Source organism: Cygnus olor, chromosome 1 (genome assembly GCF_009769625.2).
Source record: "Cygnus olor isolate bCygOlo1 chromosome 1, bCygOlo1.pri.v2, whole genome shotgun sequence".
NCBI classification, from domain to species: Eukaryota; Metazoa; Chordata; class Aves; order Anseriformes; family Anatidae; genus Cygnus; species Cygnus olor.
This window is the reverse complement of record NC_049169.1, coordinates 19,676,564-19,748,652: the sequence shown is the minus strand read 5'-3', so window position 1 is coordinate 19,748,652 and position 72,089 is coordinate 19,676,564. Positions and strand designations below refer to the sequence as shown.

At 37.2% G+C, this 72,089-nt stretch overlaps 2 long non-coding RNA genes across 2 annotated transcripts; both read right to left on the bottom strand.

Moving 5' to 3' along the window:
* Positions 1 to 25,233: 25,233 nt before the first annotated feature.
* On the bottom strand, positions 25,234 to 30,034 carry LOC121064098. Its single transcript, XR_005816336.1, has 2 exons — positions 29,902 to 30,034; positions 25,234 to 25,305 (listed from the first exon to the last, which is right to left on the bottom strand). It is a non-coding gene; the product is annotated as an uncharacterized LOC121064098 (long non-coding RNA).
* A 32-nt stretch (positions 30,035 to 30,066) lies between these two features.
* On the bottom strand, positions 30,067 to 55,945 carry LOC121064097. Its single transcript, XR_005816335.1, has 3 exons — positions 55,913 to 55,945; positions 52,893 to 52,978; positions 30,067 to 30,256 (listed from the first exon to the last, which is right to left on the bottom strand). It is a non-coding gene; the product is annotated as an uncharacterized LOC121064097 (long non-coding RNA).
* Between the last annotated feature and the right edge of the window lie 16,144 nt (positions 55,946 to 72,089).

Here is a 72,089-nt window from a genome sequence, read left to right as displayed (position 1 = left end):
AGAGAAAACAAGGGCCACTTTCTTACCAAATATGTTTGCCTGAGGTAATACTTCAGAAAATACCATGACAGCAACAGTTTTATTCATAGAATCTTATGTAAATGGTAATTTACACAAAGTGAGGTATTCATGTATTAGGCATATCAAGTACATAATTGAATATTTATTTAAAACAGCCACTAATGACTGTTTTTATTTTTATTTTATTTTTCTTTATTTATTTTATTATTTTTTATTTGTTTGTACGGCTGGAAATCGTAGTGTTTGGGGAAATCTCGAGTGCTATATATGTGTATATATATATGTTTTGTGTGTTTGTGTGCATGTACAAATTATTATAAGACCTCACAATTGCACAATTGAGGCACTAACTGCAGCTTCACAATTCAAATAAATAACAGCTATTATTATGTCCTACCCCTTTTGGTGATGGCTATCAACTCTTTGGACAAATTGAATATGACCAAAGAGAGTTAAAAGACTGCAATATAATTAGATGAAATTTACATAAGAGCATCCCTCCTCTCACTTAAGCTGCACAAGAATTAAAGAATGAAGAGGCAACAAAAGCTCCAGGAATTTTCCTCAGAAGACTTGTAGATACTCGCTTTTTACAGACCTATGCATTTAAAATAAGATGAATGGATAAAATCCCCTGACTAATACAAGTCCACCCTGTCTGCTTGGGAGGGAAAAGCTCCCAAGAGGCTTGTCACATCTATTGTGCATTAAGTGAAATATTTCACGTCTTACTTCTGTGTAATCAAAATAGCTATTGCCTAAATGTAAACCTTGCTTCATTTATACTCTATCACTTTTATTCAAAGCAGTTCTTCTTTATCTTCACTCTATAACAGGAAATAATACAAGAAAATGTAATTTATTCAGGACTGTAACACCAAAGTTTTTAGATCAATAAATTTAGCTTTCATGACTCAATCTAAAAAGGATTTGCTATGTTGTATGCATGAAAAATGCCTTGTTTAATAATCATTCTGATATTATGTTGTTCTAAATGCAAAGCTTGATTTAACTGTGCTATTAAAATCTATTCCAAAGAATATCCCAGGGGTGTCTCTTGTCATTTTTACTGAAGCTTGTGCATAAATTTCCAACTATAGAGAAACATTCTAAATAGCTGTTGTCTTGAAGCAGCTGAATAGTCCTCGTGAGTCCTTCCAAGGTTTATAAAGACAGTTTCAGAAAGAACTTTTTTCTAGCAAGCTGTGTGTTATATGATTTCAAACACACAGTTCTACCTATAATTTAGTGAATCTGTACACAGAAGTCCCAAACCCTAGAGTATTTCAATGAAGACCCCACAGATTAGAATGGAATCCTGAGAGCAGTAGAAATAAATTCATTCTTTCTGAGTTTTTATTGTAATTCAAGTTGTATGCAACCTAATTAAATATCCCAAAGGAAACCCCTTTTTATGTACCTAGCTGGGCTTAATCCAGCAAGACACACATCCTTATGAAGTCAAGCAAGATCTCAGCTGACATAAATTTGGAATACAAGTTCTGTCCTAGTATATTTTTAAACAGTTAAAACTACCAAGAATTAACTGTTTATAATTACTCTTCTACATTTTGTGTATGGGATGACACAAATAAGAAACCTATGGTTGTGTTAGCAGTGCTTCATCATCAATGAAAAATGTAAAGCATTCATGCTTACATGCAAGTTACGTGCTTTTGACAACAGAGATCATGAAAACCATTGCTAATTTATTTCACCAAGTATCAAAATGCTACTCTGGACCAGTAGATTTTGGGTTTCCCTGGATAAGAGGAATTATCCTCTTTGGAATTCTTCAGAGAGTAGAAAAGAAACAGATGTGCAGCTTTTCCTACAGAATATTTAGGCCAAACCTACACAGTACACAGTCTTGTTAAAGATTGAATATATATCTGTTTCCTCAGATCCACAACTATTCTATGAATGCCTAGTTCAAGGAATAGGTGAACTGTTAAAGGTGACATTTTTTTTTCCTTAATTTATTTTTAATTATTATTATACCACTGTTATTTTGCCTTTCCATTATAACCTTTCATTCATTTCATTTCTCTTGCCTGTAATCCTCTTTCCTTTTACTTTAATCCTCACACACTGAGATGCACTGCTTAACACTCTATCAAGTCTGCATGGAAATATACTGGTTAGGTGATGTGGATCATGTGGCTGCCAGGCTGGTTTGACAGAAGTCATGCATGTTAAATTTGGTTCTATATACAGCTGCACACTATATATTGTGTTGCAGGGAAAAGCTGCTCAGTTCATATAGCCAAATTAAATGAAGTCAAAAGGCATTTAATTACTTAATAATGCGATTATGTCAGAATAAGTGAACTACACATTGAGAATCAACAATACAAAAGATAAATGTGATATTAGACACAAAATATTAATGAACACCTAAAAATTTCTGAACACTCTTTTAAAGCCAATGGACCGACATTACAACTCGCCTCAAGTCACACCCACGCTCCCCATCCCCTCCACGGGTGTGAGTGTGCCCCTTGCACCCCTCCTGCGGGCAGTGCTGGTGCTCCAGCTCCAGGGCTGCCCCTGCCATCCCCGCACCTGCTGCCCAGTGTTGGTGCCAGTGCACAGCCACTGCCAGCGCACAGGCCCTGGCTGTGTGACCCGCACTGCTGAAGTTTGCTTCCCGGGGTCTCTTCTCCCTGATAAATCCTCACATTTCTTTCAAGCCTCTTTTCAAGCTGACTCCATTGTTTTGCATTTCCTTGTTTTTTGTCTGTTTATTTATTTTTTCCCAAAAATCTCTTGGTAATCTCCCTGGTAACTGCTTGATCCACTTGATATTCATCTTCCTCTTCAACATGACCAGTTTTGTGCAGATCCCCTCCTATGCAGTTTAGTGGATTTGATTCACCCTTGTCTACATCTATATTCTTAACAAATACTATACAAACAGTGCTGTGAATGCACTCCCAATGGGATGTACAAACCATGTTTCGTACAAGGCTTGTCTTCAAGTATAACTTTTAAAACTTTGACCATAATCTCTAGTGATGGTTTTCTCAGAGCCTGCAGGCTTTGCTGAACTCTTGCATATAAGCCTGGCTTCTCACTGCTTACTCCCTAGCCTTCCCTCTCCAAGGGGGCTGGAGATTATGTGGAGCATATTCTTTAAGCAAAAGAAAATTGGTTAGCACAGATTTGTCTGTTGTTTTGAGTAATATCCCTTTGTGCCTCACTTTTTCTTTCTCCTGTCTATCAGCAGGAGGGAGAGACAGAGAAGTATTTTGTAGATTAATAGCTGGAAAGCTCTGCAAGGAAACTTGGGATGGAACTCACAGTCACACTCAAGAAATAAGATTCACAATATATGTCAATCTGATGTGGTCTACACAACCATGTGTAGATGTGGCTCATACTGGTTGACCACCTAACGGTTGAGCCTAAATATCATACATCCAAATACATGTAGTTGTAGAAAGATGGAGACACCACTGCTCAGATGAAAGTACTTAACAATGACCAAAATGCTTGAAACAGATTGTAAATCAAACAACAAGAAATTGTTAAAAACTTCTGTAAAATAAGAGTTAAAAAGAAACACTTCAGGAAAGGAAAAATAAAGTCCACTGAAATTCAGAGAAAATTTGCAATGTTCATTAAAAAGATCTTGAAGTCACAACTATCCATTATTTTAACCAAAGTCATGCTTAATTGTCATTAAAAATCGTAGAAACTAAATGATCTAATGGTGATAAAAGCAGCTGGTTGTAATTTATGAACCCCATTTCTTAAAATGTCTCACAGTATCTTACTGCTTAGCTAGTCTTTTGGTTAACAAGTTTTCCTGCATTCTCAGGAAACTCTGAATTGACCTGATCTCACAGGTCACTCTGAGTACAAAACAAACGAACAAAAACAAATGAACAAACAAAACAATGCAAAGTGAACAGTTCAAGGTCTCATTTGAAAATAATTATTTTAGACTTCAATCCTGCAAAGAGTTTGTCCATACTTAAACCTGTAAGATTTGAAAGACTCAGAGTTAGTCATCCCTTTTACTCCTTGACCACTAACTGTTCCTATTGTACTTGACCATTTTTAGTGGGAATTTTGTTGTTGCTAGTTTGTTTTTTAATAACATTTTTCTGGGTTGTTGTGACAGTACAGAGTGTTTGTTTGGCTTTTTTATCAGAATGTGCAGATGACAGAGCTAATTCCATTCTGAAACTTTAGTTTAGTTTGAGGAAAAACACCAGACTCTGAGCATTGACATGCTAAATGCTTGAGAAAGATTGGTCACACCTGAAATTTATAAATGCAAGTCATTGCATTCACATTTGGCATTGCCTATCTGTGATCTCCGGTGCTGTTGTGGAGAGGAGTGCAATTTATTTAACTTGTATAAACTTGCAGACCTGCAAGAATAGGACAAATAGCCATAAGATGTAAGGGTAACAAAATGTGTTTTATGCAAACCAATTTAGAATTTGTAAATCTAACTTTAGTTTCTGAAGATGTCAGCATTCTTTTGACAGCATTTCAAAGAGATTTGTGTCTTATCAGTTTGTTATGGTAACTTTTACAACTGAATATAACATTATTCTATCTTTGCCCATTTTACATGGACTGCTCTTTGCAGATACATGTAGTATTTTTCTGATACTTCAGTGATTTTTCAGTTCTTTCTGAATTACTTAAGACTTTTTTTTTTTTTCTTTTTAGAAAATATTAGAAAAATATCTACTGAATTTGTGTTTCGGATCTACCTTCTGTGCATTTAGGGACATAGATCACAGCTGTATTTAGAGCAAAGTACTATTTAGCTGAAATAATCTAAAAACTAACTGTGAAGCAACTGCAGGAGGAACTTTTTAAGATGAGAATAATATCCTGGAAGATGTATTGAATGAAGTCTGCAGTAAGATAACACTTGGGTAAGAAATGACATTGAAAAGCTTGTTAAGGCAAACCTATGTGTTAAAGCTTGGGTTGAAAAATCTGGAAAGCAAGAAGATTCAGACAAATGATATACTTTTGACTAGGCAAAAGATCAAGAGGCTGACCAGCCAGGACATGGATAGATGATGTTGTTGATCCTACAAAAGTAGGAAGAATTATTCCAGGTAAATCACACAGAATGGTTTGTCTTTCATAACTTAGCAACCCACAGCATGCAGCAGAAAACATAAAATACAGTACCAAGAGACTAACAGTGTCTCTTGTTTCTTTACATCAGAAATATTTCACTTTCATGGGACCATGCCAAACTGTGCATATAAGTTCTCTTTTTTTAAGCAGGAACACAAAAAATAATATTCTAACAAAAAAATTACCTGGGTAGAGCTGAAATGCCATGTTTTAATAAACAAGGTTTAAGCCTTCATCTTTTATTTTGCTTTTCTTTACATGTGAGTCTGTCTTTAAAAAATAGTTTATCATATAATGTATCATATAATGATTGGATTTCATCCAATCTTTTAAAATAATAATTGAACACAAAGATAATGAAGATTAAAAATTTATTCGTGTGTCTGTTGTACTTTAAAAATTCAAAAAAAAGGTGAATAAACCAGTTGTGTGTAGCACCAAAGGTCATATTCTCTGTGAACTGATTGCTGTCCACAGTCCACAAGGGTTTCTATGGCATGAAGAATAGTTCCTAGAGAAACTTATCATTTTAGTCCTAGCCTAACTCAGGAATCTCTGCACTGTACAACAATTTTTTTCAAAAGTCTCAGTGCCTGAGGATGATGTTGAGTCATCTTTCCTCAGAAAGAATATTCCTAAGAATATTCTTTGTCTTAGCTGTCCATTGTATTTAGTAGCCCAATTAGTAGTCCATGTATCAATATCTCAGTTAATATCGTGATCAATATCTCTCAGTTATGTAACTGAAAAGATATTTTCAACTGGTGGCTGAACATGAACAGCATATGAACAGACATCTGAAATCCCCAAACTCCAGTGATAAGTATTCTCCAACAGTTGCTGCAACAGAATGATCAGAGTGCAACAGAAAAGTGAATTCATTTGTTTGGTGTTCCAATCCAGAAAATAAGAAGTACATTCTTTATCTTCCATGCTAGGCACATGTAAACTCTGTTTACCTGTGAATAGTCTGGGAATGAATCTTCAGTAATAAGCGACAAGAATTTTTCAGTGAAAAATTTTCCATTTACCACCTTTTCCTTATTCAGTAGTCCACTGAATGCATGAATGTATGATTTAGAAAAGTCACACTGAGGCCTGAAACAGGGACTTGAGCTAAGTCTTGTGTGTTCCAGGAGACGGTTACAATCATCAGTGAAGACTGATGTCTGTAGTGTCTGCATCTAAGACACATTTTACTTTGTATTTTGTGTGATACCAGTCTATTTCTATTTTTAGAGTAGGGCAAAATATTTTTGGAAAACTCCCATTTCTTCCAGATATGAATTCCGAAGTATATGAGCAACAAAAGATAGCAAACCAGGTAATTAATCCCAGCCATCACCCTGACATTAATAAATTTCCAAGTGGAAGAAAGACTGCTACGAAGTTGTTGCTATGCAACCTCTTCCAAATGTGCATAAAGCTGATAGTGCTGCTGTTTGCTTATTTTTGGAGCCAGCTTTCTTCAAAGCAAAAAACAAAAAATGTAGGGCTGGAATGGGTAGGTCTAGTCCACTGCTACTGTTTGACGTTATATATATCAAGTTGACATTTGACGTTATGTAGGTGCACTTTGAAGCTGAGCTTGCTCCATGTTGAAATTATTTCTCTGGTCAGAAACTGGAGTCCCATTCCAAGTTGTGGCACTGACTTATATGACCTTTGAGTTCAAAGCCTAGTGATTTGAATTCATTTCACAGCAGTTACCCTTTCCCAAAGTGTATATGGGCAGACCCACTCAACTTCTCCAAGCAATTCATTCAAATGCCCTTTTATCATTGCAAGGAAACATTTTAGGTTTTGTTTCTTTACTTAAGGGACTCCTCTGTCTCAGCCTGCCTGGTCTAGTATAATAATACCCTTGAACTGTCTCTCACCCTCTTTCAGCCCCTCTCTCTCTCTCTCTTTTTTTTTTTTTTTTTTTCTCATTTCCACAGCACAGTTGTATTGCTTGTGAATTCCCACTACTTGACTTGGCTGAGATCTGTGGTATTTCAGACACTGCAGAGATGGGCACTCAGGAGCATTATACCAGAGTTAATGTCTCTTAGCTGTTGGGAAAATGCAAATATATATTATTTGTTGGAAATTGTATGCTAACCCAGGGTACACTAGGAGACTTCCATTATCTCACATATGGAGGTGTCATTTGGACTTGGGGCCAGCTCAGAGCCAGCACAGCTGTGAGCAGCCCCTTCCATATGGTGATGCTGGGGACAGGCTCCCAGAAACTGTGGGGCAGTCGTAGCCTTGGCTGACCCCCAACCTCAGGGACTTGCTTTCAGCTGAGGCCCTGCATGATCTAGAGATCATGCTGCCCTGCAGCCATGTGCTTGACCATGGACCCACCTGAGCCACAACCACCTGTGGGCTGACAACCAGGCTTGGCCTCAGCGTATCCCCAGAAAGATGTCTTGGCCTCAGCTTATCCCCAGGAAGATGTCCAATGCTCAGGGCTGGAGCAGGGGCTGCCTGCAACTTCCCTGCCAGGGTGGGATGGGTCCTGGCTGCAAAGCCCTGCCCTGCCACTCCCAGGCACTCCCTGCCTTCACAGCTCCCCTCTCCCTGGCGCGGTTCTTGCTGTGCTGTAACAAAAAGTAGGACCTCAGATCACAGGATCACAGAATGGCTGAGGTTGGCAGGGACCTCTGGAAGTCATATTGTCCAATTCCCCCTGCTAAAGCAGGGCCATGCACATCAAGTTGCCCAGGGCCACATCCTGTGGTGTTTTCTTTCCCTTCAGGGATGGAGATTACACAGCCTCTCTGAGCAGCCTGTTTGACTAAACTTACACTGTTTTTTTTTTTTTTTTTCTTCCCTAAATAAATAAATAATGGAATATACTGTATTTCACTTTGTGCTTATTGCTTCCTCCTAATCTCTCCTCAGATTTTCTTATCTTTCAGGCTTCCACTTGTTGCTGTGACGTTCGCTGCTTCATATGCCTGCCTGCTATACCTTGTGGTCTGGAGCCTTTTGCTTGCTTCACAGCAAATAATCTCCTTACACAAAAGGATCTTTATGACCCCGCTCTTAAAAGAACAATCCAAGAGCAACCAAAACAAGTATTTTGCCTTTCATGGGTCAATAACAACAAAATTTGCCCCTTTTTTTTTTAAAAAATGTTCTTGCGGGCAAGAAACACCCATCTTTAAAACACACCTGCTGGACCAGTTATTTCAGAAAATAAAAGGAGTAAACCAACCTTAAAAATGCTAACATGGACTGGGGTTTAATACAGGTGCTAAATTGCTGCAAAGCTACCAGGGTAATTCTGTGTACTTAGTGTACTTAAAAATGACTAAAATATCTAAAATCTATATCCTACAAAGTTTAAATGTTTCTTACTTTCAGATTTAAAGTCTTTAATTCCTTTTTAAAACCCTTAAGTCCTTCTATGTCTCTTCCCTTTCCCAAATATAATGCATAAAAAATAATTCTGTGATTATGCATACATATATACATGTGTATATAAGTGTCTGTCTGTCTGTTTGTCTGTCTATCTACCTACCTTTTTATTTCTAATTATACTGTAGACTTTTCAGGGTAAGCATTTTGTATGCCTGAGCCAGTAACATTACTTACTAAGCACAGAATTCTGGCAGAAATACTTCTTGTATCCTAAATAATAATAAAGAGTAATAAAGGTAGATGTGAAAGTCAAGTGGAAAGGATTGCCCTGGTTTATCTTGATGGTGTTCGTGAGTACCTTAAAACAGTAAATTAGCATTAAAAGCTGTGGTTATTGAAAGCAGGTTCCCGTCCAGATAAGAATATAACACTTTTCTTCCTTTTATTTTCAGAGTTTATAAATCTTAATTTCATATGAAACTATAGTCTTGCAATATAAAAGTTGAAATTAATAACTTCTAGAGAAAGGCTTCTATAGGTCCATCAGTGATAAAAGGAAAACTAGAGAAGTCGTGGGCCTTCTCCATAAGGAAATGGGAGACCTGGTTACCTGGGCTACAGGGGAGAAGGCTGAGGTACTCAATGAGTTTCTTGCCTCAGTCTTTATCAGCAAAAGCTCTAGCCACATAAACCAAGTCCTTTAAAAAGGGGAAAAAAGGAAGACCAGGGAACTACAGGACAGTCAGTCTCTCCTGGCAAGATAATGGAGCTGATCCTCCTGGAAACTGTGCTAACACACACGGAAAATAAGGAGGTGATTGGTGACAGCCAGTATGGCTTCACTAAAGGCAGGTTGTGCCTGACAACTCTGGTGGCCTTCAACGATGGGGTTAGAGCATTGGTGGATAGGGGAAAAGCAACTGACATCATCTACCTGGACTTGTGCAAAGTGTTTGACATTGTCCCACATGATATCCTTGTCTCTAAATTGGAGAGACATGGCTTTGGTGGATGGACCACTCAGTGGGTAAGGAATTAGCTAGATGGTCACAGTCAAAGAGTTGTGGTCAACAGCTCAATGTCCAGGTGGAGATCAGTGACAAGTGGTGTTCCTCAGGGGTCAGTATTGGGACTGGTGCTGTTTAACATCTTTATCGGTGACATGGACAATGGGATCGAGAGCACCCTCATCAAGTTTGCCAGTGACACCAAGTTGTGTGGTATGGTCGACATCCTGGAGGGAAGGGACGCCATCCAGAGGGACCTGGAGAGGCTTGAGAGGTGGGCCTGGGCGAACCTCATGAAGTGCAACAAGGACAAGTGCAAGGTCCTGCATCTGGGCCGGGGCAAACCCAAGCACAAATACAAGTTGAGAGGAGAATGGATTAAGAGCAGCCCTGATGAGAAAGATCTGGGGGTGTTGGCTGATGAGAAGCTCAACATGAGCCAGCAATGTGTGCTTGCAGTCCAGAAAGCCAGTTGTATCCTCAGCTGCATCAAAAGAGTCATGGCCAGCAGGTCAAGAGAGGTGAATGTCCCTGTCTACTCTACTCTGATGAGACTCCACCTGGAGAGAATGTTCAGTTCTGGGGCCCCCAACACAAGAAGGACATGGAAGTATTAGAATGACTCCAGAGGAGGGCCCCAAAGATGATCAAAGGGCTGAAGCACCTCTCCTATGAAGACAGGCAGAGGGAGTTGGGGTTGTTCAGCCTGGAGAAAGGAAGCTCTGGGGAGACCTGATAGCAGCCTTCCAGTACCTAAATGGGGCCTACAGGAAAGCTGGGGACTCTTCATTGGGGAGTGTAGTGATAGGACAAGGAGTAACAGTTTTGAACTAAAAGAGGGTAGATTTAGACTCGATATAAGGAGGAAGTTCTTTACTCATAGGGTGGCGAAGCACTGGAACATGTTGCCCAAAGAAGCTGTGGATGTCCCATCCCCTGAAATGTTCAAGTCCAGGTTGGATGAGGCTTTGAGCAACCTGATCTGGGAGGTGTCCCAGCCCATGGCAGGGGGTTTGGAATTAGATGATCTTTAAGGTTCCTTCCAATCCAAACCATTTTATGATACTAGTTATCTAAAAAAATAACTTTTAGCAAAGGGAAGAAGCTATGGTGCCTGAAGAAGTCCTATATAGCCTGAAGCACCAAATGTTGCTCTCTAATATTCATGACTCTGGGAAAAAGGAAACTATTCTTTCAGGTTACAGAGCAGCTGCTTCATGTCTCTTCCTCACCCAAAAACCTCAAACAGCCCAAAACATCGAGCTGAAGTTAGAGATTATTCTTATCATGTGTGCTGCAGCTATAGGAGAGGAACAGACTTTATCACTAAAAAGCTCCTGGAGATATCACTTATGTTTCTGACATAATTTCACTAAAGTCAATGAGAAAGTTTTCCTCTATCTATGGGAACAGTATTTCTTTGAATAATCTCATGAGAATTCAAGATGTGAACAGGTAGGGGAACAAGGTTTTTAACATGATTATCTTATGCACTCACTGTCTATTCCTCCGGAAGAAATAATTTGTACAAGAAAATAATATTTTCAAATATTACTAAACTTTTGACTGTTTGTTACCATCAGCATAAACTATAAAGAAAAATGCTTGTTTGTCATTTCTAGCAGTTCAAGAAACACCAAACAGATTTTTTCCTTCAAATTGCTGGATAATGGCTCAACCAAGATCTTATTTTTAGAGTTTTTTTTATTAATTCTTTAAAAGATGCCATCAAGACCTTAAATTTTCTTACCAATGTCAAGATATTAACAGTACACAGATTATAAGAACTTAATAAATTTTCAAATTATGCTCTTCAAGTCCCCATTCTTTCTTGCTGTGCAACTGCTTCTGGTTGTTATTTTTTCGTTTCTATTAAGGAATATATTTAGCAAAACAACTGTGTGATATGGTAGCAGGTATTCACTGAGTCAGACGGATTCTCCTTACAGTATATTTCTCTGGTTCAACAGGACATTCCTCTATCTGAGTAGAGGTTTGGTATCTGGTCTTAACCCAGGGTCTGTGAGAAGCTGTTTCTAAAACAAGTTTTCTGAGATATTGGTTAAGTCTATAAAAACTCACATAGTACTAAAGCTGTGAATGCACTAAAGCTGTGAATCTGCTCTTCTTTCTCTATGGATATTAGCATTTATAAGATACGGGTTGATATATAACACCTTTGGAGTGTCGCAGTATGCAGAGCATAATCGCATGTTTTTTCTGTGACTGAAACTGATGGTAGGACTAAGAGAAGAGAGAAATCTCTTCCTCCATCCTACATAAGCTCCTTCCTTTGACGTCTTCTCTGAACTTCTTACATTGACTTCAGTGACAAATCTAGCTTGTCATGTGCTTTGAGCTATCTGCTGCAACAGAGTCTTTTCATTGACCAGAATGACACTCACTCTGGTGTTCCCTAATTCATCGCAAACATTAAGAAAAACGTTACGTCTGCAAATGACAGTGAATCAGACAAACCTTTTATATACATCACTTATCTACTATTGCAGGCCTTGTTTGAAATGCCCAGTGCTTAACAAAATTCTACCATGCAGACCCGTGTGACATTGAAAAGAGTATCAGGATGACTGCACAGATGTTACTGCAAACCCTATACCTTTACCACAGAGGATGGATTTACCTCCTCAATTGATTCTGTGCATAGTAAATACAGTTTTGATGATGAATATCTCAAATAACTTAGGGTGATAAGGCTATTTTTCATTATCTTTGTGTTGTCAAAGGAGAAAACTGGGATACATATGGCTTTAAGCTACAGAAGGAAAACTTAAATTCCTATGTTAGTGAAATAGAATCATTGAATCATAGAATCATAGAATATCCCGAGTTGGAAGGGACCCATAAGGATCATCGAGTCCAACTCCTGGCACCACACAGGTCTACCCAAAAATTCAGACCATGTGACTAAGTGCACAGTCCAAACGCTTCTTAAACTCCAACAGGCTTGGTGCAGTGACTACTTCCCTGGGGAGCCTGTTCCAGTGTGCGACAACCCTCTCAGTGAAGAACCTCTTCCTGATGTCTAGCCTAAACCTCCCCTGCCTCAGCTTGACACCATTCCTGCGGGTCCTATCACTGGTGATTAAGGAGAAGAGATCAGCACCTGCCCCTCCACTCCCCCTCACGAGGAAGCTCTAGACTGCGATGAGGTCTCCCCTCAGCCTCCTCTTTTCCAGGCTGAACAGGCCAAGTGATCTCAGCCGCTCTTCATACGTCTTCCCGTCTAGGTTTTTCACCATCTTTGTAGCCCTCCTCTGGACACTCTCCAACAGTTTTACGTCCTTTTTGTACTGTGGTGTATGTATCTATGGTTTGGTTGTTTTTATAAATACTTTTTAGCACCTGAACATCTATAAAGGCTTGGCAGTCATTCTAAATAGCTAGACCTGTTTATGAAGCATGCAAGGAGACAGTGAACATCATTTGATTTTTCTATCCCATTGTGCTATTCCTACCATTAAAGTATCTGACCATCTAAGCATTAGAAAAATGATGTATGGGAAAAATTTGAAATTTGAAAATTCAGTTCTGGTGGAAATGCTGAAAATTTTATTCTGAGCTCAGGTAATAGATAAAATAGTTATGTTGGTAATTGGATTAGAAATTGAAGCATTTCTATTGTGACAGAACAATTAAAATATTACTTCAAATTTATTGTATTTTAGGAATGTGATGTCAATAACAGCATATGCCAAAACATGCCAAGGAATATTATGTTATGACATGAGGTGTCATATTCCATTTCATTATGTGACTTTGCCTTGACATAATGCAATAGTTGACATGGTTTAACCATTACATTACATCAAATTAACATAAAAGTTGACATGTTTTGACTTCATTGAACCCAAAATGTTTCATAAGGTCAAAATAAAGTATAGTTACACTAGCAGAACTGCTATTTCTGATACCTTTTAAAAAGTAATTAATATACTCTGGTAAAAGCCTTTCATGTCATGAAGTCATCATTTTCATTTTGTTGGAAGACAGCTTTTCCAGCAAAACATTCTCTAACAACTGTAATATGCATGTGTGAACCAATAAGTGAAGGATCATAATCTCCTTTGGTTTTATCCAAAATACACCTTTACAACAGCTGAGGATCTGTCCTAGTGTTCCTCTGCCTCCTCTTGTCAGTGGATGTCTTTCCTTTTATCATGATGTAGATAAAGCTAGGTCAAACATCTGAGCTTTACATTTTGTTTGTGGTCACTCTGATCTCCGTCACAGTGAATTTTTTAGTCACAAGCCAGCTGCTGAGAAAACTGTCTGCCATGCTCATGGGTCTTACTTTGATATTTGACATTTCCAGCTCCCCAGAGGAATGCAGTTGTCATGGGAGGTGGTGATCGGGGAGACTGAGGCCATCCTTTAGGTTGCCAAGGCCAGTCACATGCCGGCCTTTCAAGATCAGGACTTAAATGCTGAGCTTCAAATCACAGTCAGCTGGGAGTCAGCACTGAGAGCAAAGATGAGAGTGATGCACTTTTGATGGTCTGTGCTGCCAAGTGGTTATGGCTTGTTGCATTCTGGACAACATGCAGGTTTGGAAAGAAAAGGTGAAAAGAGGATAAAGAAGGACACTAAACATTTGATTTTTTTTTTTTCTTCTGTTAAGATAGTTGTACTGAGAGGGTACCCTGAGAGCTGAAAGCTCCCTAGGGCTGGGGACCTGGAACCATGTGGGATGTCCAGGCACTGGGCACCTCCCTGGGGATGGGGACCAGCCAAGGCCACGCTGGGACATGGGCCTGCGGGTGGGCCCAGCTTAGCAGGACTGTGGCTGGACAGGACAGTGGTATGAGGAGCTGGAGACTGGCATCCTATGGTGTAGTTGGGGCAGGGACCGATGGCCCTGAGGGAACTGAAACTAGGTCCTGGGCCTTGACAGGGTGAGGGGAAGGCCCCAAGGTGGTCTGGGCAGGGACAGTGGCCTATTAGTGGTCGTAGGGCCCTGAAACTACAGTTCAGTAATCTTGGGTTACTGCAGATACCCATCTTATTAATTATAAAGTTGGTATCCCATCTTCATCAACTGACTTTTGGAGGAGAAACCGAAGCTTTCAGTCAACTGAAACACTTTTACTCAAAAACTGACTTGTGTGGAATGACTTGGACAAATTTCAGGGACAACATAAAGAAGGCATTCATTAGTACCCTCTAGATATCCTCAACACTGATATCCAAATACTCTGAGAAAAATCCAAATTTAGTCAAAAACCTTCATGCACCAATACATACATTATCCTCACAATTTTAATTGGAACACAATTTAATACAACGCAGGAGACAGCTAGAGACCTCTTCATCTGACCCTGTGGCTCACCTGGGGTTCAAAGATCACACTCTGGATGTCACTGCTTCAAAAGAGAAGGTGGAAGTCTAAAGAAATAAGGGTTCCCAGGGTGTGTGACAGACATCAATAAAGATATTCAGTACTGCAGAAGTCGGGTTTTATTTGTTTATATTTCTAATGGAATATAAATATAATATTTAATATCTCAAAAAGCATTTCATACAATCTCTCTATTAATGTATTGCAAATGAAAGGCAGATTTCTGAGAAACTGGACTAAACTGGTTTCTGATTTTAATTGATGGTAACCATATACAAACTTGTGTCCCATGAAAGTGAATCTTTTTTTACTTATTTACAGCAAAGGTAATTGAGCTTCATGCAGAGAACTTGTGAGACTGGCAAGATCCTCTTTACAGTGGTACTACACAAGAGACATGTTTTAACATGTTGGATGCAGAATAGCTGTTACTTCTGTGGAAACAAATATGTACTGTTTTCCTGTACAAGTAGGAGCTCTGGAAACTCATTTAAAGTTGCTTTAAAAGTGTAATATTGATCTATTTTTAACTTTCAAAATTAAGTTGACTTTAATGGCAGTGATTTTAGTGCCACATGGAGAAAAAATGACTTTGAACAAGGCATGAATACCACTTTGTTGTCAATAATTCACAGTTTACAACTGAAATTTACTTCTATATCTAATACTCAGAATAAACATAGAATCTTTAGAAAAGAAAAAAGAACAAATTTGAGTAGTGAATACTGCACATTATTAATATGATACAAAGAAACTTAGACCTCTGGGAACTATTTTTCAACCCGAAAAATACCAAAAAGGTGGTATGATCTAAGAGTTGTAAAAGCAAAATAAATCTAAGAGCTTGGAGCTGACTTTCTAGTGTACAAGAATATAAATTGCTGCTGCTGCTTGAGTTGACATTTATTTACCATTTTGCAGCATGAGAAAGAGACTCAAGATTAGAACAGAGAAAATCAAATTATGTTCTGTTCCTTTGGCTACTGGGAGGACTGTGTTTTAGACATAGCTTTAAAGGTACATAACCACTGGTAAAGGCCAGTACCCCACCAAACGTAGTTTATTCTTATATGAACTGTTATAGAATCACTGAGACAGAACTAAAGAAATCAACCAATTTTATTTTCTACTAAATAACCAGTAAATAATAAATATAAACAATATGTAGATGATGATGTCACTTTTGGGGCTGATAAGAAGCTTCATATTAAAATCCAAAGTCCAGGTAAAGTTGTAGCTAAGAAATGAAGCAGTTCCATATTTGAAATAACACAGTTTTAAATTAGGTAAGATTTTCCACAAATAGCACTTTAACGAAGCAAGGATAATTAACGGTGTTTTGAGTAGACTGAATTTCCCGGCTGTAAAGATTCATTGCAACTATTCATAACGTTAATAACTTTAAATGTGTTTTATTAACAGTACTTTAGGTAGATTCTATGTAATATCAAAGTAAATATTCTGACCAAGTATCTTGGGTCTCTGTGAAAATCAGGGGGATGAGAGTGTAATATAAAATGAATAAGGTTATTAAAAGCAAGGCTGCTTCATAGCTTTGATTTCATACTAAGCAGTTAGGTATTAAAACATTTATACCCAGGTTTCTGTCAGACCCATGAGAAATAATAGTTTTCATAGGTGTTTAACTTACAGTCATTTACCCAAAATAGACTGTTTACTTTTATCCTGATGGAAAATATATTTTCCTCCTTACAAGCTTTGCTGAATTTATTAATAGTTTTTTTTTTTTTTTCTTTTCTTTTACTTTCTGTCAAGTCCCTATAATCTAAATTGCCCTGAGAGAAGACAGTGTGTGAGGGGAATATGTTAAATTTATCAAATAAAGCGTGGAGGTGGAAAATATTAATTAAGTATAAGAAAACCGACATGTCATAGAATTAGCATGAAAAATGAATAACATAAAAATGATGTGTAGTATGAAGTAACTAGTGTTTTGAGCAGGGATCAGTGCTAGATAATCCTATTTTCTGGTAATCGTATCAGGAAGATTTAGAAAAAAAGCATAACTGAAACTGGGAACTGCAGAAATATATTTCATCCTTTATGCTACTACATGTTGAAAATAAGATGAGTATTATCCAACTGTGGTAAACCTGAATTGGAAGACTGGTTTGTCCCTTAGAAATGTTGTGTCTTAATTTTTTAGCTTATTTTCCTTAGCAACTGCAACTCTTTCTTCTTACTTGCACAATAGGAAGTATCTTTCTGTGCCAGCATGCAGACAGACACTGCAGCTGAATCAGGATCCTCTGCTTGCATTCACAGAGACTCACTGACATCACAAGAGCTTTCTACAAGTCTGTATCTTTTTCTATTGGAAACAGTTTCCTGAACTATGTTTTATGTAAAGAGAACAACTTTACAGAGATACATTCTGTAGTGCATCTTAGAAGAGTAACTGTGAAGTCCTGAGAGAGAGCACAATCAATTTTATTGTCTGTATATCAGAAAATATCTTGGTTTTGTGTTTTACAACTCTGCCACATGCGATGCTTATTTAATAGTAGTTCATAAAACATGACAAAAGATAAGCATCCTGGACTGACTTTGCATTTTTTCAGTTGCTGAGGAGAGTTTCTGGGATGCAGTAGCTTCTTTAGTAGCTCTAGCAGAGCAATTACCTTTGAGCAGAAGTCATTCTGATATGGGGCCATATCACTAGATCACTAAACATAGGCAGTTAGTTTAGGCACAGCAATAAGAATTACTACGTCTGGATAAGACTAAATACCCCTTCAGTGCAGAACCATATCTTTAACAGTAGCCATCTCTAGGAGAAGGATATATATAGAATGATGCTTTCCTAGACATATGCCCTCAGTTTGGAAAAGCTGTAATGCAGATATTTCCTGAGGTGAAAGTTGCTGCATCTTCTGTATAACATCCCTCAGCACACTTTTCTTCCATGATTTTTATAGCTGTCTTTATAAGTATTTGTATTTTTGACATCCATGGCATCTCATCACAATGAGTTCCACGGGTACACTGTGTACAGTGTAGTGAAGTATGCTTTCTTTGTTCATTTTGAAGCTTCAGCTTACTTAACAGGAGGTTATGAAGCGCTACCACAGGTCAATATAGTAGAGAGATGGCTGAAAATACTGTCATGTAGCAAGGTTTTAGCAGAAGCTGACCTCCAGTGGGCTTTCCTGAGGACTGATAATATGTGCGAGAGTAGGAGGACTAATTCAACAGAATCTATGCTTGTATAAACCTTGCCCATTTATGGAAAAGAAATGAAGGTGAGATCAAAGAAGCTGAGAGAAGGTAGCAAGAAAGCACAAGACGTGAATTTGTATGAAGAGTTTGGCCTCCTTCCACTTCCCTGCTGCTACAATTAAAGCAGAGCACCTGTGTTATGAAGTTGAGTAGCTCTATGCTACTTAGTTAGGTCAGTATCTACTTCTGTAAGAGCCTTTCTGTGTTCAAAGAAATAGACTTTTCTGTGTTACTAGTAAATAACAACTTTATCAAAAGGATTGTCAAGGTTGCTATAGAAGCAACCAGAAGAGTTCAAATTTTCAAGTAATCTTTTGAGTCAAAAGAAGACGTATTTTAGAACACCTGGAGTTTCTTAGAGGCTGCTTTCCCCTTGTTTTTGAGATAATAATGTATTTATTTGTTTTAGAAAGTTGAAAAAAAACTTTAACAATACTGAAATTTGGACTTATGCTTTTAATAGCACCAATAGAATAGCGCTAGCTACTAGATCTAACTGTACCCCATAAGGAATTTAGAGACAGAATTGCATCCCATGAGTGTTTCACATATATAATGAATTGCAAAACTATTGTCCTGGGTTTCAAGGTGCATGAAGTGCTTTGTGATTATTTTGTATTCCTTCAGCTCCAGTATTTACAAATTCAGATCTCTCAAGCATTTGTGCCATCTTAAACTTGATAGTCTTCAATACTGTTAAGCACCCAGTACTCTAGGAAATTAGAAATGTAAGCAGCTAAAACGTGAAGTCTGAAAATCAGAAATATATGTACAAGCTTATTTACACCTGCTATTGGAATGAGGTGAAAGGGTAAATACCAGAAGTTGGTTCCAGGGTAAAAATAGTTCTGCCCTTTTTGTCTGACATCCAGTGACTGATGGACTTCTAACATTGGCCAGAGCTAACATAGGCTGGAGCTCTGGATAAAGTGAGGAGCAGTAAAGTCACATCTAGGATTCCACACCTTAGTGTTTTGTTTTTCTTACAGATTTCTTACACAGTAGTTGTTTACCTGAGCTGTGAGCCTGAATTACTAGTTTGTCTCTATTGATATTTTGAGCACCAGCTTTTCGAAAGCTATACAGTGAACTCCCTTAAACTCAAGAGGCTGTTCCTTCAGGAGACTGTCAATATTGCAATTCTTGCACTTTAGGCCTAGGTTTTTAAATTTAAATGTTTTAGCTTTCTAATGGTATCAGTGACAAAGCAAATCCTGCCACGGGAGTACTAATTTATCCATTCCTTGGTGTGTGCTCACCCAGGTTCCTCACGTACATCAGCTCACTGAGATTACTTGGGTTTGTATTTTCCAGGTGTGGGAGTAGTGTAAAGGAACATCTTATCTGATAGCATTAACTGTTTTTTATATTTTTATTACAATTTTGATGATTTTCAATGTGTAGAAATATTTATAATGCTCAACTATGTATATTTAAGTTACCAACTTCATTTCTTTTAGGACGTTTCATTAATTTCCATATGCACTTCAGGAAAAATCTGCCTGAGGAGTATAGAAGGGTTAGTTTATGAATTTTAGGGAGGTTCTTACATAGTTAAGTTCTGTCTAACTCTCTAAAAGGAGAGGGAAAAGTGGAAGAACAACTTAAAGGAAGTCTGCAAACAGAAATACTTCTGTTTTCTAAGTCTTTACCTTTCTCTACCATATTTAATCTTATTTTATTCCCTAAAAAACTAGCTTGATTCATCTTTACTTTTTTTTTTTTTTTTTTTTCTCCCAGATCATTTACAGTAATGTTACCATGGAATCAGATATTACTTTAAATGTAAATAACATTTATGAATTTAAAACCAATGGATTTTCACATTTATAGATTGAATTTTTGACACGTGCTATGCACATCTAACACGCTGTTTGCATCTGAATTATCTGCATATAGAGAGATTAGAAAAAAAGTTTCTGTACAGTTATGAAAAAAATCTGAGATTTTATTTGTCTTTTATATTTTTTTTCCAAATAAAATTATGTGGAAAAATAGTGTTGTTAACTAAAAAAAGACCAAAACAAACAAAATCAAACAAACAAAAAAAACCAAACCACACACAAAAAAAGGTATGGCTGCTGAAAAACTAATCCCCTTATTTGAACATGTTAATGAAATTGTCTATACTAATTATCCATTGCTAGTACTAATTAACAATCATAAAATACTTTTCATCTTCAAAGCATACTTTATTAAAAGTGTTTGGAAGTGTCTGGAAGCTTTTGCTATTCAAATATAGATTACTATTAAGACACCTTTTAATAATGGAGACAATTAGCTGGTGGTAGAAATTACTTTGTGGTACGATGTATTATCCATCACTTGAAATCTTTAAATCAACATGGGATGACATTTAAGGAGGTACATTATGTCTTACACCAAAACGATGAGCTTGATGCAGAAATTATCACATGATTTGCCTGCTGTAGAGAAGGTTAGAATATATTATAGTAATATTTCCTTCTGAGTTTAGATATGTAATTTAAAAATAATTAGTAATTGTTTATTTTTAATTTCTAATTAGGGTATTTGTAACAAAGTGTCTAGGATTTTGCTGTGTTGCTGAGAAGAAAGTTCAAGCCAGATTAGGAGTAAATAAAATTCAAGTTTGAGCACTGTTTTCAGAGTTTAAATTTCTACCATATCACTATTAAGGTCAGTGCTTGAAAAAAATTATTTATATTGATTTTTTTTGCTCATTATGACACTCTAATGCTTAATATGCTTCTATATTAATTTTGAGTTATTAGGTATATTTTAAAATAATTTTAAAAGTCTCTATCACCACAACATATATGTATAAAGCAAGTCATTGTTGGTTCTGATGAGTACGATAGCTTCATTTTTACGGGCTTGATCAAACTGATCCAACAAATGGCCCAAATCCATGGGGATTCCCAAAAATGGGAAACAATGACACAAGGCTCCTAAGACCATAACATGGGATTCCAAATACACACAGATGCCAATCAGCTTATTGAAATAAAATAAAATAAAATAATTCTGTTTTCAGAGAGAACACTCACTGTTGACACAATTCCCATGTGTATCATGATTTATGCTAAAAATGTCTTGTATTCTCATTTTTTCATTGAAGACTATAAAAACACAGCAACAGAGCACTAGCGATTATTCATTCCTGAGACCTAAAAAATATTATTTCTAGCCACATAGATTTCTTCTTAGCTATAAAAAGGAAAAAAAAATCTGTGTTTTACCTTGTCAGTGGTTTCCCACAAGAATTTACAGGTCAGGTCAGCTACCAGCTAAAACTAATTACACCTGACATTACTGGTATAGTATTCAAAGTTATATAAATTATATTTCTAAATGAAAGCCAATGAGTCCCACAGGTATGAAAACAAACATTTAAATGTTTACAGTGTCTATTGGAAAGAATGATAATAAGATAACATCCCTGCTCGTGATATTACAGTTATGTTTGCATAGTTTCCAATATAAGCCTCCTTTTAAAGGTTTATCTTCTGACTGTTAAATCCAAGACAAAAGAGGCAAAGAAAGGCTTCAAACAAACAAATATATATATATTACTTTAATCCTGTGTGGGAAGAAGAAGTAAAGAAGAAACAAAATTATATGGGACAAACGAGTTATAGAAAAAGCACTTTACTTATGAAGCTGCTTTGAGTTGTTATTTGCTCCCAAATGGCAAGTAGAACTTTCTAAAATGGCTTGAAAATTTATTTTTGCTCTAATATAATTTTAAGTGCCCTTACCCTCTTCTCCTTTATACAATTTTAAAAAGCTTTAATAAATGACTTAGAAATAAAAGATAACATGTTTTACTCCAAATATAGATATATTTTTAACAGTAGGTTATTTTATTCCAATTAAATTTTTCCATTTGAGTTCACTTATATACCACAAAAATGTCACTTGTATTCTCACTCCCATTTGCTAATGGACATTCAAACAGTAGTATATTGTGCTGACTTAGAGACTGTCATGACGATTTTAATTGAAGTTCCTGCATAGTACAGACTAGAGAATTTACTTATGTAAAGTTTCTTTGAATGGAAAATTCACCACAACACATTGGATTGTTACCCTGTTTAATTACACTCAGGCATAACAATCTACGTTTTATTACTACCCTGAAATTTGTTTGGCCTTTCAATCTTGTATTTTGTGAATTGTCAATATTAGATCTGGATCTGGGCTCTGTTTTTCAGACACCTCTAATTGGTATCTTTCTGTTTATTCATCAACATTTTTTTTCATTTTTTTCATTTTTTTTTCTTCATGCCATATTCTTTATTTCATCTGTTTAACTGAATTTTGAAGCAACTTAATCAGTGATTGGAAAGATAGCATATCCCATTCTGTAAGCAAGGCTTCCATTCTTCCTTTCTCAACTTTAATTTTATTCATACTGGAAAATGCATTGTTTGCAAATGACAAGTTTATCAAGTACTTCAAGCTTCTCTATCTTAATAAATGGTTCCCTTCACTAGTCTTTGCTTACTTTAAGCATTTTATTCACTTTCAAATAAATCTATAATTAACTTGCATTTTCTTCAGATCAGTGATAAGTACACAGACCACTGCGTGATTAGTACCATTTCATCACTGGTTATGCTACAGTACTCTTTACAGCCACCTTTTTTACACCTACAAGTAATTTTTTAACTCAGTTAAGTGCGCCAACTTTCTAAACAGCCTATCAAAAGGTTTCATATCTGTCATGTTGCATATGTTTAAATAATTTACATTAAAAAATAACTTACTTTGGATCCAAATTTTGTTAAAATATATTGCAGTTTCATTAAAAATGATGGTTATTTGTCAGAGTATTTTCTGTAAATGTTGATCACTTAATTTCCTATTAAATTACTAAGTAACTATTACTTTTTTTTTTTTTTGAATGTATCTCTGTCAAGTTGTTTGCAAATTCCTGTGCTACAAGACTTAGTGTTGTTAAATGTTAATGTAGAAGGGATTGTTCAGATTGGCTAAACATCAGCAGGTAGATGTTTAGCCATAACCAGCACACCTGGTTAGCTTTATTTACTTTTCCTGCATAAATGGTGTTAGGCAAGTGTGAAACAATTGTAGATCAAGATGGAGAGTGTTGACTTGATACAGTTTTGTCATCACCAATGAAACCAATGGACTGTATGAAAATCCAGTTCTATTCAAATAGCCATATTGGCTGTCAATCAACTCAGGGATATTTGGGGTACATATGGCAGAAACATTCTCCTTTTTGATCAACCCATGCAAAAAACAGATGTAGTTGAAAAGCTTGGACTCAGGATAACAAGGGAACTTCTAATCCCTTAAAGCAAACATACTTTGGTTGTGCCATTGTACTGGATCGGGCTGGGATGTTAACTTTCCCTGCAGCAGCCCATACAGTACTGTGCTCTGCACTTGTAGCTAAAACAGCAATGGTATCATACCAGTGTTGTGTCTGCTGCTGAGCAGTGCTGGCACAGCATCAGGACTCTCTCTAATCCCCCTAGGGGTGGGCAAAGATGTGAGAAAAGAAACATCACCAGGGCAGCTGACCTAAACCAACCAAAGGGATATTCCATACCATATGATGTCACACTCAGCAATAAAAGATGGAAAAGGGAGGAAGAGGGGAGGGGTGGGCTCTCGTTGTGAAAACGTCTGTCCTCCTCCTGAACACCAGCTATGTGCGTTGAGGCCCTGCTTCAAGGACGTGGTCAAGCATTGCTCATTTGTGGGAAGTAGAGAGTAATTTCTTTCCTCTGCACTTCCACATAGCCTTTACTTGGTCTGTTTAGTTTTCCCTTTCCCCCTCCCTTTTCCCCTTTCCTTTTTTTCCCCTTTAGTTAAATTGTTAATTGTTAAATTGTTTAGTTAAATTGTTTAATTAATAATAATCTTTCCTTAATAATTATTATTTTTTCCGTCCCTTTAATTAAATCATCCTTATCTCAACCCATGAGTTGTTCTTTCCTTTACTCCTTCCCCTCCTCATCTAAGGAGGGGGAGTGAGAGAGCGGTTGTGGTGTTCAGCTGCCTAGCATGGTAAAACCACCACAACCATACTTGATTTTGCCAATGCCAGGACCGTTATAAAGCCCAGTTGTTGTGGTTTAGCCCGGCTGGCAGTCAAACACCACACAGCCGTTCGCTCACCCTCCCCCCTCCCTCTCCGGGATGGGGGAGAGAAACACGAAAGTGAAGTCTGTGAGTTGAGATAAAGACAGTTTATTAAGACAGGGAAAAGAATAGCAACAATAATAATAATAATAATAGTATTAATAGTAATAATGTGTACGAAATAAGTGATGCACAATGCAATTGCTCACCACCCGTTGACCGATGCCCAGCCTATCCCCAAGCAGCCGGCCCCCCCCTCCACCCCGGCTAGCCACCCCTATATATTGTTCAGCATGACGTCAGATGGTATGGAATACCCCTTTGGCCAGTTTGGGTCAGCTGTCCTGGGTCTGTCCCCTCCCAGCTCCTGCTGCATCCCTAGCCTGCTCGCTAGCAGGACAGAGAGAGGCTGAAAAGTCCTTGGCTTGGTGTAAGCACTGCTCTACAACAATTAAAACATCAGCATGTTATCAGCGCTCTTCTCATTCTAATCCAAAACATAGCACCCTGCCAGCTACTAGGAGGAAAATTAACTCTGTCCTAACTGAAACCAGGACACCAGTGTAAATTTAAGACTTGACTGTGGACATCCACAATGTCTGTGTAACAGGCAGGACTGGCAACCTTTAAAAGGAAGTATTCCCAAACCATTGCATTTATCTGTGACTGATCATGTCATACAAAAGTAGATGGGATACATGGTAGGCTGCACTTGTTTACATTGAAGGCAATCTGTGTATGAAAGCTGATTAAAGCTGAGTGAGTCCTTGAGGTATCCATTCCTTGCTCCCCTTATAGATTTTCAGTTTGTCCTAGCTGTGGGTAGACTTGGAAAACCTGAGATTGACACTTCACTTTATGACAGAGTAGTAAGACAGTCAGTGTGTGCTAAAGGAATAGATGCAATAAAGACATGGCCACAGTCTGCTGGGAAGTGGGACCGTAGCACAGTAAAACAAAAAATATGAGCATTGAAAAGTGCCGTAGTGAATTAAACAAGTTCCATCAGTTTGAGTAATTCCTGAAACAAATCTTCTTTTCGGATTTCTCCAGAGGTAAAGGGGTTCTGTACACCATTTATATCGCCTTGCACTGAATTTGTGTAGTTTCATACTGTGGAGAAAGAACAGTTCATTTACTGAAAGTAACTTTAATTTTTGCTTGAAAAACGTCTGTGGATATGTCATATTTTTGTGCTCTAGCTTAATATTTGCACACACTTATTTAGCCCCTAGCAATGTGAATGTAATAAAATGAGATTTCAATTAATATTTTCATCAGTCATACTTGATCAGTTCCTGTTATTGGAATGGGAATCTGGATGGCTTAAATCATTTAATAATCTGATCAATGAGCTGAGGGAAAGATTCTAGATGTAAATAGCTTACAGATTTTCTTTGGCAATATGCTTATGAGTAAGGAAGTCCTTTAGCGCAAAGAAAGCAGGAGAGTTAGATACATTGCAAGCCAGACAAACCAAAATACCTTACCTATTTGTTCATTTGCAAATTAGTGCCTGCCTCTGATGCTGTACAAACACAAACACACAAATGCAGTTGTTTTGAAAAAGTGGGACAGAAATGCACTCCAGAGTGGGGTTTTGGTCAGGAGACTTTTGATCTTGAATATTCCTTAAGAGAGAAACCCACAAACTACCCTTCTTTTCCTGGAACTTTAAGTACAAAAAGGTAGCCTGTATAAAGCTTATAAAGCTTACTGTTTCAATTAAAGTTTTTTGAAGACACTACTTCCAAATAGAAGTATATCACTTTGGATGATTTTTTTTTTCCCCACAAGAGAAAAAAACAAAACAAAACAAAACAAACAAACAAACAAAAAAAAACAGGCCTTTTGCAGTTCTTACTGATTTTCCTTAGCCGGAAAAATGAAAATGCAATACAAATATTTATTATGTTTCAGGTAACAGACAATATGCAAGTAGTGTAGTTGAAAAGATATGACTCTCTGTCTCTGTTTTCTATTTTAGTAGTATAATGATTTTATGACCTTTAAAATCTTCTTATGCTTTTTATCAACTAAGAAATACCAAGATTTATACTTTGTAGCTGTGCTTCATGTGATGTTTTAAAAGATCAGAGAGAGAATTCAGTTTTTCCAATAATTGCTAATTACATTTTACTATAAAAGTATGAATCTAGTCTGTCATAAAGACCTTTAAATTTAAGGTTTCTGTCCTATGACAAGATTCATGTTGGCAAATCCATTTCTATTCCTCTTGATTCCATTTATAGCATCAATGTCCAAATTAAGAATCACCCAGTGACAGAGTGAGGTCATCACTAGACATGAATGCCTAGGTGAAGGCAGAGACATAAGATGAATTATGGGGTCCACTGAAACCAACAATAAAAATTCCAGTGCTGTATTTCACTTGGTATGATCATACCATTCTTTTCAAAATGAAATGAATGGCTTTTGCTATTTAATAAACATTTTCAATTAAAAATTACAAACTTCAGTTAAGAAAGGGGAGATTATATAATATTTACTGTTTTGTGCTGCAAAGTATATTAATAATTAAATGAATTCTTTCACTTTTCTAAGTATTTAAGAAAAAAGACCAGGATACAGTTTGTAGCAAATATTTAGTCTAAGTGTACATGAAAATTGCAGTTGAATTTTCCTTCCTTTTTCTAAGCATTTTGTGACTGTCTGTATTGCCAGTTAAATATGTAGTCCATACTAATAATAACACTGTGTCTACCAGTTAGTTAGTTAAAATTCTACTGCTACCGGACCTATCTCTAGGGAAGACACTTTATTCAACAAAACCTGAAGCTAACTCATGTTAAAGAGATAACTCCACTCAATCTATCCACTGTATTTTCCTCAATAAAAAAGAAAATATGCTAATAAGTATCACTTGAGAATAGAAATTGAAATAATCACTTATGAATTTACCCACAGCTGACAGCTTTATTAATCTCTGTAGCTGCTGTCATTTGATAAAGAACAACATATAATAAAAACTCTGCAAATTACCTAATTAGGCATTCTGCAGCAGAAGCTCTGCTATTATAACAACCAGTAATCGAGAGAAAAAATATATCATTCGTCTTGGAAAGAAACAGCTCTTTGAGAATCTTTCTCATTTATGATGATCTAGCTACAAACCAATGAGAGAATAATGATTCATTGTCAACAGCAATATTCTGGCATGTAGCTTTTATTACTAAGAGATGAAGAAGAATCCTTGTGCTTGACAGGAAGTTCGTCTTCCAAAAATATCCTGGTGCTTGTTTGTTACAGCTTGAACAGAAATATATCCCAGAACCTGTAAGCACTCTATTAGGAAAGCTAGGAGGACTTGGATTACTTTGTTCATAGATCTACATGACTTTCTCCATTCCTTTGTCTTTCTAAGGAGAGATGTATCTAATCTCAAAAGATCTGTATCCAGTGGGAAGCAATTCCTTCCAAGCACTAATCCTGTTTGAATCAGACATGTATCTGGGATAATGGGGATGGGTTTTATCTGATCTGTGGTAGACATCTTCATTTGACCTATTCACTACAGGCTAGAGTAGAACAGGATTTAGTTCATCTCATCCTGAAAAAAATAAAATAAAATAAAAAAATTAAAACAGGTCCTTGGGGACCTGTGATTAAAAATATCTACTTCTTTCACCTGACAGGAAAGGGAGCTAAGTACCTAACAGTGCAAACACCTGAAGCCAAGTGTGGATGCTTCTAAAATGTTTTCTTCCAGTGTGTTTACTGGTGGTATGTGTAGCTTTATCTCATTATCAGAGTCACAGATTCTATAGTCCTTTAATCTTGTGAAATATTGTTAAATACTGTGGGAATGGAAAAGTAATAAGCTTTTGAAACTTCAGTAAGCCTGCTTTCTCAGTTTGGCTTTTGAGTAATGTGTCTTCTGCAGATGGAAGTAAAAACTTTTTAAACCCTGCCCCCCCCCCCCCCCCCCCCCCCCCCCTTTCTTTCTTGAAAAGACTTAAAGGGAACAAGAGGGGAAACAGGGAGGGGAGAACAGAAATTTTCCTGGGTCTGGTTGGGATCGAGTTAACTTTCCTTTTAACAGTCCATATAGTGCTGTACTTTGCACTTGTGGCTAGAACAGTGTTGATAATGCACTACTGTTTTGTATATTGCTGAGCAGTGCTGGCACAGCACCAAGGTTGTCTCCCCACCTTCCCCAGAACAGACCAGTAGGCTAGGGGTGGGCAAGAAGCTGGGAGGGGACATAGCCAGGACAGCTGACACAAACTGACCAAATGGATTTTCCATACCATATGTTGTGCTCGGCAATAAAAACTGGGTGAAATGAGGAGTGGAGGGACATTTGTGGTTATGCAGTTTGTCTTCAGATGCAACCACTATGCATGCTTTCCAGGCTCTGCTTTCCAGGAAGTTACTGAACAATTCTTGCTGATGGGAAGGAATGAATAAATTTCCTTTGTCTTTTGTTTCCGTCCAACCTTTACTTTTCTTATTGAATTGCTTTTATCTCTATCCATGAGATTTTTAATCTCATTTTCTCCCTCTGTCCTGTCATACAGGGAGAGTGACAGAGTGGCTGGGTAGCCACTTAGTCTGGAAAACAGCGAGCATTAACCACACCCAAACTAAAAACTGTGTGAGAACATTTTCTTTCTAGAGATGCTTGTTTGTCTTGAAAGTGTGAACAAATCACTTCTTTTCCTCTGGAAATAATTAAAGAAGTTCCAAGAAAACTATGTAACAAAGGCTAGAGACACATTTATTTATTTATTTATTGTGAATTCGAACTGTTCAAATAAGAAGGTATATACTCACTTTCTAATATCTTCAAGAAGTCTCAGCCCCATATTTTATTTTATTCTTTCTCTGAAGTATTTCCTGTACATTGCATAGTGTAATTTTATCAGCTAACTGTTGTAGGTTATCATGATGCTCTTTCCTGTCCTAAATCTTATGGCAGCATTGAATTTTTGTTAGGTTTAGACTTGTACAGAGCATCCAGTGACTGATGGATGTATAAATTTTCAAATTCTAAATTGAGATGAAATTTAAGACTAATTTTTAAGCTTAGCAAGGAAAATACAAAATTAATTTTACTTCATCAGATTGTTTTTAATATGTGATTTACTTTCACTAATGTGATTTACTTTCACTAATGCAAGGCTTTAATTGCTTCCAGTCTATGTATTCAAAGCAGGGGTTGGCTCTTAATGACAATAGCATTCAAAGCCCAAATATAGAATATGCACAATCAAATGGTTAATTGTTCAAAAAGAAGTAGATCATGCAATTTATTCTTCTCACAAACCTAAAACAAAACATAGTTATTGGAAGTGCATTAGTTAAGAAAATATTCTATATATTTTACATGTCCAGTCTATTTTATGCTTTGGACCATACCTTAAAAATATTCATCTTCATGTCTTGAGGGACTGACATGATTGATTCAAAAAACTGGGGGGCAACTCTAACAACCAGATTTCTACAGAGATTCCTGTCTGAAACGAATCCGTGTAAAACACATGAAAGAGAAAGACACGCTATTGCAGGCACAGCCAGCTCTCACTGAAGAGTTGTCATTCAAAAGTGTATCATTTCCCATACAAATGGCTTCTCAGTGGTTGTTACTGGATATGCACATACTTATGCTTATTTCCAGGCAAAAATCCAGCCTTTTACACCTATTTTTGCAAGAACATACATTGATAAAAATTTGACATTTATTACCTGAGTCTGCTTGATACTTGACTACTCATCAGTCTTTCTGATAAGAAGTCTTTGGTTCTTCCTTTGTTCTCAATGATCTTATTAGATCTCTTCAAGTAGAAGACAAACAGAAATGCTGGAAAATCTGAAAAAGGCATCACAGGATGGCTCTATGTGCTGTAGCACCATTTTGAGATGTAAGGTATTTATTCATTCACAGAATCACAGAATGGACGAGGTTGGAAGGAACGTCTGAAGATCATCTAGTCCAAACCCCCTGCCGAGCAGGATCACCTAGGACCATCCTCATTGCACAGGAGATGCACAGTCATTCTGCTTGAGATGCTTCATTCACTTTTTTCATCTCACAAAGCTTCTAGAAAAGAAACTTTCAGTATTAGTAAAGCTTGTAACTGTGATGTTTAGAAACATTAACTTTATATAACATTCAGTAAAACATATAAGCATAATTTAAAAATAAATCAAAAGACCCAGGTGGTATACAGTATTACTTTCTCTCATTATTTCTATTTTTTTCTTCATTTTTGATAATTTCATCTGTCCAGGGTTCTTTGTCTTTTCATGTATTTAATCTAAATAGGTTTGTATCCAAAATATTTCTGATCCAATATAATGCAAAATACGTTATGAAAAATAGAATGTGCAATGTAATATTAAAAATATAATATAAACAAAATATTAATTTAGGAAGATTTTATTATATTATATTTATGCTGTGAAAAAAAAAAGTACTTAAACATGACTTTTCTTTTCATACTGTAATGCATCGGTAAATTTTTGGAACAAAAATCAGTGATAAATGGGTGATACTTTTTTCCCCTTTTCCTGTTCCTTTCCTTTTCCCTTTTCCTTTTCCTTTTTCATTCCCTCTCCTCTCCTCTCCTCTCCTCTCCTCTCCTCTCCTCTCCTCTCCTCTCCTCTCCTCTCCTCTCCTCTCCTCTCCTCTCCTCTCCTCTCCTCTCCTCTCCTCTCCTTTCTTCCTTTCCTTTCCTTTCCTTTCCTTTCCTTTCCTTTCCTTTCCTTTCCTTTCCTTTCCTTTCCTTTCCTTTCCTTTCCTTTCCTTTCCTTTCCTTTCCTTTCCTTCCTTCCCTTCCCTTCCCTTCCCTTCCCTTCCCTTCCCTTCCCTTCCCTTCCCTTCCCTTCCCTTCCCTTCCCTTCCCTTCCCTTCCCTTCCCTTCCCTTCCCTTCCCTTCCCTTCCCTTCCCTTCCCTTCCCTTCCCTTCCCTTCCCTTCCCTTCCCTTCCCTTCCCTTCCCTTCCCTTCCCTTCCCTTCCCTTCCCTTCCCTTCCCTTCCCTTCCCTTTCCCTTTCCCTTTCCCTTTCCCTTTTCCTTCCTCTTTCCAAATCTGTTTCCACACTTGTTCATGCATTTATCTTTGATATAACTGTAGACCTCTATTTCAAGCTTAGTTTAGTTAAAATCTTAAATGTATTGGATGATTGATTGGCTTGCTGGACTTAAGTCTACCATGAAAATTGCCATGACCTAACCTTGTAATGTCCTATCTCTCTGCCCTGTCATAGGAATTTGAATGAGACCCATATTTTAATAGCCCTTTACACTGCTACCGAATGCCAAATCCAGTAAGCTTGACTATGTCCTTTACAATTATGAGTTGAATTGCTTCCTTCCGCTGAGGAATAGCTTTTATGTTATGCCATAACCTGATACAATTTTTGCTGTATTTCCTTGCCTTTCAGACTAAGAGGGAGTAAAACACATATCATCTCGATTATAATTTTATTCTTCTCATTTCTCCTTTCTTACAGTCTTATGGATTGATCTTTTCACTGTTGGTGTCTGGACTGCTAGAAAAGTTAAACGTTCTGGATCCTCCTTCTCCCTGTGTTGTGCATAGCAGTAACATGGAACTTCCATTGCTCCAGTGTCTTCCAAAAAGGTTTTACACCAAAATGAAATAGCCAGCTGAGAAGCAAGTTATGTTTTTGCTTTTGGAAGCATTGAAAGAAAGAGCTTGAATAAAAGTTTTAATTCCTGTTCCTTCTTATCAAGAAATTCCATATTACCCATAAGAAAGCTGTTCTGTTAATATATCCCACATGACTTTTTTTTTTTTTTTTAACTTTCTTTTTCATTTCTTTCCTGCAGATATATAGATTTGGAGTAGAGGTTATTACTTCTTGTGAATGCATTGAGTATTCACATGATGATGGGATAAGCAATCCTCCAGCTCTTTTGGTCACTTCCAGCTGAACTGTTTAGGGAGAGGCTCCTTCCTCTGGACTTGTTTCCTTCCCTTGGGTACATCCATGTGGAACTGAAACCCCTCTGTGATGTTCTGCATCAGGCAGTGTAAGTCTTTTCTCCAGTCTTTGTCTCTGACTGCATATGTTTACAGTGCACTGAAAAATGCAAAAACCTGCAGCAGCAGCCAGAAGACTGGGTAAAAGATGATTCCTGAATCTTGGACCTTAGCCAAGGTTAACCCACCAAAAGTGACCATGGGACCCAATCTGTGTCTCCCAAGTGAACCTTCTCTGGTCAAACGAGAATCACACTCACACCAACTCTGTCTCTTTTCCTCTTTTTCTTTTTTTCCCTCTAAAGGACTTCGTAGTACACATCGTGACATGTTTCACATGGGAGACGGCCTGCTTTACAGTAAGACACCTTTCCAATGCATGGAGTTGAATTTTGTGATTAGATTAAGACACTATTATTTATCCAGTTATCTTTTATGACTATGTAGTGGCACAGGTCAACTTCAAGTATTTTAGTATCCACATATGCTTAATGAAAAGGATTGAAAATCATGAGAAATAATGGAAAGTTTGTGGGATCTGAAAAGAACATGCTTTTCAAAGTGAGTAGGGGCAATTCTCAGTGCTCACAGACACAAAGGTAATGGAGTGAAATAGTACTTCTTGTATCATACAATCATTATCAGCTCTATGTGAGTGACGTATGAACCTCCAGGAAGTAACATCCCTTCTGAAAACTCTAGACATGCTGAGACAGTGTCCACACAACAGGTTGTTTTTGTACAGGGTGAATTAGTTCATCAGCAGGAGCTGTTATCATGCACAGAGTGAACAAGGAAGAGACTCAACTGTCTCAACTGTATTTCTGGAGAAAATTTATTCTTGAAAATGCTCTCACTGTTTCTGTGTAATACTCACTCACCCATTACTGACCTTCTAGGTATCCACATATTTGTCCTCTGACTTGTGTTTGAGCTGACTCCTGGAAAAAAGGGTGGCTATTTGTACAGCTTCTGATTTAGGATAAGTAAAACTTTGACCTCTACTGAAATAATACATACATTTGAGTACTCCCTCTTTTCCACTCTGCCACAGTACAATGTTTTATTTTTTTTATTTCTCTCCAGGTCACATTAGAATGAAATGTGTTTTCATTAGAAGCCATGAAGTACATCATAAAATGCCACATGTTGATTCTAGCAGAAATAGAGGCAACTCCAGAATTTCAGTAGAGTTGTCCTTGTTCAGACTAGAATCAGAATTTGAACCCTTCAAAAATTGCAAAAAACCCCACCAAACAAACCAAAAAAACCACAAACAACCAAACAAAAAATTCTCATAAACAATTGGAGCAAATGGAAAACAACTGAAAGAAAAACATCAAGTGTGAGGATAGAATAAAAGATAGTGTTCCAGTAAGCATCTCTGTAATAACTCTGAACCAAGATGTCCATTTCCTGATATATGTTAAAACAAACAAACAAAAGTAAACAAAAAAACTATAAGAAGAACCTGAAAGATTATAAGCACTGTTTGCTTCAGTGAAATTAAATGCAGCTCAGATGTATATATGTGTGCAGGTGTAAAAGTAAAAATTGGGACTTTATAACAAAATAAGATGAAGGTGGGAGATATTTAAAAACACAAGTCTATTACTAAATTGCAGACTAAAGCTACAGTCATGGATATAAAAATAAAAATGAGACACAGAAAGAATTGAAATGATACAATTTAATTGAAAGTTATGTGCACAAATATATTAGCCAAACATTTGGAAATTATTTCAAGACCTTATCTGTGCCTCCAAAATATTTAAGAAAAATACTGAAACTGCAAAGATTTTAGCAGAATTTACTTCTGCAAAAATGTGGTCCTCGTGCATACTGATGACAGAAGCCCTGTTCTCAAGGGTTGTGACTAATTTTTGCCAACAAAAGTTTACATCAGTAAACATATATTAAATCAATCTAGACAATAAACCATATATAGAAGTAGTTCTTCAAGGGTTGTTAGTAGAAATTGTCTACTAATCTGTCAAGGTTTTACATAGATGGCATAGGTTTACAGGATGTAGAGAAATATATTTATTGTTGTTGTTTTCAGAATTTTTGCCTGGGCTTTCTTGTCAAGCATCACGAAGTGGGAGATCTAAAATGTAGTAGTGAGAATTCGTTTCATCACAGAACCACATTCTGGTGTGACATAGTCCAGTGTAAAGTGCTGTGACACCACTACTATCAATTAAGAAGTTAGAGCAAAAGTTCCACAAGAACGTGGGGAAACATTATTATTAATAAACTGAATTAAATCAGGTGGTGAAAATTGCTTCTTTGGTTCTAACAATATGAAATATTGATCGAGATCTGAGGACAGACATTATAGAAACATATATGATGGGATTTCTACATAGAATTATCAGTAGTGTTTTATGAAGCAGGATATTGTCAGCGATGACATTGCGTGCTTTTCCCTTCATAAAAATGGAAATTTTAGACAAGTTAATGAATGAATGATTAAAGCATCTATTCAAGTAACAAAGCATATTATTAACAGTACTTTTCTTAACCTCTTTATTACACAAATACGGCAACAAGCTTAGATGTAGAAAAAAAAAAAAGTTTTATTTGTTAGAAAACGTGACTCTATTACCAGAAATCATAACATTTTAGAGGGAGGGTAATATCCCACTTGCTTAACAACCATCATCAAATATTTAAACCTTGAGCCTTATTCTGTTAATGTAAATGTAAAAGCTTACATTAGAAAAAAATACAATAAGAACAGAGTTTTTAAAAGTGCAATCTCTTTAAATCCGTTATGTTAGCACTGTACTGCATTTATGAGCAGCGTCCACCTATGGTACTGAGAAAGCAGCAAATGTCCTATAACATCAACTCCTTCTAACCACATATAACATCTCCAGCAGAAGTGGAAATGTTCCCATCACATATTTGATGGGAATATGCTTCTGCTATAAGTAAAAGCAAGAATTCTTTAAAAAAGAATTCTTTAAATACACTTCATACTCTGCTGTGGGACTGTTCTTCATACTCTGTTGCTGGCACTGACATACTGGCCTTTTCCCTGAAGGCAGAGAGCTACCATCCCTCTAATGCAGTGCACCTGCAGCACTGGGCTCATCCTCCTTGCAGCACAGCCCTGCTGGTGCTGCTGCACCTCGGCATGCAGCTTCGACAAGGGCTGGGGCCCGCAGCCAGGGGTGTCTGATAGAGCATCCCAGGTGAATGGGGTCAAGGGAGTTACGGTCTGTTGGCATGCTCAAGCACATGACACCTGGTAAACCAGGCTATATATTTTCTGCCCCACATCAGAGGATAAGCTTACCAATTCAAAAATATGAGATGCTAATTTTCAAAGAGGTGAGACACTGCTTCATCAGCAATCAGCTGCTAACTAACTAACAAAAAAGAAAAACACACATACAAATAAAAACAAACAAACAAAAACTGACAAAACAAGCCCACCTCCCCAACCCCACCCCAAAAATCAATTTGAAGACTAAACCACAGTTTCTGATGCTCGTGGAAATGCTGATATAGACATATATACACACACAAATTCTTTTTGACTGTAGTTAGCTTTGAATGTGACCTGTATCCCACAGACAGCAATATTTCATGATGTATGAATTACAGCAGGCTGAAAATAAATCAAATACTTTCACAGAAAATACTTTCTATAAACTGTAATAGTCAAAAGGTTTCCTCGACTTGCTATGTAATGAATTGAAACGAAATTGAAATTTAACTGAACTGTTGGCTGTATTAAACATGGATGATTTTCCCCCTCTTTGTCTTAAAGCATGAGCCCATATTCTGAGATTGCTTTTATACAGTATTAAGACTCTATATAGTATAGCTTAAAATGGGAAATAAGTAAGTTTCCAGCAATGCTGTTATCTCAACTACATTATATAAACATAGGAATTCCTTGTTCTTTGCCAATAAAGACATTTCTGTAACTGTTATTTTACAGGATATATATATATATATATATATATTTATTCCTGAATAGCAATTTTTTTTTCTTATCATACATGATTATATTGGAAAATATCAAAGCTATATGCAACAGCTGAGGCCATCTTTCTTTTGAAGTTTTAACGTCTGCATTTCAGGGTAGCTTGTATATTGTAGAGACATAGAGCTTACCACTGAATTAGTCTTAAATTGTTGCATCCTTTCCCCTCCCCCCCCAACAAATTCTAATGAATTTGCTCTTTCAAAATGCATAATTCTGAAGTGCTGTGCACATTCAAGTCCTAAAACAGACAATGATATTCTTTGCAGGTCATTTTAACTTTTCTCTGAATTAGAGCCTGTGGCTGTGTCAAAATGAAGCCTTAAACAAAACAAAGAACAGTAGTATGTGTCTGATTAAATTTACTCTAGTCTCTTGCTGTTCTCTAGAAAGGCCAATTACCTATATGAGAAAGTGAACATTTCACTACTGAAGGGCAATATAAGGTCTTATTTCTCCAACTTAGTCATGGTGAAATACATATGCTATGGTTTTGGCTGCCAGAAATTGTTCCTTTCAAAACAAACAAATGATGAATATTGCGGTTATTTTAGGGGATCTTTAGTCTCCACTGATGATTAAGAAATTGTTCTAAAAATGTCCTGTACTGGAGGCAGCTTTCTGTATAAAGCCTAGTCCAGTGAGCTACTGACGATCCTCAGTTGCTGCTGAATTAATTACCTCTTAGGAGTATTGAACAAGTCCCTCACTGCACTTACAGTCATGAATCACTTGGGAAATATCTTTATGAATAGCCAGCAACTCTGCTTAATTTACCAAAACCACTTGGACACCCTGTTAATTTTACTTAACACACACTGGTAGAGCAAGGAGAGTGACTGAATTCTGTGGGTTGTTCAAGTTTTCTCATTTGTATGTTATCCAACCTGTGTTCATTTATCTTGCTTGGGCTCTACATTTCAATGAGCAAAGTCTTTTCTTATGAGGTCTTTTTCTTTCCTATGTACTTCTCTGTATTTCCTTCTTTTCCTGATATCTTTCCTTGTCATTTTACACAGTACACCCTGGCAGCCAAGAGGTCATTTTTGGGTGCATTAAACACAGCTTAGGCAGCTGGTAAAAATAGGTAATTAAAGCCACTCCTATGGGGAGAGGCTGAGAGAGTTGGGACTGTTCAGCCTGGAGAAGGGAAAGCTTAGAGGAAATTTTATCAATGTATGTAAATACCTGACAGGAGTGTGCAAAGAAAATGGAGCTAGGCTCTTTTCAGTGCTGCCAAGCACCAGGCAATGGGCACAAACTAGAACACAGGATGTGCCATCTAACCATTAGGAAGCACTTTACTGTGTGGGTGATGGAGCAATGGCACAGGTTGCCCAGAGAGGTTCTGGAATTTCCCTTCTTACAGATCTTTAAAAGCTGTGTGGATATGGTCCTGGGCAACATCTGTAGGTGTCCCTGCTTGCGAAGGGGGTTTGGACCAGATGACCTCCAGACATCCCTTCTAACTCCAACCATTCTGTGATTATCCCTCTATATTTAGAGTTGTTGCAACCTTACCTTGAATATTATGTGCAGTTCTGGGCTCCACAATATAAAAAGGATGTTAAGGTGCTTGAATGCATCCAGAAGAGGTCAACAATGCTGGTAAGAGGGCTGGAAGGCATGTCCTGTGGTGAGAGGCTGAGGACACTTGGTTTATCTAATTTGGAGAAAAGGAGGCTGAGAGGTGAACTCATCGCTTTCCATAACTTCCTGAGAAGGAGAGGTGCCAGTCTCTTTTCCGTAGTAACCGATGACAGGACATGCAGAAATGGCACAAAGCTGCACCAGGGAAGGTTCAGACTGGACATCAGGAAAAAATCCTTTACTGTGAGGGTGGTCAAATACAGGAACAAACTTCCTAGTGAGGTGGTTGATGTCCCATGCCTGTCGACGTTCAGGAGGCATTTTAACTTTTGGTTAACTCCAAGGTGGTCAGGCAGTCAGACTTGATCTCTGTAGGCCTCCCCTCCCCTCCCCTCCCCTCCCCTCCCCTCCCCTCCCCTCCCCTCCTCTCCTCTCCCATCCTTATCCTACCCTATCCTATCCTATCACTTTTTTTTTAATTTATTTTTTTATTTCTTCCTTGTTCCATGCCTCCATTCATCAAAAAAGGAAGTTTTGTGTCCAGTTTCTTGTCTTCTCCATTCTTTCCAGTTTCTCAGTTATGGATTTCCACAATATCTTTTTCCTACACTAAAACTAAAAAAAAACTAAATTTTTTTTCATTCTTTCTTTTGCTCTTTATATTTATCACATCCTTTTGCTACTGACACCTCCACAGACTGTCTTGCATGGGATCATCTAGTCACGTTTTCATGCAGCTAATCTTTCTACCACTTTAAACCTACAGACTTTCTGGCCTTTTTTTTTTTTTTTCTTTTTTTTTTTATGCACACCCTGAGATTCACTTCAGTATCACTTTATGTGTAAGATAAGCTACAAAATTGTTGCCAAATTATATATATATATATGTAGAACAAACAAACAAAAAAACTAAAGAGCAACACTGAGGTTTTGACAGGTGTTCCAACATGTCAGGATCCCATCTTATGCATTGCTACCATTAATATCCTTTTCTGAACAGTAAAGAAAACCTCACATGAAACCATTATGGAGACTTCGACAAATACTCTGAAAAAAGGACTAATTAGTGGCATAGAGATAAAAGAGAAATGTAAGCCAGCTTTAATAACTAATTGGATAGCTTTATAGGGCAAGATAACTGATTAGATAAGGATAATATGTCAAATGTAATCTATTTGGAATTCAGTGAAATTATAGAAATTTTGTCATGAGGGAAAGACTAGCAACAGTGAAAAGGAGAAATAGAAGAGAAAGGCAGGAAAAATTGGCTGAACTAGCATAGGCATAGTGGATTGCCTTATTTATGATTACAAACAGGATTAGGATGTTATGCCAGTTATGCTAATAATTATTTTTGTATGTCACGTTTTGAATATAGTATTGTATTAGAAGATCAGAATATGAAAGTAAGCATGGCAATTTGATGCATTTATCAAAAAAGTTCAAATCCAATCTTTGTGGTGTTCCAAGTATTCCAAGGAATATTACCCAAATACTTCTACTATACGTAGGAAAGATTTAATAGCAAGGAGCTACCTTAGCAAATCGTTGTGGTCGAATCTGATCAGCAAAGTTGAAGAAAGATTAATTAAAAGATAGAATCAATCTGGCTCGGCTGATACAGTGGGAAGCATCTCTCTTGCTAGAACACACTGAAAGGGCTTGGTCTGCTGGAATTCAGTGAAGACTGAAATAAAATGTGATCACTTTCTTTTTTTTCCATAACAATTTTAAGGGCCATATATCTGGGGTATGAGAGTAGGAGAGAGAAATAAAAGAGACATGTTTGTATGAGAACAGTCACATACTGAGCACATATGAATCAAGAATATACATATGGTAGAAGAATTATGGTTTAATTAACACTATGAAAAGAAATAGGTTTCCTATGAAAAGGAATAGGTTTCTTAAAACCATTGGTTTTAAGAAGAAATTTGTTGCATTCTGCACAGGCTTTTGTAACATGATAGGGAACAGTATTTGCTGACCTGAGAGGTCCTGTCTAGTTCAATATCCTCACGTGTATTGCAAGCTAATACAATACTTTTCCCAAAAGCTGTAGATTTATTTTTCTTACTGCAGATCAGAGCCATGATAGATTAGTTCATATTGTTCATCCAGTTTGTATTGCATCACCAATTTTATAGAGGCAAAAACTGAAGTGTGATCTTACTTTTGAACAAAGCCTGGTGTTCAAAGTGCTTTATACCTTAAATACAATGTCCACTGTGCCTTAGGAGCAAAGTAGCATATTACCACTGGCCTGTATATGCAGTGTATTTCCATAAATCATATAATCATGGAATGGCTTGGGTTGGAAGAGACCTTAAAAATCTTCAAGTTCTAATACCCATGCCATGGGCTGGGATGCCCCACGCTAGATCAGGTTGCCCAAAGCTCCATCCAACCTGTTCTTGAACACCTCCAGGGATGGGGCATCCAAAGCTTCACTGTGTTCAACTTGTTCTAGTGCCTTACTGCCCTCTGAGTGAAAAATAATTTTGACATTTTTTCTGTCCTTGCTCTTTACAGAGAACTGTCAAGGGAGAAAAGTAACATGAAAACAAAGTCTTAGAGGCTAAAAATTTTGGTTGATCATTTTACTCTACATAGATATCAAATCCAAATGATATCCTCAGAAAATCCAGTGATGGAAACATTGCATAACTCTAAAATTCATTGCTCAGCTATCTTTTGTTATATAGTTTCAGGCATATAAATGAAAAGCTATTTCAAAGCAATATAACTATATATGAATATATTAAAACAAATATGTCAGGATAAATAATTGTATATTCTTAAACATGTGCATCAGCCATACACTCAATTCTTCTGTATAAACTCCTGCCTTCTGAGAACTCTGAAAAATCATGAAAGATCCTCAAAAACTGCAAAAGGATGATAAAGATCTGCATTTTTTTCTTATAATACCATTTTGACAATGGATTCAAAATAAAAACTCCTACTTAGCTCCACAATATAAACGAGATGTTCCCAAGTAGGAGAGGTGATGATGGATAGAAAGAATTTCTATGGAAATGAAAACAAATACTCATAATCAGGTAATTTTTTTTAGAGATTTTTTTTTTTTTCAACTACAACCTTCTGAGATTTGAGTTCAAAATGTTTCTATCTCCAAAAAGTGATATTACTGGATGCATGATTTCTTACAACAGTACAAATAGGAATGTATGAATTTTTGTAAAGGAAGGGAAACAGGTTGCTTCTGTACCTCTTATACTCAGCTGCTTCTTTATATGTTATCCAGGTATGGATGGTGTGAAAGGATTGATTCAGACCTTTGGCCTTGCTACTCTACTCTAGAGATAACACAATTTACATTCCTAAAGTATTCTGGTATTCAGAAGTATTCTGGTCCTTTTTGTTCCAGATTTGGTGTAGGGAGTCAGGGAGTCAGAAAAGAGCTACAAAGCTGCTTTGGAAATACAAACGATGTCAATGTGGTGGAAAGACAGGGTGAGATGGAGATAGAAGGAGATTTAAATTGCTTTTTGCTCCCTATTATATTCACACCAGAACACCAGTTTCTTTGATGACTCATGCTCTGTGTAAAATTACTTGCAAAAGGAAGAAGTCCACTAAGTTGTGTTTACATACATCTCACATTAATCCTCATCTCATTGACGTTCTGAGAAAGTACCTTCTTGCTCAGGCTCAATCCACGGTTAATTCTCATGGTTCTAGATGGTTCATCATTCTTCTTAAAATCGTTTTAGCAAGAAAAATGAAAGTCTGAAAACTCTCAGCAATAGGTTTTCCTACATTCCCATGCACTTCCAAAAATAGTGTATGTTTACACAAAACAATGCTAGAGCTCTTTAAAAATACCTTAGTTTATTCAAATGAGCTGCCCCACGAATAAGAAGTTTCATAAGCGCATTAGCATGTTATGAGGCCTAGGATCATTTCTGTTGCTTGGATCCTCTTCTGAAGCTAAGTCTCTGGCTATAACATGATGATAACCAAAGTTTCCTAGTTGCAGTTATGCTTCTGTAGCTGAATCTAGTAGGGATTTTGAGGGTATTAGATATTTTCATGCTGAGGCCAAGTGAGTGCTAAGGAAAAATCTGTTCTTTATTTCTGGTGTGAGACTTTCTAAAGATTCCAATGGCAGAAAGGTCCAATATGTTGTGAGCTGTATAAGCACTTCATAGAAGGTTAGATCAAAGACTATTTAGACCATATATTTGCATAAAGGGAATTTGTTATGACTTTTGTGTACTGATCTTTCTGCAATTTCTTTCTGGACATAAGCTGAGAAAGTCTATTCCTTTTCAGAACCACTCACTGTTTCTGGTTATTTTGTAAGCTTATAGAGATGTGTCTTTTGCTAAGGTGACCTGATTTGCATCCTCACTAAAAATTGCATTCAAGCAGCATCACCTCAGAGGAGAATAGGGAATGGCATATTATCACCTCTACAGTCGTGTATCATCAGGTCAAGGTTGAAGCATGCCAGAGGGAAAATGTATTTGACTGCTGCTTGCACTTTGTTTTCTTTGTGACTGCATAAAAGGACTTCAGTCTCCAGAGATATAATTATAGCGACTTTCACAGGCACTAAATCTGTGCACACAAAGATGGCATACAGAACAAAAAGCTACAAAGAGAAAAAGACAAACCTTGGGATTTTGGTCTGATTTCTTGACCCTAGTGGGGAGACCTCTATCCTAAAAGGCTGTGAAGAAACTTCAGGTTCTGTATACCTTTCACTTTTGTCAGACATAATTGGCATTTGGGAGGATACGCAGCACAGTAGCTAGAAACCATTTGCCAATAAGTGCATTTATAACCAAACCTTACACTGTGCAGGCCAATGGCTGGTCTCTATTGAAAAGTATCAAACTAGAATTAGCAGACTGGAACTGAAATGTTAATCTTTCTGTTCTAAATATCCTAGGACTTCTCACTCTGTATTACAGTTTAAATTAATATAAAAGTTGTTAAAATGAACACAACAACATATCAGTGAGCTAAGAGCTTTTATTCAACTGTCTAAAATAATAGATGAGGAAACCTCACTGAAAGATGTGGCTTTCGCCTCTGACAATTTACTGTCAAAAAAAAAGAAACACCACTGTACATTCATATCATAGTAATAAATGTACAACAAATTAAAAGAGAAGACAGCTCATTAGAAAGCATGCAGATGCCATTTTAAATGCTTTCAACAATAACAATATGATTCCTAGACTTTTAGCAACTTGAAGACAATGGGTAATCTACTTTGTAATAACAATGTTGAAAAGCCATATTCATTCCTGTACATTCTCCATGATAAAGCTTTCGTTACAAAGGCTTCCAGCTAAGAAAAAACAAATCTTCTCAGTGTAGAGGAGACATGGCCTTTTATGTTAAGATTAGTATTATCTTTAAGAGGCAAACAACATTACCAAGGATCTGCCTTTGATATGCAATTCATATACATTTTAAAGAACTCGTGTTCATTATTTAGCTGTTTTATTCTGCTGATGAAAAATATAATTAGGCAAAGATGCTGCATAATTGGTAACAGCTATCTGCTTTTGTAATGTTTACCGCAATATACAAACATATATATTTGTAGAAAAGTTATTTACCTGAAAATCATCCCATTGCTTGAAGCATCAGCATTAACAAGACTGGCAATAAATATTAGAACAATGTTAAACTTTTCAAAGCCTTTGGTGACCTGTTTTCTTTATATGTGAGAAAGCTGTGGCAACTGTCCACTGCTAAGGTAATTTAAATAAAATTTAGATAAACTAAAATAGATCCTAAGAATGTCATATTGAATAAACTTACTGGATTACTCAGTTATAGTATTCAGCCTTCATCAGCACAGACTACCAGATGCAAAAAAATATATAACTGGACAATTACAGAAGAATGTGTTTAGAATGAGATTCTTTTCCTATCATATTTAATTAGTCATCAGTTTATGCCCTGAGGTATGAAGGCTTGAATTCTTATTATTGTATCCTACTTAATATTCACAGTTGTGAATATTTCTCAATCTTCATATCAAAATTGAAGCTAAAATACCTCTTTAGCCATCTGTCTTCTGTTGACTATTAATTTTTGACAATGAGCATCATTGCTGGATAATGCACACTATAAAAAAGCATTTTAATTTATTGCTTTTAGATATGATTTTAGTTTAACTAAATATCCCTTTTTCTTGAATTAGGAAAGGACACCACCAACCTTCCTTCATACCTTTATGAAGATCCTCCTAGTTCATTTGTAGCCATGCCTGAGTGAAGTAGATTTTTCAGTTTGTCTTGGATTTTAACATTTCTCCTATTTAAGCTTTTCCATCAGATGGATATTATCACTATTTATGTCCTAACTTTTCTATGTCTGTCACATTTTTTTTTCCCCCTGAAATCCTAATATTAGAACAGAATATTCTACAGGTGAATATTCTCTGATTTAGTTTATGCTTTGAAAATTAAATGATGAGGTGACATCTCAGTTTTGTATTTCCAAACATTTTGTTTTAATCCCTGACATGGGCTGATGAATCCCATAGGCCTGAAAAAGACAAGGATGCTGTAGCTCCCTTCCTTTAGGTCTAACCAGTATCAAGGCCAAGCACATTTCCAAATAGGCACACACACTGTACACTACATGTATGCATATATACATGACTGGCCATGCAGAGCTGTCTAGACAGAAACCACTCAACATTCACAGAAACAATAAACGACACCAAGAGTTTCATCCTGGTCCCCTCTCTGGCTGGTTAGGATTAAGTTATGTTAGTGGGAAATATAAAAATGTATGTGTATAATGTACAATACGCACAATGACTGGCTTTAGACATTCAGTCTACCTAGTAGCTGGTCCCTGGATCCTTGCTCTCCACAGTTGCCTCACACCCAGAGAAAAACACACATGCATAAATGGGTGTTCCAGCCAATTTCTAAAACCCCAATGTCCCCACCAGTACTAAATTCTTGCTGTCTCACTCCAATTGAGACAAACACACCCCTGGCTTCCAGGTCACTTAACCTACTTACTGGCTAGCCAAGCTTGATATTTGCTAGTGATCACACACTGGTGCACACATCCTTAACTTTCTGCACTTGCTGGAACCACAGACACACAACCCTGTGATGCATGGTCTGACTACATCTGCTAGACCTCCATTCACACAAGCACCTGCATAAAGAGCCCCTTCAACCAGAAAACAAAACAAACAAACAAACAAACATAAACAGTTAGAAATGGAATTTAATGAGAAGACAGGACAGACCACTCATCAGGTGCAGGGCAGGTACAGGGCATGGCTAGATTAACACACTGACCAGTACAGGTGACTGGCCCCTTTTATCTCTTTAACCCCCTATTTTCCTATGTTTGTTCATCCTTCAACCACATAGATCCCTCTCTTTCCCCGCTTGTGGTTACTTCCCATAACATGCCTTGTGTAATCCGAAAATGTTAATCCCTCCAACCCATAGTAAGTATTACACTTAAGTACTACATTATTTGGGTTCCCTCACCTGTTCCTTTGTATGTGTGGACGTTGGATTTATATCTCATAACCAGTAACCACTACTTTACATGGACCAGGGGCATTGTGGGAGCTGTCAGCAATGATACCCAAGTGTCTTTCCTAAATTCTTTCCATTATTTAAAATATAGCCACGTACATAAGTAATGTCATTAATTTCTGAAAATCTGCCAGTCAGAAATTGAATTGCTAATACATATGGCCAGAATTAGCCATAGATTCAAAATAACTGGTAATAATCCAAACGTCTGATAAGTCATCTACCAGGTAGATTTGATTCTGGAGCATGTATTTTAGCTCGGTGTGCTAGAACATTAATTCATATTAACATGTATTAGAGAGCTGTGTTTTAGTTCTCCTGTAACACTTAAACAATTTATTCCAGATACTTAAAAATAAGAGAGAGAGTTTAAATATAACTCTTCTAACTCAGGTAAGAGTACCAATCATTCTACATTTTATCTTGTCGCAAAAGATATATATATATATCATTTAAGTATATAAATACACACACATGTATGCACATATGTATACAAATTATGTATACAGATGCATAATTTATACATAAAAAGGTCAAATTTTCAGGTCCAGTTTACTTTCATCATTTAACATTTGCTTGGGGTTAATAATGCTTTTGATTGCGTAAGGCAGTTGTTGACTTTAGACCAGCTTCTTTATCTGAAAACCAGTATGCCCTTCTGGTAATAACAATTATGTTGGGAAGTTTGGAACATTTGTATGTACATGACAAGGAATCTTTTTTGTTTCTTTGTTTTTGTTTATATCCTAAGAACACACTGAAAGACAGGTCCTTGCTTGTTGCACTTAATCCACTGCAGGTATCAGATATCACACAATAGCCACTGAGAAGCTTAGTTTTTTTGAATTGATAGTTGGTGTTGTCATAGCTGATTAGTCTGATGAAGTGATGGGATTTTCAGAGTCTAAATTTAATTTTCCATGACCTTGGGATGGGACAGTTGTAAGGGTTGTGAAAAAAAATAGAAAATCCTATTTTTAGGCTGTGGAAATTTCTCTTTTCTGAGATTAGAGATTATTTTCTGAAAATAAATGTTTTTCAGTTTTAGCTTGGCATGTGCTTTTTTTCTATAGCATTTTTTTTTCAAGCAGCTTTCTGTAATTTATCAGTTAATACATTATATTATAATTTAGCTGGTCACTCATGGTCATTTTGTAAAATTATCAGCCTGGGAGGGTTCCACTTTGAGAGATGCAGTTATTGATTAAAAACCTTATGCAATAATATTTTTAAATAGCCAGTTTTCCAGCCCCTGGACACACTTGTGACACGGCATAGTGCCCACAGTGGACCTTTTATTTCTTATTTCTATTTATTTGTTTCTAGTCAATAGCTAGCTCTTTTCTTCAGAGCATATAACAGTAGTGAAGTTGTATTGCTAACTAGCTTTATGTCGGAGTTAGTTGGAGTTACTTTAGAGACCATACGGCCTCCTCCTAGAAAACTGTTTAGTAGAAAATTGCAGTTAACAGCATAAGGAAAAGTTTTCAAGATGGACAACAACAGGCAATCCGTCACTTTTAAATGGGTTTCTTGAAAATGTATTTTCCCAGGTTCTACATATTAGTAGTAGAGAGATCTAGTGCTTGCTTGTTTTCGTAACAAAGATATTTATCAACATTTGTTATCAAGAGAAGCTGTCATATGTTCTGCTAATTCTCCTCCCTGTTCCATGGTAAATGTGGTCCCCTTAGGCAAGTTGCCAGTCCTATATGCTTCAGAAAGTAGCAAAAAAGCGATTCTTGTCTGCCATGAGATTTAAACAGGTGGCTGTTTGCCTTTGCTCATCCCTTGCTGTAGAAAATACCTTAGAATGATTCTATAACAGATTGTTTCACTGAAGGATGTGACTTACATTTCTAGCTACTAGTGTGTGAGTTTTGGTGCAGTGAGAAGGACATAGTGGAGTTTAAAATTCCTCAGCCTAAAAACTTCAAATGTGATCATCGAGTTATGAAAAATGACTGAAACCAATGATATGAACAAGTTCATTAGCAAATTCATTGACACATTTTTGGATCTAAACATATTAATTTTCTTTGCCAAACTTGTTAAAAAAATAATATAGCAACATGGACAGCAAAGTAGATCCTCTCAGATGTTCCTTAGACTTTCCAGCATTATCTGTTGTGCTGTTTACAGAGGTTTGTTTGCTCATGCTTAGAAGACATTATTTGTATAGTTAATGTCAAAGCAAATAAGCTGGAAGAAATACACTGTCTGCAGAGTACTTGAATGTATATTTCATCTTTTTCTACTGATTTGAAACAGTTGTAGATACCAAGCATGTTTATTTTATATTCTCTGATTAGTCAGATGATAAGTTCATTTGTCAGGAATGCTGAATGAAATGAAATGAACGCCAAAAAGATGTGCTAACATCAGTAGTAATAATGAAAAAGAAAACAGTAGTAATGAAAAAAAAACACTGCTGTATTATTCTTTCATATTATACTAGACTATTTTTTTACTGAGGTCAGTCTTGCTACCACTGAATTCCATGGAAAAGTTTTCAGCTGATCTCACTGGGAGAAGGGTGAGAACTTAGCTACTCAGAACAATGCCATCTTAGAGGTTTACTGATATTATTATTATTATTATTATTATTATTTTGCCATTGAAAGATAGTTTAAGGAACAAACAGCAAAGGCTTTTGCAGTACCAAATAAGTACAAGCTGGGAAGAGATTGCAGTAATTTGATAGGAGATGTCTCAGGATGGGGTGAGGAGTGTGTCTGAGGTCTGCTAAGCTTTTTGGTAGGAATGGTTTTGTGTACATATTTGGAAAGACTGAGAGTATTATTCAATGACAGATTTAAGGGAATAAATGAAAGTGCAGTGTCTGAGGAATTAAGGATTGTTCTGGGAGTGATGTCACAAGTAGGAGAGTAGAACAGGAAAAGAATGAGAAAAGAAAGGGAAGAGAACGTATAGCTATGAAAGGTTAAAGATATAGAAATAACAAAGGGACCAAGTGAAGAGACAGCAGAAAACATGTGAAAAACCATGACAGAATGGGAAAAAATGCAATCTAAGAAAAAAAAATAAAAGAAGGAGCACAAGAATCCAGATATATTTTAGCGGATGGCTCATTGACGCAGTTTGCTCGCATCACCAGATTATGGAATCCAAATCAGTAAGGTGGCTGCAGCCCTACCATGGAAGTGTTTGAGACAAGAGAACCATGGTAGGAGAACATGAAACATAGACCCCTGGGTGATTTTCATGCTCTGGTCAATGACCTGGTCAGATGTGAACACTGAAGTTATTAAATAGCAATTCAATAAAATAAATTTTGCAGCATGTTTAAGCTGCTCATACTTAAAGTTTAAGATAACCATCTGATAGGACAGCATGAATGGTGGTGTTATATGTCAAATCCCTTCATAAGTCAGAGTACCAAGCAGTATCTCCACTGAGAAATAAAATGGCCAAGACCTGAATTTTGGCACTGAACCTAACTACAAGGGCTATGCTTATTCCATGGCTGCCTTTTCCAGATGGGTGGCTAAATCTAAATCACCCGCTGGAAATGCTTTTGTGCCAGTAACACTTGGAGAGCGCTAGTTGGCTTCAGCAATGCAGAGACTGCCTAAACAGTTAAGATAATTATAGGACCATGCCCATGCTCTGGCACTGTTTCGTTTGCTTGGGCAGGCCTCTGATCTCAAGTTCATTCCAAGCTAGAGCAGGAACAATGGTTATTGTGTCATGGTGCTACCATGCATCAGACTCAGAAACCTGTCTAGCAAATCTGGCAGCAATATTAATATACTGCTTTTTTAGATGTTACTTACATTGTGATTTTTTATCTTTGTTTTCAAATACACTTGGCTTTATTTTACCCTGAATTGCAACTGCAAGGCTTTTCAGGGAAGATAGACATTGTCGGGTATTTCATCTGGGAAGAAGCTGATGTTGAGCCCTAGGGGAGCACAATGCAACTGAAACACAGTAAGGAAAGGATCTGACCAGACAAGAGGGAGCAGTCAGTCCAAGAGAAAGTGCTTTGGGAGCCTGGGCAGACATTTTTTGATACCTCAGAGAATCTAGACCAATGTTTCATTTCTTAGCAGTTTTACTCCAACTCTTTTCTTGACTCACAAAGGCAGGTGGTACTGAAAATCATTAGCACTCAGCTAAATCTTTCCCCACTTTGGACATGTGGGCATGAAAAGTACAGAGCATACTGAAGTATACATTTTTTTTTTAAAGATGTATTCTTAGCTCTTGTAAAATCCGGGAAGTTTACTCAGTAATAAGTGTAAGGTATCTGAGAGCATCCCTGCTCCCAGAGGTTTGGCTGATGTGGTTTGGGGCCAGCTCAGAGCCAGCAGATTTGAGGGTGGCCCCTTTCGTGTGGTGGCCTGGGGGACAGGCTCTCAAATGCTGTGAGGCAGCGATGGCCAAGGCCAAACCCTGGACCAGCTTTCAGTCTGAGCTCCTGTGTGCCCCAGCAGTGTGCCACCAAGCTAGGCCCACCCATGGACCAACAACCCGGCCTGTCCTGTCCTTGGGGACGTGCTCGATGGATGGGGCTGGGGCTGCCCCTGGCTGCCCAGCTCCTGACTGGGGCCAGGGGCAAGGCCCTGGCTTCCAGATCCTTTCTGGCTGCCCCCAGGGTGAGGTCCCACTGCTCAGGAGTGCCCTGACCTCAGAGAGATGCCAGCCCTCATGGCACACTTACAGTAAGTCTGACATTTTCACTCCTGAGGATGTGGGAAGCTGTTTTCATTGCCACGTTGCTCCCAGTGCTATATATGTGATGCCCTGAAAGGCTTTGCAAACAGGCAGTTATACCAGGAGGCCTATTGGAATAGCTTGGTATTTTTATCTTTTTTTTTTTTTCCCTCCCTCCTTTGTACTATTTCCTTTTCAGAATTAAAATTTAAAAGTCTCCTGGGGAGATTCATCCATTATAACATCTGATCTAGAGTCCAGAGGGATATTTTTTTGTATCCAAATATTGCTAAAATTTAAACTTCTTCAAACATAAATGAAGAAGAGAGAAGGGTGTGTGTGTGTGGAGGGGGCCACTTTATGGGAACATGACCTGAGTTTGTGAGTGTTACTATTTCTGGAACCTGAATGGTAAAAGGTTTGTAGGATCTGAGATATTTTTTACTGTGATTCAAAAAATGTAACCTTTTCACCGTTTCTCAGTTTGGTTAATGTGATATTTTCCCTTTCATAATGAATAAATGTAACAAATGACCTTTAGATTTAACTTGATTAACTTGATTATTCATCATTAAAATGTTGTCTGTCACCTTCCATATGGAAAGTATGTAAATTTACCCAGAGAGTGGGGATGTGCTGTTCATGCTGAAACAGATAACATTTATATTACCATTATGTTATTTCTCAGTTTACCTCTACATTGGTTACACAAAAAATATTTCCTTAGGAATTATATTATAATAAGATTTTGCAAATCAGTAATTGAGGGCTTCATACTGAAATCTACCATCACTGAAATTTGTTGAAGAGGTTATTAAGCTCACTAACTGCTAAATGCATTCATAAATACAAGTTAAAATGTAATTTTATATTTTACAGTTGGTACGTATTCATTTTTTTGCATCCAAGTCATACTTTGTTCTCACAACACTTGACCTATTGATAGTAATTTCATTAAATTTTTACAGAGCAACTAATAAACTTGAGCAATTTACCTTCAGTCAGGAAATTTCTCATCAGACGTATGCTGTTTCTGACAACACTTCTAAAGTTTTAAAGTACATTTTTAATACTTCTAGAAATATTAACATGGATTTTAATGTTTGGACTTCTGCTTGGCATTTTGAAATTAGGAGGTGTCTTTAATATGTTAACAGACTAGTAATAAATAATGGATGAGTATAGTTGCACTTTGAAGTTCAGTGGAAAAATAGTTAAATTTAGTGAGGAATAAGTTTGCTGTTGTCAGAAATACGAGGGTGTCAGCAAAAGATGGGCACCTGTTTTTCTGATACTGAAATGAAACCTAGTAAAAGAGAAATTCTTCCTTCAGACCATAAAGTGACCATGTAATTAAAATTCTGTGGTAGTTTCTATAGGCAGGTACCTTTGGTGACACTGTTATTCATGCACAGCTTGAAACAACAAATAACTATAGAATTCACATTTATTTCAATGCCCCTTTCACAACCCTTCCATCCAGCTCCCGGGGGTGGACTCTGTGCTCAGAGATGTGGCCCCTCAGGCTTGTCCTCTGTCTTCTGAGAAACCAGTGGGCCCAGCTGATCTCTCCTCAGAGTACACATCTAATTGGAAATTAGGAATGCAGGAATCCACATTTTAGGGTGGAGTGAATTGCTGTGTCTCTGTATAGATCATCGAGGCAATCTGAATGATGAGATGCCTCTGTGTGTATTGTCTGTTGATAATACTAGAAGATTTGAAGGAAGGTATAGTAATGTAATTGAGACTACTGGGTTTGTATGTCCACTGTCTTGAAGTTAGACAAAAAATTAGTACTTTCTGTTAACAGTTGACTTTAGTGGCCCTTTTTCTGTGATAATTCCTCTAAACTGTAGTGAGGCCATTAGATTATGCTATTAAATTGCTGAAGTAACTTCAGATATCTTTCAGATAACGTGCCCAGTGTGTGTAATGAAAAATGTAATTGACCTTAATTTAATATGTTTATTCACCAGTAGAGTTCATCTGTGATGGTTTGTAGAGGTGTACATGCAAAAAAAGATTGCATGTCTTTCACGAGAAACTGCAGGCTGTTTCAGATTGCTTAAAGTGATTATTAGTGATCTGACACATTTTGCTGTCAGTAAGAAGTTTCCAAAAGCCATTGCATACAAGGTGTCACTGACTAAATCAAGAGTGTCCTACTGAGCACAGCAGTTTAGAAAGAAAGATTCAGTCTGAGAGAACATACTGCAGAAAAACATCACCTGAATTTAAATGACTGGGCAATGGGGAACAAAATTCTTTTGTATTTTTTTTTCATATAGTTCTAGCTAGCAGTGCATTTGCATGACTTTGTAAAGCAAGCACACATATGGCTGAATGTTTCCACTTCCTCCTGAAAGAACTAAATACTATAAAGTACATGTTACTATGTATAAAATATTTCAGAGGAGATACGCATAAATACATAACTTGATATAATACAGTGCTTATAGTCTGGAATTTTTATTTTGTTTTATTTGCTTTCCCCCTCTTCCTTTTTGTTCCCTTCATCAGATTTTATAAGCCTGAAATATTTACCTTCTGCCTCTACAGTCTGTGGTCCATTGAAACATGATACATCAGAACATTCTTTGTGAAATGACTTCCAGTTCCTAAAATCTCTTCATGTTTGCTAGCATCTATATTCAGATGACTCTGGTTTTAACTATTGTTTTGAATTAAAATATGTATAATTCTAATAACAAAATTATATTTTATAAAGCAATAGCACTTTCGTTACTTACATGTTATTTACTTATCTATCTTTTCTTCCCTCTAGAGAGCTTTTTCTCTGGCATGAATGATGGGCTGTATATATATATATTATATGGTTCAAATAGACTTCTTAAAATAAAAAATAAAACAAAACAGAAATCAAGTTACTTACCAGGTGGCACTTTTCTTTGAGACCTTAAGTAGAAAGACTGAATTCTTACTCAACACTCTCCTGTAGTTCCATTGTTTTCAGATTACCTGTAAAACCAAGTAATTAATTCCTAGCAGTGGTACTATGATCGGTGGCAGAGGTCTTGTATCAGGTGACCTTGAACATACATTTCTCAGTGGACAATATTAGCTGGAACTACAGTATGTTTATCCCTTCCACTTTCACAACTGTTTTCATCCTTTCTCTCTCCACACCAGCAATGCTTCTGTTTCCCTCTGTGTAAATCTATGAATGCTTTGAGAAGACAGATCACTATACTTATGACAAAACTCCAGACTAATACAGGAAAAGGCTACAGTTATTCAAACCAAGATCATCTAGGTAGTGATGACCATCAGAGAGGATGGCCAAGGAAAAATAATGGGATAAGCACATATGCTCTTTCCCTGAAAGATGCTTTCCAGTATCTGACTATGTTCATGTCAGAGTAATTTGTGAGCCTGATGTGATTTCTCTTTGCTAGCTTCTCAGCTGATCTTTCTTTCAAGTTCCTTTTCAGCCTCTCCTTGAATATATGTACATTCTTTGTACTCAGCAGGGATTTTGGCACACTGCTCCACTGGTCTGATACCCATTCAGAGAACACTTGTTTGTTTTGAATTTGATTCCTGCTAGCTTCACATGATGGCTCATAATTCTTTTGCCGTAAGAGACAATGAATACTTGATCCCTATCCACCTTCTTTATGGTACTCCTATTTTGTAGACCTCTATTACATCTCTGTAAGCCTCCTCTTGCCCAGGTTGAAGTGTCACAGACTAAGCCATTTTTCACATGGAATGGTGTGGTCATATGGAAGTTGTACCATGTCTCTGGAAAGCCTTGCTGCCTGTCTCTGAATCTTTTCCAGTTCTAAAATAACATCCCTCTTTTCGTTACTTACCTATCCATCATTTCAGTGTTCTATGGCCAATTCTTTAATACCATACTCTATTAACATTTTCATTACATGTTTTTTCCATCCTTCAACCTTGGTTGATCAACCCTGATTTATCTGAGGAAGCAGGTGACAGCAATGAAACTGCGGTTGCTCAGAAGGATGCAGCAAATCTTCAGGTTCAAAGAAGGGCAATGAAGCTGGTGGAGGGGCTACAAAACAAGTCTTACGAGGAGCAGCTGAGGGAACTGGGGCTGTTTAGCCTAGAGAAAAGGAGGCCCAGGGGAGACCTTATTATGCTCTACAATTACCTTAAAGGAGGCTATAGTGAGGTGGGAATTGGTCTCTTCTCCCAACCACCAAGTGACAAGATGAGGGGAAATGGCCTCAGGTTGCACCAGGGAAGGTTTAGGTTGGATGTTAAGAGAAATTTCTTTACTGAAAGAGTTGTGCAGCATTGGAATAGGCTGCCCAGGGAAGTGGTTGAGTCAACATCCCCCAAGGGCTTCAAGAAACATGTAGATGTAGAACTTAGTGACACGGTTTAATGGAGGAGTTTAGTACTTGATAGCAGGTAGGTGCAGGGGTGACCTCTGTGAGAAGTGCCCAGAACTTGCCCCATGTCAGATAAGAGCCAGTTCCAACTAGTTCCAAAGGGACCCACTGCTGCCCAGAGCCAAGCCAGTGAGCAATGCTCGTTGGGCCTCTGGGAGGTCAGATTTAAGAAAGGGAAAAAACCTGCTGTGTCACAGCACCTAGGAGAGCGAGGAGTGAGAACCAGCCCAGCCGACACCGAGGTGGAAGAGGGCAGGAGGTGCTCCAGGCATGCAGCAGAAGTTCCCCTGTGGCCTGTGGAGAGGCCCCTGGTGGAGCAGGCTGTCCCCCTGCAGCCTATGGGTCCCACATGGAGCAGATCTCCACCCTGCAGCTAAATAGAGCTGGACCCAATATTGACCTCTAGTGTACAGCACTAGTTACTGGCCTCCAACTAGACTTTGTACCACTGACCACCACCTTCTGGGCCCAGATGTTCAGCCAGTTTTAAATCCACATCTACTAGCATGTGAATTTTCTTGGTCGATCTGTGGTTTAGAGATTTGCAGCATGTACATGATGGTTTTGGTTATCACAGTGCCATAACTGACCCAGGCTGCCCGTCACCCTCTTGGGCACCGTCCTCCAACCTGACCTGCGTCTGCTCCCTGCCTGGGGACAGCAGGATGGACACCCCTGGTGAGGCTCCTAGCCTGACATATCCCTTGCATCTCTGTATGCCTGGCCCAAGGGAGCTGCCAACCCTTTCCAAGCCTTCACATAACCCTTCTGATGGATTCTGCAAGACTCACTGGAGGGATTTTTGCTGCTGTCATGTTAGATGAAGGCTTTAACAAAGTTTTCATTCATTTCACTATTTACTCTTCAAACCCTTTCTTGGCCTGCATAGTTGTACTTTTATATCTAAGCTGTCAAAATTTATGAGGCTTTTATCTATTTTTGTACAATATTTTGATAATTACTTTCTGTTTTCTAATAATATCTTTTTTTTTCTAGGCTGAGTAGCCATGCTGGCTTAATATATTTTCCTTTTTCAAATCTCATTCAGCAGGTGACATAGACTGTTGTTGTGTTTGCTTATGATATCTTTCAGAAATCTGCATGCTGCTGGGAAGGGTTTAATTGTCTTAGCTATCTCTTTTGGTTTCATTTTAAGAAGCTTCATCTTTTTTACATAGCTTTCTTCTCTGAAGTAGAACACAATGGTAGTACATCTTTAGGTCTTTGTTGTTTCTGTCTTGATGTTGAAACTAAGTATATTCAGATCAATGTTACACAATGTTACTTCTGCTTCATAAGATTTTGTTGTGGTATAACCCAGCCGGCAGCTAAACACCACACAGCAGTTCGCTCACCCTCCCCCTTCCCTCTCTGGGATGGGGGAGAGAAACGGGAAAGTGAAGCCTGTGAGTTGAAATAAAGACAGTTTATTAAGACAGGAAAATAATAATAATTATTATTATTAATAATAATAGTACTACTAATAATAATGTGTATGAAACAAGTGATGCACAATGCAACTGCTCACCACCTGCTGACCAATGCCCAGCCTATCCCTGAGCAGCCAGGCCCCCCACCCCGGCTAGCCACCCCTATATATTGTTTAGCATGACGTCAGATGGTATGCCCTTTGGCCAGTTTGGGTCAGCTGTCCTGGGTCTGTCCCCTCCCAGCTCCTGCTGCACCCCTAGCCTGCCTGATGGCAGGACCGAGTGAGAAGCTGAAAAGTCCTTGGCTTGGTGTAAGCACTGCTCTGCAACAATTAAAACATCAGCATGCTATCAGCACTCTTCTCATCCTAATCCAAAACATAGTACCCTACCAGCTACTAGGAGGAAAATTAACTCTGTCCTAACTGAAACCAGGACAGATTTCATAAGATTTCATAAGCTTTCTTCTGTAAGATTTTGAGCCATTCTATATATTACTCACTAACAAGATTATTACAGCCTTCAGTTCTTTTGGTAATTCTTTGGGGAAATAGCATGTTAGTTTGAATGCCCTTACGTTGAGAAGAAAACTGAACTCAACACTCCAATGTATGCACAAATTTACTAACAATCAAGCTATTGTAGAAAGATACGTAGCAATTCCCTCTCCAGCTGTCTATAAAATGAAAAGAATGATCTTTGTTGCATCCTTTTGAAAAAAAGAATGTGGAACATCCCTTCCAGAAGAGCATTGTGGGTGGAGTGTACTGGGGAAAAAAGACGCTTTTGTGAAGCTCTGCCCTAGCATCTGCAGTGTAACAGTGTTTTGTGTGCATCTGTGTGCTCATTGTTTCCTCCCAGTTTGCTCTAAGTGCTTTCGTGCTCCTTGCACTAGCTACTTCAAATAGCCATTTAAATAGCCCATAGCTGCTTCAAATAGCCATTCCTAGCTTTCTCAATATACTGAGCAGACATTTTAATACGGATATTGAACTCTGGGTTCTGGAATCTGTGCAGAGGTCCCAGTACCTAAAAATCAGGCACTTTTGCACCTGAATTGTAAGCAGCCAAGTCTTTCAGGGTTCAGCTTTTAACTTTAAACTCCAGTTTAGTCAAGCAGTAATTGAAGTATATTTTTGTTCTCAAGGCAAACATAACTCAGCTCCATTATGAACATTTTAGACAAGTTTTCACACTCAGATATTTTCATTTGTGGAATGTGACTGCTATAACATTTGAATCAGGATGATTAGTAAGTATTTTCTACCCTTCTCTTCCTGAAAGTTGTGATATATTAAACATTGCTAATGGCAATAGTTAAATAGAAAAGAGGTTTCTAGGATCTCAGAAATGCATACCATGGTGTATAAACTGGATTTCATTTCCTGGCAAAGATTCAGTTGTAATATTTCAGATCAACATCACATTTGTATCAACAGCACAAAAATGCTGCTGCAATAGTATATTCATACCATGAAACAGATTTATCAAGAAAAATCATACTGTGGCAGTCTGGTGATTTTGATTTGAATTAGTGACCTTATGAGCCACAGTGCAAAATCAAGGCATTAGTTTTAAATGCTGATGGCCTTATGTAAAAATCCAAATGTAATTTTACATGTATAAAACTGTTAGTGTAGCTATAAACCCAGCTACAAACTTCCCTCAGTCTTGGACAGCTATATTTTCGAATTAAAATCTGAAGCACGAGACTTACCAGAGGAAAAACCCCAAAGCAAGCAGACTTTTTTTCCTACACACAGTATTCCTAACTATGAAATACAGAATTAAAATACAAAAGACATTCCCAACATTAATGACTCTGACAGCAAGGGAATGTGATTTAAAAGCTTCTGAAATGTGTTCTCATTAACAAGAGCCTGAAGTTATTTACTGTAATTTAGTGTACACCAAATTTTGGATAAGGCTATGTTTGAGGGTAGAAACTTCAATAAAATGTTTAATAGCTTTTGAATTTCAGGAAGTGCAGCAGAGTATTATCTACTTACACTGTGTTTTCCTTCAGTGGCTTCTTTCAGTCTGATCACCACCATCAAAATTCACACCTATCATGATCAATTTGTGTCTTTGTTTATTGATATTTTCCTCTTTCAATTCTCTTGTTTTTATATTCTCATCTAAGCATATATTTGGAAGCATTTATTGGATACAGTGCTTTGAACTGTGAAATATTATCTTACAGTTCTTCATTCAGTCTATGTGGAAGTATTTATTTACTTTGAATTCTAAAGCCTTTTTTTGCAACTTTATAACATCTGTAAAAGTGCAATGTCTCATTTCATTCAAAATGTATTAATGTCTTTGCTTCAAAGATCATCACAGAAACTTTTGTAATGATCTGAGTACACTTCCCTGCAACTGAAGTATTCCATACTCTGTCTTAATAACTACAATAAAATTTCCACTTTTAAGTGCTGTATTTTCAAACATTTTACAAAGAAAAAAGGACAGACTCCTCTGCTCTAATTTATGCTTAATGATCTGAAATATCATCTACCCATAAATGAAGTAGTGTTTGAAATGGAGAGAAACAGAACCTAAATATTTAGTAAACATTATTCCTTTTGCAAGAGGGAAAATAAAAATTTAAATGATTTGCTCCAAAGCATGTAGAGTCAGCTTCCAGTTATGGCTGGAAAACATACTACTATGCCTCTTAAATCAGTGTTCAGTCCATTGGATTTTTTTTTTTTTTTCCTTTGTCAGGAGTGGTAAATCCCTGCTGTTTTGCCTTCTGGTTATGAAGTACTTCACAAGACTTGAGAACCCTCTGAAATGACTACCCAGTGAAGAAATTGCTCTGCTAATAGATTGCAGTTTTGGTTCAGTAAGGCTAGTCTTTGAATCAGTTTTGTCCATACTTGAATCATCATTTCTTGGCTCTGTTACGCTAACAAAAAGCACTTTCTCTTCCAATAGTCGTCCCTCACAGTGATGTGTTGTTGCTCGTAATCCCTGCACTTTGACTTGTTAAAAATCAGTCCAAAAAAAAGTCCATCCTGCTTTACCGGGAAAGAGGAGTGCTTTGCATGAACACATGCCCAGCACATGTTCTCAGTTACAGGGAGATCTGGGGAATCCACATCCCCAAATCTGCAAGTGGTAGAGCTGGTCCACAGACTGCCAAACCACTTACAACATTTCTAACAGATTCAATTATCTTTATCCCCTTAGTCTGGTAAGAACCAGTATGTTCTGAATTCTTTCAAATAAACTGTCCCTTTGGTAGTTTTATTTATTCTAAATTGGACAGGCAAAATCCTCTTTCAACTGCTGCAGTTGCTTGGTTGTGTAGACTATAATTCTTTATCAAGAAATGAATATGGAATATGCAAACATTAGGAAAGCCCCAGAAGACAGGTAATGTAATAGCTGAACTCCCAAATCAGGAATATTGTGTGAGATCCTCACATTGAAGCTGATGCTCCATGTCATTCACAGAGAGCCATATCTGCTGTAGTCTGCTGTCCCTTATTGGCCATCTCTGGGCAGTTTATTACTCAGCCTAAGCACTAGTTTACCTAAGTACCTCAAGAATCTCCACAAGCATCTAGTTTTCTCTGGGCTGAAGACCTGTGAAGGAATTTAGGCTGTGCAGATGCCTCTCTCAGTATCAGTTGAATGTCTATACTGCTCGTTTCATTCTTGATGCCAAGGAGCTCCTACTAAAGAGACCACTTCTCTACTAATATAATGAATTAATGTTCTGTGAATAATCTTTCAAAATAGGTTATTTTGTTCAAAAGCAATGGAGTATGAAAGTATGAAAAGGAAAAGACAGAAGACAGAATTTGTCAAATAGCTGGTATGTGGCTGAAGTTTACATGTGTAGGAGAAAGAAATGTCTGTATTTCCTGTTTTGTACTCTGGAATACAAAAAGTCCTATTACATACAATTAAAAATGCAGTGTACATAATAACACAGACTGGGAGCACTTTTTAGTATCAATTAAGAACTACAAAGTATTCTGATTCAGCAATGCTCAATTTATGATTATGCAAGGGTGAAATAAATGTTGAAAACTTGCCAAAAAAAAAGAAGGAAATTGACAGTAATGAAATTGCATGATTACCAGTCAAATCTCTCAAATATATTCTCACTGCCACTCTGGTGTTTCTTTCACTGGAACAGTGTAGGGGGGTTACCAGATTCTGTGATCAGCGTGTGATAAGCATTTATATTCTTGCAAAACACAGATTAAAACCTAGCTGAAAAATAGCTAGAGCTTTAAAATTCAGTGATGGAAACCATGCATAGCATAGGCAGGAAATGCGTCTGAGAAGGAAGAGAGGTTATTTTGCCTGCAGAAAGGAATGACACACGTAGCTGAGCTACTACCATCAAGACACCTTTGAGCACAGTGAAAGATGCAAGAAAGGTATAATCAGAGAAAAGAACTATAATTTTCCAGAACAAGATGGGGAGATTGAGAAAAGACTATTTAACAAGACAAAGGAGCACTCCATTTAAGTGCCAGGCATACATGTTCATGCACAGATGTTGCCTACCTGGGAGAGGGCTTCTCCTGACAGGTCTGTCCTGCCAGTCAGGGGGAGAGGGAAACATCTTTGAACAGAGCAGGCTTGCAGACCCCATGCTGCCACATTGCAGCCTTGAGCAGTGCCCATGACTGGGAGAGCATACTCACTGCTTGCCTCCTTGCTCCTTCCCATACATCTCTTCTCCCTGATGCTGGAAGATCCTCCCATCAGGTCAGAACAAGTTCTCATTACCCTCTTTTTTTTGGCAGACCATTAGATCCTCCCCTATGCTGCTAAGCTCTGTGCAACCCTTTTGATGCTACTCGCCCCAGGAGTATTGTGTCTGACCCAATCTTCTCATTGGCTACCTACTTGCCCTCCTATTCCCTCTGTTATCTGCCATGCTGCCTGAAGAGGTGGGGTACTACATTCTTTGCTTGTCCCAGTGTGAAAATATGTTTATTTTCAGGAAGTCAACATGCTTGTGTATGAGTTTCTTCCAGTTTCTCCTTTGGAACCCTCTAAGCATACACATTTATTAAGTGCCAGCCTGTGGTGAGGTGGTTTGTCTGTTTTGTTCTGATACATTTCTCTTAACAGGAATAACAAGGGGATTAAGATAGTCTTGTGTATTTTAGTAGACTGTAAAGGAACAGAAATGCACACATCATGACAGACCTTTTAGAATGCACAGAGGCATAGATAAAATAAAATTTCTGACACTGACCTTGGCTATGACAATATTGATAGAATTATAAGAGAGTTGATATTTATGAAAAACATTACAAAACCAGAGCTCTTTTGGTAATGTAAATGGGAAGAGAAAAGGATGGAGATGGAAGATGAGACAAAAAAGCGCTAGATCAAAGCTGTTTGTAAATGCTTTTTTAGATGGGCAAAATTCATTATTTTTTCATAGTGACTTAATTAACATTCTGATAGCAAAATGCAGTGAATTTTCACACAGTGAGTCAATTATAGGGCTCTGAAAATGCACATCTGAAAAATCAAATCCACATTTAATTGTATAGAGTGGTCTTGTACAAGATCTTTTTTAGCAGTCAAAGGGAGGCAAGTGCAGACTGAAGGGGATGGAAATGAATAAAATCAATCATATTGCAACAGCTTATGAGCTTGTCATGTATTACCTCATGTTATGAGCATATATTTTGCATCCTATTTAATATGTAGATCATACCTGTGGCTGTAAGCTGATGCTTTCTGTTTTTCAGTTTGGGTAAGGAAAGTGGGTAAAAAACCAAAGTGGTCCATTAGTGTGACTCATGAAATGAGATTAGTTTGGTGAACTATCTTTTCTGCTTTTTGGTCCATAACCCAGGAGTTCCACATTTAAATAGTGACCTCTATTTTGCTTTGACAATATCATATCTTTCTTTTCCCAAGGCTTGTTGCTGTCATTCTTTCTTATTGCTAGTTGGAAAGACTTATAAATAGTATTCAAAAAAAAAAATAGTTACATTCGTCTTTTTTTTTTTTTTTTATGTTTGGTAAAAAGTTCCTAATTAATTGTATTCCAAGTTTCCTATGAACATACTTTTTTATATTTCCCAGTATAGTAACACCAAAATATTTTATTGTCAGATTACTTGCCAAAGAATATCAAATTAACTCCAGATTCTAGAGATAAAATTCAGCACTTTTTAATGGTATTGTGGACGCCTAATGTTGTTATTTTCCACTCCTCAATCTGGTATAAGGAGTAGATTTTCCCCCTTAAATATAGTTAGATCTCAAAAAATCTATCGGATCAACTTGACTAGTGACAATCCAGTTCAATGTTTATTTAATGGTCCTTGTGCTATAGTGAGTTTTCAAATGCCATCTTTGGAAGACCCAGATGAATCAGACTGGCAAAAGGCATGCTGAACTGATCTATTACAAAGGTGAAATGTCCAGTACTGTACGCACAGTGAACTGTAAATAGTGCACCAAAATAACAATTAGGGAGCTACCTTCGGGTGGCAAACTGTTCTTAGACACCCATGCATGTCCATGGTGTCCACATCTCACTACTTTTGCTCATTATTTGGATGACTGTAACTGGAATGGGGAAGCAGGAGGACAAGGGCAATATGAAAAGTCTGAATCATAAACATTTTGAAGAAAAAAAAGGATATCCACTACTCTCTGTCATGATCTTGTACAAAGTTATAAATAATCCTAGTATTTTAGGATGAGATGCAGAGGTTAGTTTCTGATAAACCCATCTCTCTGCTCTCCATCTGCCCTTTTTGTCTTCCAACTAGCAATCACTCCACCATGATTACTCTTGGCCCTCAGTTATGAGTTACCTGTGCTATCTTTGAACCATTGGATGTGCCAATAAAACAGATATTCCTTCCCTGAAATTTTCTTCCATCTCCCAAATCTAACCCATGCCCACTTCAAGCCTGAATACCTCAGTTCCTGTACCCAGCACTGAAAGATGCTTTATTCCTTCTGTGAAACCTTTCCTGTTGCACTACAATCACTCTGTGACCTAACAGTGTCAGAGAGCCATCTACCTGGCTTTCCTAGGGGAACCTGAAAATTTCTTCTCTCCCCCAAGGTTACACTCTCTGCTTAACTCATTGACATTCTATTTATTGCTAGGTCAGAAACAGCAGCAACAACCTGGAAAAGACAGCAACTTGCAGGGAGCTCAATATTCAGCTTCTGTGGGGTTAATGAAAAGGAGTTCTAGAGAAGCCGCATCCTTCTTGGCATAGTCAGCATGTCTTGCAGACATGAGTGGTGGCACTGAAATATTCTAAAAGTTGCCCAGGTAAAAACAGACCAAATTATTTGTTGGCACAGGGGATCCTTCAAGTTATCATACATCAGGCATGTTGTCCTCTGTTTGCAGTGCAGCTGACATAGGAGGGTTACGAATAACACTAAGCTTTACTTATTCCTTGCATTCTGCTCAGTCCTCTCACTTGATTGCTGGTGACAATATCAAATGATTTCTTTTTTTTTTTTTTATCAAGGGTACTAAACAAGTGTCAATCCTTTCCTGCTGGTGGTCAACAGTGCATTTATACATTTTTTTTGCCTTTTATTTTCCCACATTGCACAATGTCCTCAAGGGGTGTGCAAATGGAAAATCTGGGGCAGGATGCAAAGCCAATATTCTGTCATTAAATTAAAAATATGGATAAGCAAAAAAAAAAAAAAAAAAAAGTGGGCAAATGTAATTTAAATTCAAATGTAGCCTTTAGATTTCTGTTCTAATCTAAAAAGTCAAGGAATTAGTTTTATTTTTCAAGGTAATTATTAAAAAATATGGCTCAAATGAATAAATAATTTAATATGAATTTAATTATACTGAATTTAATCCCATAGACTTTCCTGGTTGGTTTGAATTGCACAGGCTTACAGTCAGAATGTTTTTAGGATAGCTATATTCTTCCAGGCCTGAATATTGTCTAAAGGGTTATTGCACTGGTAAGATAACTACTTTTTGCTCAGTACTCACATTTTTGTAGCTCATGCTCTAAAATGTCTCTGTTGCATGAAACATACACCAGTCTCACATTAAGATCTGACTATATTTACCATAATTTCTTGATTTGTTGCCTTAAATTCTTGTTGCAAATACAGTGCTTGCTTATTTCACTGCTTTTTCTGATCAAGTGTGAAGGTTTATTCCTAACCCTTGATGAACGCTTATTCACGTGAGTAGCATCAATGGCACCAGTGTAAGAGCACACAAAATGCAAAATACTGAATGTTTTCAGGGATTAATATTCTAACAAAACCCTCCTTTTCTTCAAAACATTTCCGAGCTATGAAGTTTAACACCATGAAACAAAAATATTTTGGGATTTTGGATATACTAGCATGCATTTTTTAAGGATCTCTAAAAAGGATAGCATATCTTTTACTTGTCAGATCAGTTAAAGCTAGTTTTATGATTAATTTTAAGTATGAAACAATGCATTTATTTAAAGCTAGTAGCTGTGAATTTGTAATAGTAGAACACAGATGAAAAATACAATCTATTAATGTTGTACCTAATGTGTGCCTTTATTGGTTACTTCAGCATCTCTTATCTTTTTTTTTTTTTTTTTTTTTTTTTTTTATATAGGTGAAGCTGACTTTTATTGATTTGCCATGATGATTATGTTTCTGTTATGACTGTTATGATCCCCTTCCCCATAGTGCTTATCAGAAAGTTAGTGTCACAGATCAAAAGCTATGACCTGCCTATATCATGTCAGGTTAGAATGCTGTCATCTTGCATAATTCCTTATAACAGCTTCCACCTGCATTTACTGTCACTGGGTAATGAAACATCAAATGGTGATGTGAAGGATGAACCTTCTATTCGTTTTCTAAGGTTGTTTGAGTAACTTTTTGGTTGTATACCTTATGAAGAACATTCCTGTCTAAGTCCCTCTGCATAATGTTTTCTCTGCTAAAGACACTTTCTGAGATATGTTGGTAAAATGACTTACACCTTGTTACAAAAAACACAAGATATCTAATTTTCTAACTAGGGGAACGAGGATTCTTTCCATGTGATGATTGTATATGATTCAACCTCAAATGTAACTGAAAGTGCTCAAGATGAATGACATTCTTCACTCTTTTCACCCAAACCTGGGATGGTGCACTTGCAACATTAAATTTAAATCTTTATATAATATTGTCATACTTGGGCAGTATTGAAATCACAATTCCACAGGAAGGCAATTCCTTTTTTGAAGTAACTCTTGGATATGGGAGATACTTCAAGTCTTGGCTGGAATTAAACTGAAGAGTTATTACTGGTAAATATTTTTGTCTATGTTACCAAACTTGCAGTATTCCAGACTGAAGGTTGCAGCTGCGAATCCATGCAGACATTAAAAAAACAAAACAAAACAACAACAACAAAAACACTATCTGAGCTATTTGCTCTTTTGTAAGAGGAAATTATATGGAGGGTACTTCTTATCACCATTTTTTTCAGGGCTCATTTATAAAGTTCCACAAGAAAATTTGGAATTTTTCTCTTGTCTAAATAGGAAATCAGTGGCTGTCACTTTTATCTTTCTGCCATTTTAGGTAGTGCACATCAGCAAATATCTCTCTCTACTGCTTGGTGTTAATTTTCCATGCCAAGAAATAAGGGAACTGGTTTTCAACCTTATGTTAGTACTTCTGTACTTCTGTATCACAACTCAGCTATGAACATGAAAGACACTTTTTGTTCATGTTCAATTCTAAAGTTAAGGAGGATTCAGATAAGTTATACTGATCCCACCCCCTCTCCCCTGAATTGATTCATCTATTTTTAGTTCATGTGTTTTCTCACTGATAGAGGCTCCTCTCTGATAGTTTGGGTTTTACTTTCAATTAGAGTATATCTTGTTATCTAGGAGAAAGTTTACTAAAAGCATGGCCTTGAGATTTGTTTAAATGTGGTATTCATTGAACACACTTAATCTTCTAAATTCCTGACTATTGATTTGCAGAGAGAAGCTTATGTTTGTTGATCGAGATTTATTTCTGTAGTCCAAATTGATGATGACCCTCATTCTATCATATTGTTGACCAATTTTCTCCCCTCCTTTCAGGGACAATACATCATCTTGATAAATTTTACATTACTAAGTTTCAAAATAAACTTTGCCATTGCAAAATACTGCCTCTTGCTAGTATGGCAGCATATGTAGCTTCCAGTTATAAAAACAAGCAAACAAACAAAACATACGGATTATCTGTTGTTGTTCACAGGCCAAGGTTTAGGATTGTTTTCAGAAAGAGCTATTGTGTTTTGATAAATATTTACCTACCACAAGTACCTTCAGTTTGCAAAGTGGAACAAAATGTTTGGTTCTCATCAAAAAACACAAGGGGGCAGTTTAGGATAACAAACCAACAAAAGTATAGCACATATATATATATATATATATATATATAAGATAAAGAGTTCAGTTTTAGAAAAGTAGCTTTTCTAAATCTTCAAATTTGGGTTGCATAGATGCAGAGATTACCCTTAGCACCCAGAGACTTCTGGACTAGATTTACAGACAAGAAACATAATAACACAGAATGTATTTTAATACAAAACAGGTCTTGACTCAATGAAAGGAAAAGAGGGAAGAAAAAACTCATAACAACTGGGTACGTTGGAAAGATCTTTCTCAAAAGTTTTCCTTTTATTCAATAACCTACATACATCAATTAACAGAACAGATTATACAATGTTTCAGTTCACAGTTTTAAAGTGATAAGCATTAGTGCAGCCAGCTGCTGCTGCACCATAGCACTGAGATTTTGGATTCGTTTATAATTTACCTTGTTTCCTTCAGAAAGTCTAAAGCAAGCTTTTGCTACATAGGCTAAATTTCTGTACTGGAGAAAGAGTACCAGGAATAAAAGCTGTGCAAAGAATAACTAGATGTGCCAGTTGAAAGTTTTGTCTTGCCATGAAAAAATGAAAACAGCTTCTCCGGATGTATGGAAAGCTCCTAACATTTTTATTCTTGCATATTCTAACTACTATGCTGCAGTACCATATTGACCGCTATAACACTGCTTAACCAGGAGCATCCCATAATGATTCACAGTTCAGTAAAAACTTGCAGATCACTTGTAATGTGCCCTTGCTTCACATTAATTCTATGTCTACAGGTGAACTTACAGGAAGGTGAGGATTTTTGCCATGGTAGGAAGACTCTTGGGAAATTGAGGTAGGAGGTGGGAAAGTTAACATTTGAAAGTATATCCGCAGGCCTGCTTATGTAACCCTAACCCTAACCCATCACCCTCCAGTGTGTTGGAAGAATTGAGGGATATGAGAACCAGGAGGAATTCGGACTGACTTGATCAGCACTTATTTTATGTGCTCTTGTTGCAGTACTTACAGAGCAGGCAGCTATAGCACCACAGGAGAACATACACCGCTTTCCTTTCTACAGGCCAGATTGGCTTCAGCAAAGTTGTTTCACCATGAATGGTCTCGCTGAACACTTCTGTCCTAGCAGTCCGTGGACAGAGGCTGGAGCAGCAGCAGAGTCTGGAGCCTGAACTTTTTGCCTGCTTAATGCATAGCTCTTGTATGGTGGAGCATAGGGAAGGAAAAATGCTTAATTAACTCCAGGAACGCCTTTGTACTATCAAGCTAGGAGATTGGACAAAAGTGAAAAGTTTAAATATTGCACTGTTTCCAAAGAGTTCTGGGATTGGATTCCCCTCCTGTAACAAGGAGCTTCTCCACACTTCTGAGGGTAGCCTAAATGTGTTGCAGGGAAAATGAAGCTGAGAGTACACAAAAGTAGCTCTGCGTGCCTGAACTAATTACAGTGTGACTGCATCATTTGGAACAATTTTGGTGGTCTTCTGATTGCTTGTGGAACTATTTAGAAGAGAAAAAAAAAACACTTTTGTAACATAACCATGGGATTTTTACTGACTAGAATTTTTCCTGCGTTGATTACAGAAGGTGCAGAGCATTGTGAGCATATCTAATAGCAGGACACTCCCACTCTTAAATCCTTTACTAAATCAGAGTTGGCACTAGGTAGAATTAAACCATAATACTTTCTTCACAGTACTGTAGTCTAGGTAGCTGCCCCATGATTTAGTCAAGGTATCATTTAGTAGGAATCCATGTAGGAATCCATTCTACAGTAAAAGCTCTTAAAATGAATATTCAGATTATCAGTAGATTCAGATTAGATTAGAACATTTGGCAACAATACATAGGGATATATTTTCTGTACAGTATAACAGTATAACTTCTGTCATATTTAATGGTCATAGGGTCCTCAATCCCTCATATTTATTTCCTGAAGAGAATTTAATCTAATCAGCTTTTCCTTTTGGAAGGTAGAACTGTCTCTGTATGATATTTTGCAAAACAGGATAAGTATCTGTCAAATGAATGAATAAATGAATGATTGAATAAAAGAATGAATGAATAATGAAATGAATGAATGAAAAAATGAATGAATAAAAGAAAACTAAAAAGAACATGATATTGAGGAGCAGCTGGTAATTGTTGTCAATAACAGGGTACTTTCAATGCACTTGGATTATTTTATTTTATAACTAAGAATGGGAGGAATATTAAAAAGGTTCACTTTGGCAGTTTTTGCATTTCTTCCAAAGCATAACATCCTCTTCAGATTTGCTGCCACCTACTCACAGCTTATTCCCTATCTGACACTTGAGTAATTGTTATAAACCATTTCCATCTGTGATTTACTTTCTGTTTCCTATTGCAGTTGACAGTTAATGTATCTTGTCTGCTCTTATGAAATTAAAAAAAAATGGTCTGAAGATGTTAAGAACAAACACTTGTAAAGATGAAGGCATGAAGAAAAATGCTTTTAAACTTTCAAAATTCACACATTTTTAAATCTCTCAGCCCACGATATTATCAGTGCTAGGATGCCTAAGTATTTCTTTAAAAAAACAATAACAATACAACAACAACAAACAACACTGAGAATAAGATAGCACTACTTGAAAATTTATATTTCCAAGTTAAATTCATCTAGCTACGAAAGTGTCATAGCAATAATTTGGTGTTACAGATTTCCACAGGCTTGCTAAGCTTACTATGCATTTTGCTTCAGACTACCTTCAGCTGAATCTACTGACATCAGAAGAGTTATAGCATGTGTGAGTTGTTTCATGTAAAACAAACAGCAAAATCTTAAGCTAACAAAACTTGATTGCCACTCTAAGGACAAAGTTATAACAGACAAGGCAAGGGTAGGTATTGTTAGTTCTGGAGATACCTGTTGAGTAGAAGTTCACAGCTGGAAGTGGTACGGATCTGGAAGTCACACACCTCACTCAGAGAGTGGAGAAAATAGTGAGCAAACATGCTATCTTGGAGAAAATTATACATTATTGCTATTTCGTGCCTACCATAAAATATACATCATTTTAATTTCCAAAAGAGCTGCCTTTGAAAGAGAATGAAATATCTATGCAACTGTTTCACTTTCCAAATGCTGACAGTTTGGTAATATTAGGAACCAGTTTTACCTGTCTCTCAGCTAGTTTAATTAGATGCATTTTCTAGTACAAATGGTATTTTTAATTTCACCATGACAACTTTTGCTGCACAGTAAAGAAGTACAGCTCACTCATACCTAGATACATCCATAATCATTGTAGTTCAAATTAGTGATTCAGAAAACATGGTCCACAACAGGAAAAATCACAGTGGCTGCAGTTTTGACAGATAACAACAAAATTAAATTGTGTTGAATGAACATAGTTTCAGATAGCAATAAAACACAAAATAGCTGGGGTACATACAGATGCCATGAGTGTGCATGGGAATTGTGAGCCTAAACTGATTTATAGTAGAAAATACATATTATATTAATATCATTCTTTTAGGTGATTCCATGTTTAAGCATCTAGCTAAATGAAAATTTTATGAAGAGTATTTCTGGTGGAAAGCCCTTAGCTCTGTACATTTTAAAATGGCTTTTTAATGCACTTGAACACTCTGTAACATGCAGTAAATTATGTTCTCTTTAGGAAAAGAAGTAACTTTTGCAGCTGTGCCAAACTCATGCTGTCTTTCGTAAATCACTCTTTTTTCCTTCTTTCTTTATGTTTATATATATTATAGATAATTTTGGATTATTATGTAGATTATTGAGGATAACTTTAAAAAACGAGTAGGCAGCTAATCACCACACAGCCACTCACTAACCCCTCTCAGTGTAACGGAGAAGAGAATTAGAAGGGTAAAAATGAGGAAACTTGTGAGTTGAGATAAAGACGGTTCAATAGGTAAAGAATAACCTGAATGTGCAGTCAAAGCAAGCTAAAGAATTCATTCACTGCTTCTCATTGGCAGGAAAGTGTGGTCCATCATGCGTAACTCCCAATGTCTGCTCTGCCCCTTCTCCCCACCCTTTTTCTCCTTTTTTCCTTCAGTTTGAATTACTGAGCATGAAATCATCTGTTATGAAACATATGGAACTGTTGGGCGCTTGGATCAGCCATTTTTGGCTGTGTCCCCCCCAGCTTCTTGTGCACCCTCACCCTACTCGCTGACAGGGCAGTAGTGTGAGAAACAGAAAAAAAACTTGAGGTTGTGTAAGCACTGCTCAGCAACAGCTAAAATACTATTTTGTAGATACTAGGTTCATCACAAATACAAACCATACCACTCTAAGAGCTAATATGAAGAAAATTAACTCTATCCCAGCTAAAACCACTGCAATGAAAAAGTGTGATTTAGTTCTGTTTTTTGAGGGGGAGACTGATTAAGCACTTTGTCAAGTCAAACATCAGTGGAAAGTGTGTGGAAAAGGCTAGTGGAGAAGTGACAGGACTATGCACATAACTCATTAGACAAGAAGCTTCTTCTCTGTGTTCTAGGACTTAAAACTACTAGATAGTGCTGAGCAGTTCCCAAAGACATCAAAAGGAATTTAGGGTATGCAACAGGTCACAGTAAGTCCATAACACCTGTCTGGCTTCTGCCTTAACATTCAGAAAAACTTTCAGGTTTTTGTGACTGATGTGCTTAGTTTTATTATTTGCTCATCTTTTCAACCCCTCCATATCAAATTTTCGTCAATCCTCTAAATAAAGCCTCAGCTATAATGTGATAGTCACACACCTTCACTGCACTTGGATTATTTTATTTTATAACTAAGAATGGGAGGAATGTTAAAAAGGTTCACTTTGACAGTTTTTGCATTTCTTCCAAAGCATAACGTCCTCTTTAGATTTGCTACTGCCTGCTCATGGTGGTGGTTAAACCATGGTTGTAGTAAAACCACAACATTCAGTGTGATGATAACTCCTTTTCTGCCAACCAGAACATGTAATAATAAATTTATCTAGGCTTTATTTTTCTGACTTCCACAATTGTGGAGAGAGAGCTGCTCCATAGGTTCTTCTGAGATTAATTTAATTAGGCTTTTTAAAGTCACAGAAAGAAAGTACAAGAAAACACCAAAGACCTCTGAAAACATCAAATAATATGTTTAGCACATTAAATTTTGGTGCATGGAATTCTTTGTTTAAGAGAAATGTTGCTTAGATGACTCAAAGACATCAGATTTAGGAGTGCAATTGTTCTAAGTTTCCTGATGTTGAGAAAGAAGAGATAAAGACAGGCACTTTTAGAAGATGAATCAGTCCACCTGTGCTCTGTATGTCTTTGTGTAAACATGAATCTCTTTCCACTGATATAAGTGTCACTTAATTCCTAGCTTTGACCCCTAAATTAAGCTCCTGAAAGTTTGGTAGGATAAGTCCAGACTTCTGCCCTATCTGGCATGTCCTAAACACTTTCTCTGTTACCTAAACTGATTTCATTCACTCTTTGTCAAAGCAAACTCTTGCTGATCCTCCATTAAGTGCCTAAAATTAGGATACATGAATCCAGTAAAATACTTTATTTCAGAGCACAGTAGAAACCACAACCATAGTTCTGGAAATGTCTGTCATGACAGTAAAGTGATCAAAAGAGAGACAATGATAGCTGCAGGATAACCATTTTCATTAGAAGAGTTGCTGTAATTATTCTTAGATAAAACCCTTGCGGTAGTTTTCTTCATCCTGTCTAAAGTATGAATCCCTCTTTAATATCTAATGGTGAAGACAGTTACTATAATGCAGATTTTTCTTTCAAGTAAGACAGAGAATAAACTTCTTAGAAACTATCCAAACACCAAAATGCAAAGCTGATGAAACTGAACTTTAATCCCAGTTATGAACCTGCAAGGATTTAGCCCTTAATAAAGTTAGCAATCATTAATTAACAAAACAGGACACATAAGCTATAATGAACAA